Genomic DNA, 72,089 nt, shown 5'->3' on the forward strand with positions numbered 1-72,089 from the left:
AAGTTACTTACATCCATAATTTTGCGCGCTTTGCCACTTTTTGCCTCACGGTTACCAACAAAAAAAAAAAAATCCAAAATTTGCCCGATTTGTGAGTGCTGTCAGGAAGAAATGAAGTTTTCTGAGAGAAAACAACTTTCTTGATGAAAATTAAATTTACGATCGGATATTTTGTTACGATCGGATATTTTGCAACGTTGAAATGTAGTCATGTCTTGGACAGGGCCGGATTTAGGGGGTGGCCACATGGGCCGCGGCCCATGGCGGCAAATTTTGCAATTTTTTGAAATGTAGGTATAAAGAAAAATCGGATTCAGAAAAACAAATACAAACGGGAAGAGGTGACAAAATCTCTCATATCCTGAAAGTATATCTCTAATTTTGTCGTCTTTCTGTGATACAATAGACAGCACCTTTAATTAGTCGAGTTAAGACTAAGAGAGAAACCGAACACGGAATTTGGCCTGGAACGGCGCGGCGCAGAGAGTAATGACGACGAGAACTTGAGATGAAAAGGAGAAACCCTCGGCGCGGCGGTCGGCATGTAACACGTATTAGCGCCTATAAGACTGCATGAATACTTCACGCATTGCGTCAAAGACAGTGCGGTCGCTGCGAGCGGCGTGAAACGCATAGCGCCTACAAGACTGCATGAATACTTCACGCATTGCGTCAAAGACAGTGCGGTCGCTGCGGTCAGCAGCGGGCGGCAAGAAACGCTAGCGCCTACAAGACTGCATGAATACTTCACACATTGCGTCAAACACAGTGCGGTCAGCGCGGCGCGGCGGCGGAAGTTAAAATTATTAAACCACATTTCTGTTCGTTCTTTCATAATTGTTTCGTTCATTTCTTATAAATGGAAGCCTTGTCCACACAGAGATAGGTTTATGGAACTTAACTTTCGCGCAAAGTTCCGTGAACTTTTGCTAGTAGTGTTGACAGGACACTCGCAAAAAAATGTGTCCAACACGAGTAAACACGTCTTATGCACCCCTCCCCCTCCGGCACGTTCACTTGATGGTTTTTATCGATGTTTCGAAACGATCGAGAAGGGGGCGGCAAAATACAGGCGACCCATGGGCGGCAAGTAAGTAAATCCGGTCCTGGTCTTGGAGGCGACTATATAATCGTAATCGTACTTTATAATGTAAAATCATGAGAGTAACGCATAACGCCTGCGGCGCGAAGCACCTCTTGCTCTGGGGGTTGGACCGCGGAGCGGTCAGGGGGCCTAGGCTTCTTAAAAGTACCAGTAACAGAGTTTTTTTTTTACCTTCTCGCTTCCCTTTCAGATGGAGGAAGTATTGTCATCCTTGAAAAAAAAAAAATTAAGAAACATTTTGAAATTTTTTTTTTGACATTAGAGATTTTGCAGGTGTCTGAAAATTTTTGAAGTTTATCTTTAAAATGATACCGGTGGGAAAACTGAGTACGAGGATATTGCTTTTTAAATTTAACAATTATTGGAGAAAATATGACAAAATAACCTAATTTGCTAAAATCCTTGTGTTTAAACGGGAAATGCCGCAGATGACGTCCTAAGGCGGCACATTTTCTCACTTTTAACTCAATTTTATCCCATTTCCCGTGTCAGAAAAAAATTATGGAAAATAATGCGAACTCAGCTCATCGAGCACTCTCAGATGAAGCAGTAAAATTTTCGTGTGCAAATTCTCCATTGATGAATTTTCGGTTTTTTCCTGTTTCAGAGAGGGCATTGGTCCTTGTGCCTCCTCGTGATCGTGGTTTGTTGGTGTGCTCGCCCTGTGGAAGGGGCCGAAGAAGTGTCCCCGCAAGATGACGGAGGGACGGAAGGAATAACGAACGGGACCAGGAAGATGGTGGCAGGGTTGCCGACGGGAACAGGCGAGGTGGAGGAGTCGGGGAACCCGGAGACACGTCCAAGTCGGCGAGTGGTGGAGGCGGCAACGCGGAGGCGGCGAGTGGTGGAGGCGGCAACGCGGAGGCGGCACCCCCGGCCCCGCCGACCTTCACCAAGAAGGACACGATGCACAGGATCGTCAATAAGCCCGCCGGGAATACGCTTCGCCTCAAGTGTCCCGCTACCGGTGAGTAACACCCCCCCCCCCTTCCATCCGTCGGGAAATTCAGTTTTAATCCTCCCTCCACCACTGCAACTGTCAGGAAATCTGTGAACATCGGGAGAAATCGAGGCATTTCACAAAGCCGGGAAGGTTATCGCGGAGAAAATTCAATCGCTGATTTAACAATCCAATTGCTAAAAATAGTGACTGCAATCTTTCGATATAGATTTCACAACACAAAAATGCTACTTTAACCACCCCCGTGGTTAAATCAGCTCACGATAGTGGTTAAAGTAGCATTTTTTCGTCGTAAAATCTACGTTGAAACATTGGAGTCACTTTTTTTAGCAATTGAATTGTTAAATCAGTAATTTAATTTTTTCCGTGTAGGAGAAAGAAAGAGAATATAAAGAAACCCTCGAAGATGGGCCCAGGGGATCCCAGGGAGCCTGGTCCGGTGGTTCCCTTAGAATTGGAAAAAGTATCGTCTGCCCGGTGGAAAACATTTTCGCCAACAATACCTAACTCTTTGTCGCAGTTTATCTCTGTGCAATGATTCGAAAGCATTTTGAAGTGAGCATATTTTAACTTAGAACAGCGAAATTTATGTGGAAAAATTAATGGAAAATTTGTGTCACAGATCATAGAAGCCTTAAAATGCGTCCATAAGTCAACATTTCAAAACTATCTGGGAAGGCCCCCAGACCTCCCTTAGGACTGGGGGGGGGGGTTGGTTCTAGGCTCCCTCCTCCCCCGGCGATAGAGGGATGGGAGGAAGTCCTCCCCAACATATCCGAGCTATGCATGTGCCCTCGCAAAAAAATGAGGCGATATACTCAAGAGATCCAACATTTTCTGAAATTTCATGTAATTGAATATGGTAAAATTTTGTGCGTGTTTTTTCTGAAACTTCTGCATTGGACTAAAAATTCCACGAAACGCTTAATTAATCCAAAAACTACTTAATTTTTAAATTTTGAAAAAAAAAATTGCATGAGCCAAATTTTGAAGTTTCTCAACGATTCTCGGAAAATTGTCGCGGGTTGCATACGCAGCCCCCGAGTAATCGTCGAAATTTCGTGGAAATCGATTTTTCACTTTTCAGCGCAAAGTGCGATTTCATGAAACATTCTTTGTAATCCGTTGAGCCTCTGGATTCAACCCACCGGATGTTTAAAGTTCCCGCCTTGCATGCTGCTACATCGTGGACAGCAGTGCCAACCAAAACTGAGCACCCTAATCGATCGACGATTCTCGATGTATCAGTTGAATCATTGAAATCCATTCATTCGTCGTTTTCTGTTATGTTTCTTGGTCTCGTGATTCCTCTTCACATTTCATCATTTCTCTTTTTATCATCTCGAGCGATGAGACTGATGTATCAGCAGAAAATTTCGAGGGGGTAACTGGAAAAATTTTGGCGGTGTCTGTTATGTGTTGGCCCTCCTTGAAAGGTGTCCTGTCTCTGCTTTTGGCGCTCTTTTTAAAATGACGCTCTTTTTTCGTAGTGCCGCCACATTCCTGATCCATCAATAATTTCATGAGATTCTCATTTTACCATACTGCACTTTTTTTATTAAGTTAAGTTTCAACGTCTAGGAACATTCATGTAGCTGATGAAGTAATTTAAGCTAAAAATCTGTATTTCAATACTTATTAAAATATGTCCGTCAATATTAAAATCAACAAGTTTCTGATGTGTAGATTTGATATTTGTGTGATCAATTTCTCAGTACGTATACAAACAGATTGAAAAGCTATATTCTTTTAGTTTGTATGCATCCAATTATGTTATTGAAGATTGAAATTGTTTTCATGCTCTTCTGTATACCATTTTATTGTGCAGTTGTCACTGTGGAGTTACAATTTTATCACCTCAACTGAAAGGACGCCAAAGTCATGCCAATAATGTTGTTCTCTTCCAATGTCTTCCGTTTTTTTAAACGAATTCTTTGTATATTTCACAGGGAACCCAGCGCCAAACATAACGTGGTTCAAAGATGGAGTCTCAAATTTCACCCGCCATCTAGGTTTAGTACGCTACCACGGCTGGGGTATGGCCATGGATGATATTGTTGTCAATGATTCTGGCTATTACACCTGTCGCATCTGTAACTATCTAGGTTGCATTGAGTTCTCTTCCAAAGTCGATGTCAAAGGTAAATATTATACATATCCAAAAGACTGCTTCCTCGAAAAAAGGATTAAATAACAACCATTCTGAGTAAAATGCTCTTTTTAAGTATTTATCCAAAATGTTTAGCTCCGGATATTCTCTGCTTCAACTTTAGACTTTATCTATCCTTTAATGAGCAATGATCAGAATTTAGTCGCTATTTTAAAAGATACTTCTTGAAGGAATTACAAAAATACTAAAAATACTATGATCGCTGCATATTATTCTTACTGATTCTTACAAAAATTTTTGTAAACAAATGAAGATAGAAAATGAGTCATTCCAGGATAGACCAAAAAACACTGAAGCATGTTCTAAATTTGCGCTGCTTTCGGAAGTATTTACAATTCTACAAAGTAAAATATCTGATTATAAGTAATGATTTTTAGCAAGTATAATGATAGCTCGTGAAGTAGCATATACTTAAATTTAAAATATGAGAATATTCAAGGAAGCATAGCAATTTGAAATATACCCATCTGTTATTGGTATCAAACTATTGACTGGTGTCTAATTTGTGTCTGGAAATGATTGCTAGAACGATTCCCACACAGACCATTGATCCAGGACGGATTACATAACATTTCGGAACTGGTCAATGCATCCGTCGTTTTTGAGTGTCTTGTGCTATCGGAGCTTGAGCCCCATCTAGAATGGCGCAGAGGTTTAGTCGTCGAAGGAGACGATGAGACCAAATTCGAATTGATACGACAGGTACCAGGCTCTAAGCTCTAAATCGGTGCTTTGGTCCGGTCCTTCTAGAGATGCATCAATCAAGTTTCGCTCTCGGTTTTAGCTATTCAAGCCGAACATACGCCTATATTTTCATTTTAATAAGAGTTAATGTAAACACATAAATGAATTTGATGCCATTCTGTAATTCAATTGCTTTTAAATACATTTAACTAGTAGGTTTGCTAAATTTATATGGTCATTGGTCAAGTATTGGCCCTATTTAGGGGTGATTTAGGGGGGATTAAAATTTACGTCAAGGATTCTAAGTCTTGATGTATCATTGTGTGAAAGCTCCTTTTTTATTTTTGTTCAAATATCATGCTGGACCAATGTTATGCTTGTTAAGTGAGAATTTGTTCTCTAATGAAGTTAATATTATTTTTATGGAACGATTATAAAAGTTCCTACAGCAACCATTATTTAATTCAGGAGAGGTTATTTTATTCCCTCTCTTGATTTTAATAATTCCGCCAGGAATTAAAAGCTTAAAGCTCCGATTTTTTGTTTATTGGCAACTTACAGGTCATTTTAAAATCTAAGTACCAAAAAATGCCATGGGGCAGGCAGTATATCAATGGCTGAAATCGAAAAATTTGTATCTCAGATTGCAACGTTGTAAGTCTCAGCTCATGTTTCATTTTTTTAGAGGAAAGCAAACCATGAGTTTCTATCAAAATGTTCTGTGACCTTCTTTCACTCATTCTGAAAGGAGCAAAAGAAAATCCCATGGAAAAATTTTGAATCGTTCTCCTTAAATGGAATAAAACGTAATCAGATATTCTCAAACATCGCTGTCAAGATATGAATTTTTTGCATATTTAGCCATTGAAATGCTTTCATTTGATATGATACCATCGATTTTCCTCAGAGTTTCTCATAAATTAATTCAACCCATCCCTAGATTTATCTGTAAGAAATGAAAAAAGATGCCACTTAGAACATTTTCAGTCATGCCTATCAATTGATATATTGATGGGTAAATTTCAAGAACTCAAAAATCAATGTATTTTGATAATGAGATAGTTAAACAAGCTTAGATGTTCAAGAATGTAATTTTCCATCCATGAACCTATCAGAAACTGTCGTCTGAATAAATTAGAAATACTTTCAAATGCTTTAACGTGCCATGTTCAAAAAATATCCCGAATAAAAATTGAATTTTTGGGGGTATGTTCGTTTTTTAAACTTATCCATCAATAATTATCCTCTGCAAACAGAAAATTGAATCGGTATTTGGAAAAAAAAAGTTACTTGCCATATTTTTCTGTTTACAAAACGCTTTTTCCTAAGACTGATGTGATTATTCAATGGTCAAACCATAGATTCTCCGATAAATTACTTTGTCTAGCCGTCCAAGATGACGTAGTCTAGTGACGGCAGTGTTCTGGCAAACAGAGCTATGAACTGATTGATGTATCTTAGCAACACTAAATAAATTGCTTTTGATTTGCTTTTTCTAGAGCGGGTTCAGCATAGACCCATCTTGACTGACCCGCCAGAGAATGCCACGGAATTAGTCGGTGCCACGGTGACATTTTCATGCTTGTTTCTCTCCGATCTTCATCACCATGTAGATTGGTACAAGGGCTTTATTTCTGATAATGACACTGAAATCTCAAAGGAAATGGTGATGACGGTGAAGGTAGCTTTACATGTTAATGCTTTGCGTTTCTTCTTGCATGACTTTGTACTGTTCTCTGCTTTTAATTTGTGGCAAGTGGATACACTGTTTGATGAGAAACTTATAACTCTCGATTGCAAATCGGAAAAAAAACTTTCAATATTGTTGTCAAAACTTTTTTTTTTATGTACTGTGTCATCAATCTTTAAGTAAATGAGTTAAATCATTTTTCTTTGTTTACACTCATAAAACAAGAGGAACTAATGACTGACCCCATTTGGCAACTGCCCAAAATAATGTTACCTACATAAACGTTGCAAAATGTTGCTGCAACTTTGTGACAACGATTTTGCAACCAACGTTTTAGCTGAGCGGGACATGAAACGAAAAATTCTGATTTAATATCTTTTGCAACTGTTTTAGATCTGAGAGCTTTGTGTACTTCGATGAAAATCTGCAAACGGTTGACAGGATTTAAACTATAATTTCATCATGTTAAATCTGTCTGTAATTTTATAATGAACTTGACCTCTTTTTTTGTTTTATATGGTATTATTATCTTCCTTTATGGTACAGTCAGTAAATATAAATGTTCTCTTGTTTAAATCTCCTCAATGAACAGTAATCCATTTGACGCAAGCTAAATTATCTCTGGAACCAAGATGTTAATGATGGAGGTGGTCAAGGTCTCTTTTTACTAAATGTTGTAAAAAAAACCTCTGCTGATTCTAAGTATTTACTCTAGGTAACCATGAAGAGGTTATAATAAGATGGAAGAAGTCCTATACCTATGAAAGAAGTTATGAAAAGCATAACGTAGCCTGTCATTTGGTTTCCTACATATTGCAGAACCGAAATTATTCTAGCATTTGTGTTCCATCTTTATTCATTAACATCTTGGATTCCTTCTTATTTCTTTTTTTATGTTCTCCAGATTGCAATTTTCATACTATCGCTGCCTTTTACAAGTTGAGAGCCTCTAAGAAGAGATTATTGTAAATCAAGGAAAAAGTTGTTAGATTCTACAACTTTAAACGTGTGTTCGTAGAACAGAAATGAAAAGAAAGCTGAGTGTACGCTTGTCTTGAAGTTTTTGTCTCTTCCCCCCTCCCCCCAACTCTTTAGATACTTCCCTTGAATTGATCAAAATATGAGCTTTAAAAAGAAATGGAGAAAACAATGCTAAATTGTATTTTGATGGTTAAACATGGCTAAAAATGTGTATCTTAGATTGCAAAGTTGTAAGTCCATTCATGATATATTTCTATGAAAGGAAACTTCAAGCAACAGTTTCTATACTGACATTTCTTGTGAATTTCTTTCACTTATACCGAAAAAACACACGAATTTGCAAGGAAACATTTTGATAAGTTTTCCTCATGAAACATAATCCTAGGTCTTTGAATATTGCAATTGAGATTTGCATTTTCCGCATTTAGCCATTGATTTAGTTTTAGAACATTTTCACACCTGATAAGGATCTGAATGTAAATGCTAAAGAAATTTAATATCACTAAAAATATGATAATCATCTTCAAATTCATAAATTGGCTCATAAGTACTCATGAGTATGAGTGAAAGATACACTCTGCTCACAACACTTATCAGCAAAAATACAGAACATGAAACGTTTCATGTAGATTTGAGAATAAAAACTGCGTTTAATTTCAAAATACTTCAAGTGTGCATAATTTCTTTTCAACAGTAACTATAATTACTTGTAACATTTTGATCGACTTGTCGAATTAGAGGAATTTAACTTCTAATATTCTAATGCTTTTGCTTCGTCAAGAGAGGTGGTAATTCTTACAAGTGTCTATGAGCCTCTTCCTAAAATTTAAACTTATTTTGATCAATAGGTGGCTTCTTATGAAGTTAACCATTTGGCTAAGGTTATGCTTTTTTTTCATGATGGTAGCTTAGGCTCTAATCCATCAAGCTGTATCGCCTTGGTTGAATTGGTTGTAATGGTGAGGGAGCAATTTAGTGCGCTATTTATTCTGTGAACATAATTGTGCTGTTTTGTGAACTTATTTTTTATATCTGTCGTAAGACGACCCTTACTGAGTGATTTAAAATACTGTTTTGTATTGTCGGAGACATTTCAGAAACTGTATTTTATAATGTTTGTTGGGCCAATGATTTGACATTAAGTTGTCGTACACTCAGATAAAGTTTTTACAATCAAATTTGAAAGTAAATTTCTTATGACTAATTCTCAACTTTAGTACCCTCTCTAAAAGTCAGAAGAGTAATCATGACTTATTGTTTTGGTCAAACTAGTTTTCAGTGTTTGACATTCGCATTTTAAAAAATCTAGGCCAAGTTTTTTTTCATTTCCAAGCAAAAAATGAAAAGTTGCTTTTTTCAAAGACGCATGAGTTTAAAAAAGTTATTATTGTATAACAACGAAACATAAATAAAAAAACAAAGACAGTAAAAATAGGAAGAAACAAATTTAAAAAAAAAAATGAAAAATCATGCATTCAATACCATGTCTGACCTCTGTATCAAACATTTTCAAATTCATGCAAAATTATGTTCGTTTTCTCTTGTATTATACGTGTTTTTCACTAATCAATTTAATAACCCAATTTTTATCAAAATTTAGGATGGTCAGCCTGCAGAGTACCTGACGCTGACTAACATCACCCACGATGATGAAGGCTGGTACACTTGCATTGCCAGTAATGGTCTGGGAAATACCACAGCCAGTGCCTATTTAGCAGTTTTAGATGGTTAGTTTTTAATCCATGTTATTCAGCATCAAATCTTAAACTTTTGGTCATAATCTGCCTTCCTCCAGCCAGTTCCTTTAAACTGCTGATCAATGATGGTAGAAATTACATAGTAATATATTGTTAGTTTGACACAAAATGAAGAAAAAAAATTATTTCCTGAACCCCTGTTTGTAAAGAAAGTGCCCAAAAGTGACTGTATTTCGCAGAGGAATTACTATTTCTAGCTTATTAAATTAGAAAAAAAGCATCTATCTGCGTAGAGATTTTACTGACACTTATGATTTTCTAAAATAAGGCAGAAATAGGAGTTTTTAATCACAAAATGTAGTTTAAATATCACTTGCGAACGTCTCAGGGATTGCATAAGTTTTTCAATAAACTCTTGAAAAGTCGACTTTGAAGGAAGACTTTCACCAGGAAAACTAGTCAAAAAGGGTGTCTGTCGAATTTTTCAAGTGCATCAGCTTCTTTAATTACAGTTTCTTTTATCATTGTTTTTCAGAATTTCCACCTGATCCTGTCGTTACATTGGCTGCTTCAGATTCTTTCAATGAACGCCTCCTTTGGGGGCTTTGCATCGCATTTGTATTTACAGTGCTTTTTGTAGGTTGTGTTATTACAGTTTTCCGCACCAAACTTCGCAGGTAAATTTTCATTTTAATCTCTGTGTTTCTTAATAGGTACGGTGGCGTCCCGTCATATCAGAATCTCACAGGAGAAAGATATTTCTCCTTTTGCTACAGGTTTCGATTATAAGAAGGTTTATCAGACAGAGGGGAAAAAACCAAAAAATTGATGAAAAAATTAGAAAAAATCGCCGAATTTGGCCAGAAACTAGCAGGTTCATAGATCTGATACTTAGGCACTACTCCTACACGAGTTTGTCTACTTCTTCATTACCTGCAATCTTGCCTCTTTTCTGTTGATCTCTGCTTGTAACTGCGAACTAGACATGCGCTCTCATTTTTTCTCTCTAAAATTGCATTTACCCTATGGCGCTTGGCCCTTTTTGTGAGTGAATCTTTAGGGAAATTCACCGCAGAAGCTTCCTGTCCAACAGTTCGTGCTGTAAGCAGTTTTTTTTACATGCATTTATCGTAACAAAACCACAAGATGGGCAAGAATTTCTGAGAAAATCGGTTTTTCCGATCTGAGCAGGTTCTGTTACAACCTGGTTTCACTGCATACTAGAATCCTCTCAGGGGTACAGAAAATGCTCAAGCATGTGTGTGAGGAAATTTGTGAGGGGGTAAGGACATTTTTCTTTGAGTTAGAAATGATCTTGGAGAATGGTGTCTCTGGCCGTTTTCACTTGACATAAAATAGTTTCTTATTTTTTAACGGCTACTCTTTTTTTTTCTCAGAGAAAAGCAAGAAAAGAACCAAGCAATGGAAATAGCTCGGGCAGCAATCGTCTCTGTCTGGACAAAGAAAGTCATCATTGAGAAACAAGAACAGTCAGAAATGGGAAATGAACTGGTAAGGCAATTTTAACACAAACGTTCGTAAATTTGCTAGCATGAGTTGTGATATAGGTGATGAGAGAAAAAGGAAGCTTGGTCTGTTATGTGAATTACCTATCACATTTTTTTTGTGGCAAACTAACACATATTTTGTGACCATCTTTATGGAAAACTGGAAAAAGAACTTAAGTTAAACCATAATCTGTGATGAGGAATTGCGCTACTGTTTCTAACTCATCTTAAAAAAAAAAAAAAAAAAAAAAAAAAAAAAAAAAAAAAAAAAAAAAAAAAAACAAAAACATAGGTGACTTAGTTTTCCTATGTACATAGAAGTAAATATGGGTATTCTTATGGATGAGCCAGAAATAGTTCCTTATTGCAATATACAGTCCAACAGCAAAAAACTCAAAATGCAGATGTTGACCCACCACTGCTTGGAACGCTTGTTACATTCAATAATTTTAAGCAAACAAAGTGAAAACATCATTTCTGTAGACACATTTTCAATCTTAAAAACAAGACAAATAATAAGATTCTAACACTCCGTTTCTACTAGAGCTGTAGCTCCTAGCTCCACCTCATGAAAGATGATTCCTTGATTTTTTTCTTCCTTTTCCAGATGATGCCCATAGTGAAAATTGAGAAACAAATGTGCAAAAATAAAAAAGCATCAGATGTTAGCTCCATGTCCGAGTACGAACTTCCACTGGATTCTGACTGGGAGTTTCCACGAGACAAACTGAGTATTGGAAAAATTCTTGGCGAAGGAGCGTTTGGTAAAGTTGTAAGAGCTGAAGCTGATGGCATTGTGCAGCTGGGTGTATCCACAACAGTTGCAATCAAAATGTTGAAAGGTACATTGAAAAAATATTACCATTATCATATAGGCATTCCAACATTATTTAAAACCTATTCATTAAAAAAAAACACGACAACTAACTTCATATAGTTTGAAACTTGTAGCAAAATGCTTCAGAAATTAAACTATTTTAAGGAATCAAAGGAGATACGAGTCCTGAAATTTCAAGACAAAGAGTTGTAAGTCGTCTTAAAATGTGGTTCATGTGTCCGTCAAAAGTTAGGAAAATTTTCTTTCGGAAGATTAAGTGCGTTTTCAGAGATCCATTCACATATTAATCCTAAAAATATTCTCGTAAATCTTCAGGAAATAGAATTAAACGAATGTCCCTTATTTGGTTCCCAGTGAAAGATTAAGGGTCCATTTTTATTTTTGGTCATTTCATAGTGGTATTCATTTCCGTTAGTTTTAATTTCTCTGGTTAGTCTTTTAGTCTCTTTTTTCATTTCTTTTGGTGTTTCATCAACTCTAAAATCCCAAATGAATTCATGTTTGTATGCAGAGGGACACACGGATGCTGAAATGATGGACCTCATTTCGGAAATGGAAGTGATGAAGATGATAGGGAAACATGTAAATATTATCAACCTCCTCGGATGTTGCACTCAGCATGGGCCCTTGTATGTTATCGTTGAGTTTGCGCCTCATGGAAATCTGCGTGACTTTTTGCGCTCCCGAAGGCCATCCTCTGGCTCTGGCTATGAACCTGCCATCGGAAGTGGACAGCAAGCGTATCTGACACAGAAGGATCTAGTCTGCTTTGCATACCAAGTTGCTCGTGGCATGGAGTACCTCGCATCGCGATGTGTAAGATCTTGTTTTATTCAATGGAATACTCGGCGAAGAAAAGGACAAAATTGCTTGTTGAATGTTGAACCATATCCGGACATTATCAATCTGATATCACTCTGATGACAGTCAAGCTAGTTTTAAGTAAAAAATGGGTAAATAAGGCTAAACAAAATCAAGGAGTGGTTGTGTTATAACGCCTGGGGTCAGGTTGCCACTCAGTTATTTTAATTATCGTGTTAGTTTTTGCAGCTGAAAATGAGGCGGTAACGACTCAAAAAGTTCTGCCTTTTTAGTGTTTTGATGTTTTTAGCCTTCTTTACCCTTTTATTTTTTTATTTTTTTTCTAATGTACCTAGACAGTCTAAAGTGGACATCACACAGATGTGATTTTGCCTCATGAAGCATAGTGGTATGACATCAGAGGGATGTCATACAGTCTATATGGGCGCATTATTTTCTGTATAAGTCTTCCATAATACTGATCCGGAAATCTGCTCCTTTCTTTACACCCAAGTAGCATTTTTCAACGGAAAAATCGCGATTTGTTGTGATTTTGTCGGGATAAAATCGCTAAGATCATCAACATCTGAGTGATTATCCTCTATCTTGTTGCAATAAAATCGCGATTTTATCGCCCGGCAATTTATCGTGATATTTTCGCAACAAAAATCGCGATATGTGGCGATTGAATCTCGATTTTATCGACGAAAATTGATCGCTACTTTATTGAACAAAAAATTGCGATGCATAGGGAGTTAATCGCCATAAATTGCAATTTTTTATTCGATAATATTGCGATAAATTGCCACCGATATAATCGCAATAAGCAACCGGCAAAATCGCTATTTATCGCAATCACTGCTACTTGGGCAGTTTCATTAAAGCAAAAAGCAATGGAGCAAACCATAAGTATGTCGCAAGTAATTAGTCAAATCAGGCATTTTATCAAATGCTCAAGCAGATGGTCATATTTTAAAAGAATCAGCAAAAGAATTAGGACTTCAATCAAAGGAAGAATATTTGATTATTTGCCTCGACTTTTGATAAAATGCCTGATTTGACTATTTGCACGTAACATGTAGAATTTTTACTCGGTAGTTGAAAGTATGGTCTCAAAGCATTTGAACTTCTAAAAATTAAAAGCATTTTTTTACATCAAACTTTAATTACAAACTTCTCTGTAATGATAAATTGCTTGGTCGTTGCCATTTCGTTATAGAGAGACTCTCTCTCTAAGTGATAGTATAATATTCCTCTATGTAATAAAGCACTCCTTCATCTAATGTAATGACTACTTTTGTCCTTACAGTGCATTCATAGGGATCTGGCAGCCCGAAATGTTCTGGTAAGCGAACACTATGTCCTGAAAATTGCTGATTTTGGTCTGGCGAGAGACATCCACAACCACGACTACTACCGCAAGACAACGGACGGACGTTTGCCTGTCAAATGGATGGCTCCAGAAGCACTTTTCCATAGGCTCTATACCTCTCAGTCTGATGTGTAAGTCATGTGTGCTTAAGGTGATTCAATGGACGCCATATTTTGTGTCAGAACGGCATGCGATATATCGCATCAATTGATTTCATTTTTTCAGCTACTCGTCATTTTTCTTCAATTTTGAGATCGCAATTCTGTTGTCAGGAGACTGAAGCACTCACTTACCAATTTTAACAATGAAATTCAATGTAATAAAGGCGTGATTTTTTTAGAGAGAAAATATCGCATTCCAGAGCAGTTTCGATATCAGTATCGAATGCGATATTTTCTCTCTAAAAAAACCACGCCTTTAGTACGTTGAATTTCTTCCTTTAAATTGGTAAGTGAGTGCTTTAGTCTCCTGACAACAGAATTGCGATCTCAAAATTGGAGGAAAATGACGAGTAGCTGAAAAAATGGAACCAATTGATGCGATATATCGCATGCCGTTCTGACACAAAATATGGCGTCCATCGAATCACCTTAACTGATAATTCCAGACAAATTCCAAAGGACCCTTCCTGGAGACAGGGATGCAGAATCGCAGGATCTTGAGTAGTAATCAGTAATTGAAAAGGCTGGGAAAACTTGAACAGTCCTTAACTAGAAGTGAAAAAAATCAATTGTAAAGTCTAAGGCATTTTCCCAAATCTTATTTTGGACTGAAAATAACTCAACTTTTCTATAGTTGTTATATACTTAGTTGAGTTTCTTTTGCTTCTAGCATAATGAGTATGTTCTCACATCTCTGTCTCAGGATACTTAGATAATGTTTGCCCAATTTAAATAAACGATGGCGCATTAAGCATGTCCTTGTGAAATTTGTGATTCGCGTTTTTTCCAGGATAAAAAACACAATTGACCATTATTTCTGAATTTTTCTTATACTTCGTCTCTTTTTGTTTTAAGTTTTTTGTGATAATAACTAAAACAAATATTAAACTGAAGATATACAAACTTATTTAAATGTTAATAATCAAAACAGCACAAATAAAGGAACAGGTGCATAGATCCTGACTCAGAAATGTTTAACTTTTTCATTTGCTTGTGCTGATGCTGAAACTTTGATGTACTTATGTGCACAACTGAACAAGAGGGTGACATGATCGGAAGCACCAACCTTCTTATAACTTTAAAGATTTTTGTCGCAGGAGAAAAATAATTTTATTTAAGTAGCAGTCAGTGTTTCAAAAGTTGATCAACAGATCAGCTGCTTGATAATGGTGATATGTACCTACCCATGGGAAGTTAAAATGCTTTACAGTTTTATTTTATCAATTTTTTTCAAATCTCTGAATTCTTGAGGTACAAAATTTCTAAATCTGTGGTATGAAATCAAAAGTAGCTTTTGTTGAGCAAGTCTTTCAAAATTAGAGGGTTATACAGCGGGTAGAAGTAAAAAAATGCTTAATCCCAAAAAAAAGCAAACACAAATAGTTATATGTTGTCGTAATTTTCTACTTCATTCCTCATACCTAAACTTGTACCTGTGATTTTATATTCTTTGAAAGTAATAAATTGATTCGAATTTTTTCTAGGTGGTCTTATGGTGTTCTCTTGTGGGAAATTATGACGCTTGGAGGCACCCCGTATCCGTCAGTGCCAAGTGTAGAAAAATTGTTCCAGCTCCTTCGCAGTGGTCACAGAATGGAGAAGCCTCCCTACTGTTCCTTAGAAATGTAAGCATTTTGCTTAAGTATGATTGAATTTGGGTCCTCAATCCATCATTTCATAGAAAAAAGAATGTAACGTAATTCCCTTGTTGGCAAATCGACTCAAACCAATTATTACAAGAAATGGACTCTAAAATTAATTATTGATCAAAATTATGTGACTTGTGAGCCAAAAATAATCAGTAAAATCCACTCTTAGAAATTCCCAACAGTTTTTTTAATGAAAATACAATTTTGGAGAGGAAATTTTGAGCAGTTGAAATGTAGTTTCCTGGAAATTCATCTGCAAAACACCTATGTAGAAAAATTTGGTGGAAGAGCTGTCTTTCTAGTCATGAAAAAAGTTGTACCATTTTTAAACTTTTTTTAATGTCTTTGAAAACATGGAAAACGTCCTTTAGATGGAAAACACTCTTACCCCAGTATAATTTTTTAAAGAAGAAGCTGCAACTTTTTTAAAATTAAGTTGTGTTCTTATTGCCAATCAATTAAGAGCAAATCGGCAGTATCATCAACATTACAGCGATTTCACTCAATTTTTTCTTGTTGCTTGAATTGCCATTAAATAGCAATTTTATCTAATTGTTCCCCTTAATATTAAATCCAATTAAAAATCGATATTATTAAAGGAGCACTTTAATTGCCAGAAATTGCAATTTTTGACTCTTGTTAAGAATGCCTCATTGATGGCTTAAGTTGAAAAATGTGTACCTCAGATTGCGACATTGCAGATCTTCACTAACGTTTTATTTTTCTTTTAAAGGAAAATATTTATCAAATCATGTTAATTTTTGTCACAGATACCTGCTGATGAGAGACTGCTGGAGTTATCAGCCTAGCGAAAGGCCTCATTTCTCCGAAATAGTGCAAGAAATTGACAAGATATTAACTGTGACCACAAATGAGGTATGTATCGATCTTACATAATTGTTGATACACGTTCAAAGAAAGTTAATAGCAAGTGTGTGTCTTATGTGGAAAAGGTTGCAAAGTTACATTTCAAGTCCGCTTTATTGCATCCAAAAAATTCATACGAAAAGTTGAAATAGAATTCTCAAAATACTTTAAAGCACAAACTGCAAATTATCATAAAATCAGTTTTATGTGAAATTTTTGGGTAATTTCTTGGCACGATGTTTGCAAACACCCATCATGGTAGTGGTATCAATATTTCCTCTCGAATTTTTAGGCCTTATGCTGCCGTGCTGAGGAAGAACGCCATATGAACATTCGAGAGTTGCCGAATTTCTTTTGATAAAATTTTTATTTTAGAGGAAAATTATGAAAATTTATCCTTGAAATTTTCAGAAGTCTTAGATCAAATTACAAACAAAATTATCGGAGAAATTGGTAGACAAATATTCAACAATTTTCCTGAAAATTAGCGATTGGCTGGGAGAAATTTGGCAACGCCTGAAGGCTCACACGGCGTTTTTCCTTAGCATGGCACTATGGTCCTTTCACCTGTGGACAATCATAAATTTTAAAATTGCATCATCAAATTTCAGAGTTTTTTCAGACTTTATTTTCGTTTTGCGCCTGGAAGCATATCCAAGGGTTGGTAAGATTGAAATGCTTCGAAAGATTATTCCATTTTTGCTTCAAATTTTTAATTGTTCAACAATGGATGAAAGTGGTAACCAAGTACTCGGTAGACTAACTCTGTGCAATATTGATCTCTCATTTAATAAATTTTCCGATTTTTTTCTATTGTTTCAGGAGTATCTAGATCTGGGTCTGCCTCAGTTGGACACACCACCGTCGAGCGATGAATCTCTGGACAAAGTCCAGTACCCATGTCTGATCTAATTTTGTCATCGGGTTAGTCTCAATTTCACTTAGAGCACATCATCCAGTGGGCATTCTATTTGTAATGAATCTCACAGGAAACTCCCATTAGGTCGCTAGCGGCCTGTTCATCTACAGATGACTTTTTTAACTTGTTCATCAGCTCTGCGATTTCACCATTAGTTTTGAAGCAAGCATGATCAGTTTGAATGTTTACCCAAAGTCATCAAGAGCATGGCATTAAGTTGGATCTGGCATGGAATGGAACTTCAATAACCACTCTTGAAGTTCGAAGCACTTTTTTGTCCATCACTGATTTAACTCATTTGAGAAAAGACTTTTTTTGCCAAGCGACCTTGGCAAGACATTTTTTTTTAGTATTCATGGAAGCGCAATGGTTATTTACACTTTAAACTTTCTATTTTCCCATGGAGATGGATGAAGCAACAAACAGTTTATTTCCTTCAAGAAATACACTAAAATTGTGCCTTCGTTGTATTGAGATGATAATTTTGCTACCTTTCTTAAGATTTTATAGAGATTTTTTTCAGTTTATGTTTGAATATTTGTTAGCAAGTTCGTTCCTTTTTATTTTAGTTTTTTTTATTGTCTAAACAAAGATAAATACCTGTATTTTTCTGTTAGCTATATATGCGATTTAAATGTTTCATTGTGTTGAGGTGAATTTCTGCACTTTTGGAGAAGATTTGAATTTCTGCAATGTATGGAGAATGGCAAACTTTTGAGAATATCTTTTAAAAAGGCTCAAATTTAAAGCTTTCTACAACGTGTGGGGTATCAATGCTTAAAATATTGTCCTATAATTTTTTGTTTTGACATTGAAAGGACTGCAAGAGGAAATTGTCAGACAAATCAAATTGAAAGCGCACAACTGTGTTTGACCAAAGGGTCATCTGCTTTACTCCCTCAGTCATTAAAAAAAAATGAATAATAACTATCAGTTAGCTCTTTGTGAGAGAGTTTTAAAAGTTCTGAATATTTTTTGATCTTTGATTTTTTTGGTGACAAGAGACACTAAAATCTGTAGATCCATTTTCATAGTTGCAACAGAGTCTAAAAAACTAAAGATTACCCACCTGTTCGTATATTCTTGACTGGTTAAGTATAATTTCTCAGTGAATTGCAAGAGAGAAAACAATTACTGATCTTGAAAGTCTGATTAGTATTGAACTGTTCAAAAAATTATCATAAATTTATTTTTTAATTCACCCAGTTTTTGGCTTGACGCTTGATTGGCCCCAATTGTTTGTCATGTTTTTGTTTTGTGTAAGTGCCTCCTTATCTGCAAAAATTTTATAAATTGTATATCGAGCGAATGATTTGATTAATATTGATTCCTTAAAGTCTTGATGAAAAGTAGAGGGCAAGTTTTATTTTTGTTTTTTTTTTGTTTTTCATCAGTTTCTATTTTATTTTTCATGTAAGTAATATGGAGAGATATGTATAATTTGTCACTTGCAGAGGTGCTATTATTTTTCCGAGTTCATGAGAGTTTCTATCAGTATTATGTATATTTTATGTAAATTATTAAAATGAGGATGTTGTAAATGTGTAACTATTATGGAGCGGTTTTCAAACATTAAATTATTCATTTAAAACCATTCTAATCACTCAGGAAAAGTGATTTTCAAATTGAAAACGTTATACGATGCTTGATGGCTGTCTTAATTTCTGAATGGCTAGAGTCTGTCTTTAGGTTCAGCAAAGAGTTCCTCTTCTTCTAGTGTTTTTATTTTTTATTCACACCATGGAATCAAAATTTATTCATCAGTATGAGGCGCATACATATGTACACCTCTAGACCTCCAATTTTGTTCTCTCAAAGAAACTATCGAACTGCTATGATTGCTCCATTTTTTTCCTTAGAAGTTTCAAACTTCCAGTTTCATGATGATCATCCTGGTGAGTTTGTGTCAATCAATGAGAAATCTAGCGATATAAAGCATTCAAAAATCGTAATTCATCATTTTACTGGTATTACACAGGGATTTGTCCAGTAGTCACAATTAAATTGAGTAAGACAAAAATAATTTTCCCGTAAAATTCGAAGGGAATTTTTGGGAGTTGCTCATGTGTCGTACTGAGTATGCTAAATCGAAGTCGTCCAAAGATGTGCCTATTTTAAATTGTATCATTCAAAAGTTTATGTTTTTGTTAACTCATTTTTGTACAAAATAATTCTGTAAAAATGACCAGTGAAGTTGTGTGATTTTATCATACTCTATAATCTATGTATATTCTTTTATGAAAGTGCCTTGAGTAGTATTTATTTTGTACACTTTGTTTTTATGAAGTAAAGTTATCAAATGTATGTGTATGTCTAGTATACACCTTTGGCTATACAGGCCAATTATTGAAATTTTGTGTTTTCCAACCAGATGAGACAAGACTAATTGTAAGACGAATTGGATTAAGTTAAGCAAACAGTCACATCTGCATTGCAATGTTTCAAAATCTCATGTCCTATTAAAATTATTTGGATGGAAACCATCCAACATTTTTGCTTAAAATTTTTTGGAAATATTTCCCATATGTGCAAGAAAAATCGTAAAAAAATTTCGAGCAGGGATGTTGGTTGGTTTCCCTCCAAAAAATTAAAATAGGAGATAAGATTTTTTGGACCTCGATGCAGATGTGACTGTTTTGCTTAACTCAACCAAATTGGAGTAAGATGATTGGCTGGTTTTACTGTTCTGTAGTCATGCCTCCATGAGACTGAATAATCGACAAGTTGTATGTGCCTCCTTGGTGGCCAGAAGCCAGATGATTATCCATTCTTGAAAAAAGCGCAATTGATTTTGGAAGGATGAAACTGATCAGTGGCTTACTCTATTCCTCTTTAATCTTGTTTCCAGTCTCAAAATCTCAACATTTGGCTCTCTGAACTGTTGATTGTTTTGGTCCTGGTATCATCCAACTGTTATAATAATCGTCTGTGGGGACACTGATCACATTCAAAGTTTCAAATTGAAAAAGCAACCTAGCTTGAGATCATGAGATGTCTTAAGTGGTTGAAATTAAGACTTTCATAGTAACACCTAGTAACTCAAGTCAAAAGTGTATTCCTGATGGCATACAAAGGCAATGGTGCGTAATAATTTTGAGAGTATGTGAGTGGTAACAAAAAGAGAAAAGTTTTGAAACAATTTTGATTAAAATGCCCTCTCAGTGGTGGTAAGTTTTACCACTAAGCATCTACTTACGTGACCATCAACGAAGGAAAAATTTTCAGTGAAAAAGTATTTGTTGAGTTGAGTTGGAAAACAGCTGGATTTTGAATTCCCAACGGTAAACTTTTATATTTTTATCTTCGAACGTAATGTTAAATTCTTCATCCTTCTCAGTATGTTGAGAACGTTTTAGTAAACTTTCGTGTCAGTTAAGAGCATAAAATTCGTTGGAAATCATGGAATTTTTTTTTCATCCTAAACAAGGCAGATAATGATTTCCCATAGCTTCACAAAAAAAAAAAAAAAAAAGTTGCTGAAGTTTACATCTTGGATTAAAAAAATCTGCCTGAAACTTCTTGAATGTTGTTATGGACACTCTGACTGTTAAAGTAATGTCCCAGCTACGTTGAATTAACAACCACAGCATCCACATCATCATTCCAAAGTTCTACGCAGATTTTTGACATCTGGGATGTTACTGTAACAACTTTTATTGCCATGTTTTTCTTTGAAAGTAAGTTGTTTGATCTACCGATTTCAAACTGTCAGAAGTGTGTTCTGATTCGAATTTTGATGTGTCATTTTGTTCATTGTTCTACTTGATGCTTTGATATTCATAGCTCCATTTTGAGTTTTTGTGGACCAGGGTCTCTTGTCCTGTGGATGGTCACAAATGGACATATTTATGCTATAAGGAACTATGTTGCATGCAAATCCTACGCTCATAGTTCCTTTTAGCATAAGTGTGTCCAAATGAGCTTTAATTTAACACCTAGACTAGTACTAACGTATGGGTTTACATGCATTTAATGTCAGATTTTAGTCTTTTCTTAAAATTGACATTGTACAAAATTTGAGTTTTTACTCTTTTCTTCTCCTGTTACTTCAATTTGTTTAAAACTTTGTAAATGTTTGTAAATAAAATTATATTTTTAAAATAAAATTATTTACTGTATTCTTCTTAACATAAATCATGACGGTTGACACTATTAATTTTAACTGAGGACTCAGCTGCGGAGCAAGCACTCTTCAGTTCCAGAGTTGTAGAATTTCTTTTGGAGCTTCTTAATAGATCAAAAATGAGTGAAGAGGTGAAAATTTAACTTGATATCATTCACAATCAAACAATATTTTTGTAGTTTCCTCACAAAAAAAGAATTCATGGCAGCGATTCTGAGATACTGTCAGAGGGAAGGGCTCTTCTCACACCTAGCAGAACTAATAATGCAACTGCGTCCGTATGACAAAGCCCTATCCTAATCATCATGCATGGCATTTCGATGTCTTATTGTTCCGCTTTAAACTTTCAATAATTTGTCTACAGCACTTAAGTTATCTGATTATTATATTCTCTTTTGGACTCAAGGAAATTTCAACCACTGTCAAAAAGAAAGTTACCCTCTGTTCTTGGTTCCTAAACATGCTTAGATCATTATAATTCAAACTTAGGATCAGGAAACCATCCAAAACAAGAGATTGTCCCTTTTTGCACGAATCGCTTGATAGTTTTTCATTTCATTTACATGGGAAAAGAGAGATGTGACTACGTTCATTATTCCAGGAAATAAAAACCAATAAATTTAACAAAAAATTATGTGATATATTGGTACAAAATTAAATCAAATACAAAAATAAACAAATGAAATAATCATAAAAATTTGGGAAAATTTATAAAAAATAAATTTTTAATAATCAGATCCAGGAGATCGGTTTTCAACTAACACTAACAATAACAGTTAAGATAAGGTCAGTTCTTTGCTTACAATTAAATAATTATTTGTATTCTGACAAACTAGCGAGACCACTTTGTTACGAATAAATTTCAAGTATAGGAACATATGATATAAATACTTTAAACATCAGAAATTCACTTTACAAAATATGTACAAGAAAAACAGGTGGATTGAGGCCCGTGAAATTTTTACAACACATTGTCAAAGGCTCAAGTTTTAAGAAGGATACCTAAAATTTTTTAATTATACCTCTTGCATGAATATTTTGGTTATGGTTTTTATTTAACAAAATCAACCCATGGGATTTTAATTTTTATTCTTTTCAATTATTTTACTTTACTACTTACAGAAAAGGTAACTAAATACTTCATGGTGGTGATCATACCATTATTTCCATGGTCAACAGTTACTATGTGCAATTTTCTTTACTCTCTTAGCTCAAAAAACAAGTCTAATGTCGACTCAAAAAGAGAGAAAAAAACTTAAATTAACTTCCCAGAAAATGACACTTTATGTAGATGCAATTCTGCACAAAGGAGCGTATCTCGATTGCTCTGTTTCAGTATTGCTTATTCACATTTTATTAATTTAAAGGAGAACTGTCACATGAATGATCTCGAGATTTTTAGTGCTTTTTCTGTACAATTGTGAGAAAAGACTCTGAAATTTTGAAAATAAATCGCGCGACAGTGCTCCTATGAAGAAATAAAAAGTTCATAGGAATACTGAAATAGCGCCTACAAGATATAGTCCAAAAGGTGACAAATTATAATTAAAAGTCAAATTTTAAAGGAGTTGCGTTTTGTTGAAGTCTGATTGTGACAACCTTCACAGTAGTGCACTACTCAAGTAGTTCATAATTGACCATGGAGAATAATGATTAAGTGTGAAAGGAGATACTTACAGGGAAATAAGGGTAGCATTAGATGAAGAACTAGCTGAAAGCTACAAATAATACTTCTCAAACTGAGTATCTGCTTAAGAAGTTTTAGAACAAAAACATGAGATCATTTCTCACAGATAAATGTAGTTAGCTAATTAAGAGGTCTCTTTACAAACACTTAAGATACTGGCATTTAGCTTCCCTGAGCAAATTCTACAGTCATCTAATTTCTAATTTTAAAAGCCTGGTGGGGTAAAAATCTAATACAACATAGCTATTCTAAAAATATAATTTGATTAATTAATTTCATGCAATTTTGATTTATTGTTCGGCAAGTTTGCAAAGGCTCTAACTTTCAATAATAAGCTATCATGGATAAAGTAAGGTATAAGGTGAATCCTAGCTTGGTAGACAAAAACAAGCGTCGTAATACCTAACACATTTTGCTATCAACTGATGGTTCCCCTTAAGATTTTAGCAAAAATCTCAATTTTCCTGAAAGCACATTTCGACAATATTTATTTTGATATCCCTGGAATGAAATCTGTCATTGTGTGCCTCAGGACATAGAGATTTGGTTTTTCACTAAATATTTTTAAACCTTTGCTTTCGTCAACAGAGAGTGAAAAATGAAAAATTGAAATTGAAGGAAGCTCAAGATAAAGGGATACATCACAAACTGGAATGTCAAACAAAGATGAATCTTAAAAATACAGAAAAAGTCTATCATGACAAAGACTGGATGGCACAAAAGAAAAAGGAGTTTGAACTAAATCCAAAGAATAGAGGAGATTTTATATCGCATCTTCTTGTGTGCACTGTTTCTGAAAATACCCTAATCATTAATCAAGTCTACTATAAAAATAACTACTTATTTCTAGGTGTAGGATAATTGCAACGCTCATCGAAACACAAGAGGTTTGCTTGACATCGGTTTTGCCTTGTCATGAGATTCGATTTTCAAATTGTAAACGCAGCCTTGGACAATCAAAATTTGAAACGGTAAATATAACAGTAAAAATCAATAACAGCATAACAATCTTGTGACTATATGTACAAATATTATCTACACCAACTTCCTGCCAAAGTAAATTTGAAAAGTTTTGGAACATTTTAGTCGAAACTAATGGTTGGGGGTGGGATTGCATTTACTGTGAACTGGCACACATTTGTTTACGATCCAAAATACAAAAATACTTTTTACAGTCGAGGGTCCTCTGATGAGAAGCCTTCATAAATTTAGAATGACCCTGTTTGGCTGCGATAATTTTATTTTACAAAAAGCACTGTACAGACATGAAAATAGTGGACTATACAGAAATCTGAGGATCAAATTGTCAAATAGGGTCGGCTAGAATTCAATACTTCAATGGAAGATATAACCTTGAAGAAATTCCTGTTCAGTCTGCAGAAAGAAAAAACCACTAAAATTTTGATAAAGTACCTCGTTGAATATGTACATTGAAGACTCTCGTTGCAGAAAGATGCTAGCACCAATTATCGTGTTGCCTCTGTTTCCATTACTCCTTAATAAGAACATTCACAAAAAAGGAACGGCGGGTTAGGGGTTAAATTGTCATGAGAATGTAGAAACCTACGATAAGAGGACAAACTGTCTCCAGTCAAATGCTGAACTTACAAATCTTATTACTTTACATCTAATTTGTATACAAAAAGTTGAGTGATTTTTCAGAAAATTTCAGGGGTAATGAATATACTTGTCAGGACAGAAATTCTGGTAAGATTCAGAGTTTTTGGTTGACATGATCGTGCAGTATTTTTCACACTCAGTTTTGTTTTTGGGCTAACTGTGGGCTTACTTAGGGTACCACTTGGAAAAGCAAAATAATTTGTTCATACAAGAGTGTTTCGCTAATGAATTTCAAGAGGGATGGCAGAATTGTCGACTACATGAATCTAACTACAAATAGATTTTTCTTTCCCAGAAAGTTGGAGGAAGTTTCTTCTGGGTAGAATGTTTTTCAGCGAATCAAGACTATATCGATTAAAAAAAATATGAGTTTATACAGACTCTTTATTAGGGTCCTGAACTAATGTGCAACCTTAAGAATCTAATTTATAAATTAAGTGAAAACAAAAAAGCCTTACTAGTTATATAATGCCTGGTGAACATTTGATACAGCAGTAGAATGGAATGTATCATTTCAGAAAGTGCCGAACTAAAAAAGTTTAACAACTCATTTTGTTACAGAGACATGATTTTCAAGGTCTGCGAAAACTTTGGATTTGTTTTTCTTAGAAAAAAATCAACCAACAATTGTTTGTGAGAGTTACTTCGACAACTTTTTAAAACTTTGATTAAAATCATGCCTGGATATTCGAATGATACTAATTAATTCAATGAGATAGCATAAAGGCCTCATACTTATACAACAAAAAACCCCAAAGCTCAAGTATTGGTACCAAATGGTTTATTTTTGACCAGTCAACAACAAGCACCTAAACATTTTTCAATCAATAAAAAGCCTACGGTTCAATTGGAATAAAATTTAATTTTTAAACTAATTTATATCCCCCTACCCTCTAACCTTCGTTGTTTTCAAATTTTTTTCTCTTTCCATGAGTTGGGTAACATTCCAAGCAACACATTCGATTAACAATACAGAGAGTAAATTCTACAAGTACCTAGTAAAAGAGAACAAGAGGAAAAAGAACGTAAATCATTACAGTTTGGCTTTGACCTTATGGACAAAAGTTTCTGGTTGAAGAGCATGTTTATAAAAAATCAATGCTTGCTCCTGTAATACTTCAGATATGGTGAAAGAGATGAAAAACCCTCTATTTTAAGTCAGTAATTTAGTATTTCAATTTGATGATGGAAAATTTTCAACATCCATTTCCTTTATCTGCATACTTCTTTTGTTTTACTTACAATCATTGGAGCAACTGCTGTTGATCATCTAATAAAAACAAGGTATTTGTCTGAATATATCAGAAAGTTCGGACCCAGAATAAATTAAAACATTTTTATTTGTGTTAGGAGATTCTAGGTATATTAGGTTTGGAGAGAAAAAATTAACAGCTTGTTGCTAAAAATCTCCAAAGAACAGCATTTTTTACGTTTACCGATTATGAAAGAATGTTTACACAAATAAATACTAACAAAGGATAATGACTTTCTCTAGAAGTTCTATCTTTCAACTGATAATATGTGTTGGCATACATGAGCATAAATTAAATCGGAAAAATAAGAAAGAAAAAAAAATGGTAATCAGCAACAAAAAGAGTAAATTAATTAAAACTAGAAGGATCTTATAACTGACCGATTTTCTAATGAAAGTTGTAAAATGTATTTAACAGAAACCTGAGTTTGAAATAAGAACTCCAAAAAGCGCAGATGATGCGACAAATGGTGTGTTATGATGGGAGTCATCTTTTTGAGGAACAGAATACCCATTGATTCACACTTCCTTTCAAAGGATTAAGAAAATTTCAATGGCATTTTTATTATAATTTGTTTTTAATTGTTTTTTTTTAAATTTTTATTAATTACATATTTTAATTTTAATATAGAATTCTTTATGACTGAAACCTACATCAGTAATGAATGAGAGTGAGAATTGAATCTATTAAAAAATATTTCAGGTGAACTTCAGAGTCTCAAAAGGTAGTCGCAGTTTCAAATACTCACAGTGAGGAGTTAAAGGAAATATCAAAAGAAAATTATTAATAATGCGTTCCAGGGAGTGTTAAAAAGTGGGAGCTCAGGCAATTTTTCTCTATCAAAATGTGAAAATATAGGATCATGCTCTCGCATTATCCTTCAAAATTACTGGGTACGATTTCTACTTGCAAAATTGATGATAACATTGTAAACTGTATTAATAGATTTCTTAAACAACACACTGTGCATGAGTAAGAGCCCAGTCATCTGAGGCTAGCCACCTTGTTTGTGGAGGACAGAAAATTGGAAACAAGACAGAGTAACATATGATCAGAGTAACACCGGAGCAAACAAACCAAAAAGCGAGGAGGAATCAAATTGATTCGTCTAAAGAACAGAAATGCAGATTCAAGACTTTTGAGATTTCAATCTCTACTGCTAATTGGTAAACATAAAGATTCAAAGGTAAACATTTCATGTTACGAGACCTCAAAAAATTAAGTGGAGTTCAAATTAAATTTTGTGGTCATTTTATCAAAAACTTGACAAAACTGTCATTCCTTAAACTATGATTTTAAGTGATTTAAGAGTAATGCGTGAACTAGCTATGCTAATAACTGAAACTTAACTCTAGTATAATTAATTTTTAAGTCCTGGTTGCTGCCAAGATTGGACAGTTTTTATAAACATTTCCTCTACAAGACAATCTTTCTGCGGATTCACAGTCGATATTTACCTTCTCCACTTTAATTGGAAATATATGAAAGTGTCCTACAGTATTATCTTGTTTAGAGGCAACAAATATGCACAACTAAAAATAAATGAATATTTCAGATTTATTCTATCCAGAGTATGTAAAATCACACATAATTTCACTGATTCATGAAAATTTTGGTTACAGCACAAAAATGTCCAAGTTACATGGAAAAAAATATGTATGAGCCACCCATTAAATAGAAGTCTAATTTTTCGGTTTTTTGAAACCACATCAGTAAAAGAGGAAAGAGTTCCTGACAGTGACTGTTGAATTCTTACATTTGCATATACTAAAGTCACCAAAAATGTGCACTTAGCTTGAAAGACAGATCACTAATTAAGTTTCCACAGTTCCTCTTAGGTAATTTGAAAAATACAATTTTACCAACAGCGTTGCCACAGAATTTGAAAAATACAATTTTGCCTATAGGGTTGCCACAGAATTTAGAAACTGAAATTCCTTGACGTTTCCCTGATCTCTCTACCACATTTTGGTCAAATTCCTCGACAATTGAGGCTATGCCGGATGCTTTAAAAGACATAATTTAGAATAGTTTTCAGTCAAAATTTGTTGTTCGAAACGTCAAACCCATTGTAGAAAGGAAATGAAGGTGACTTGAAAAATTTTCCCTAACATTTTCGTAATTTTCTCTGATGTTTCCAGGTCTTCCCTGACTGTGGCGACCCTGTGCCTACCCTCCATATATATAATTTTTTTTTTTGTAAGGGCAGATCAATTTACCTAGGAAAGTTATTTCTTCATATTAGATAAGATCACAATGAGTTGCACTTAACGAGAGTCTCCAAATTCATTGCGAACACTACTACTACTACTTTCTTCTGGTCTGGGGACTGTGGCGATGATTGGAGAGCTTCCTCTCAGCAGCATTGCGTACGTTTTTCAGGAGTGTCCGCACTTGACAGACCTGGACAGCTGTGATGTTGGGGTCCGAGCAATTTTCCAGACATCGAAGGAACTTCTCTCCGTGCCTCATGGCTTCCAAGAGCGGCGAAGGCTCTGGACTTTCGTTATTGTTGTTTGAGCTAATGTCGGTTAGAGTGATACTTACATCAGGTTTCGAGGTAACTAGGGACAAGGGTTCGTTGGCATTCATGTCTGGATTTTCTGCAGCTTTTGGTGAAAGCTCCGAGCAATCGTTGCTATTGTTAAACTTGTACCAGTCCCAAATCATCGATCTGTAAACACATGAAAAACAATACGATTATAGATAATTCAATCTTTGAAAGCAGGTGTGCAAAAGCTTCCAAGTTTCAACATTTCGTCGTTGCCTGGACGAAGGGACGTAACTCCATGCCAAGGTTGCCAAACTGACTCAAACAATTTAATGTATTACACGAATAAGCATGTACAATTTTTGTCCAAAATTTGTCCCATTTACACCTGAGATCAGAAGAAAAATCAGAGAAATTTTCAATTAGAAATGCCAAAGATTCTCCAGGTAAAAATGCAATTTGAGAGGGGAAATTTGGCAACATTGAAATGAAGGTGCGTTCTTCCGTGAGAGAAACGTCGAGTTTCACAAGTCTGCCCGCCAGGTTTCCACATTTTTCTCACCGGCTTTCAACAAAATTTCTAACAGATTTAAAAAAGACGACCTTTTCCCCCTATTTTTCTGTGGCTTTCTACTTATGGGCCTTGAAAATTTTTCCTCCATCCACATTTTATTGAGTTTTTCTTCTCTCACGCGCCCGAGCAAATTCTGTGACCCATGTGTGAAACATGCTTCCAGCATAAAAACGTGATTTATGTGTAAATTTAATCAATGCTATTTAGGATAAGATAAATGATCTCACCTAGACAATTATTTAAAAAAGTGGAAATTCCTGAGAGGATTGTAAAGATTTTAACACTTTTAATTTCGTGAAGAAAACTCATAAACGAAGGAATGAGGAAAATTGCGAGGAAAAATGAGAAAGTATGATAAAGAGTAGCAAGAAAGTCTGAATTTCCCGATCAGTTTAATACGATACATGACATGTTAAATCCAGGAATTAAGATTAGTGAAAAAAACATAAATTAAAATGTTGTGACAAAAACTTTAGAGATACTGGCAGCAAAACTTGTCTAAAAGAAATAACAAATTGATGATTGGAGCATTATTCTCACGACCTGAAACTCTTCTTTTTTTTCCAAAGTTTGAATTGGTGATAGGAGAGCTGGCTGAGCCATCAATCGACTGCTGCAAGAGTTTTTTAACACTGATTTTTTAGTGGAGTGTATGGCAGAAATGATGAAGAAACAAAGAAATGTTTTGAATCAATTGAAGACTGTCGGCGTAGGGTGTTCCGTTTTTAGACAACCATCTCAAAACCTTGCTCCCCGGGCTTTTTCCCATTTCTTTTGGTCCCCAAAAGATAATTCTGAAGTTTCAGCACCATAGCTGAAGTCTACACTTTCCCCCAAAGCGATGCAAATTTTGGAAGAAATTACATTGGTTTAAATGGGGAGAAAATAGGCAAATTCCCGGAACTACGTTTTTCGGTTGTAAAATGCGCCGAAATGATTTCAGACCTGACCATCTCTTGGAAAGTGATCCAGAGGCCTATTTTGAACGAGAAAATTCCACTTTTGACCCATAGAGTGGGGAGGGGGGGTCAGGGCGCAGTTAGTTTTGAGGCGCTGCGCGCAGCAAAATGCTCGCATTTGACAGTTTTTGATCAACCTCAGAACAGGTCCTCCGAAGCTGAGGAGGCTAATGTATCTCATAAATTGTAATAAAATAATGTAAAAGAGTTGTTTTCATCCCTTCAGAACTATTTTCGACCATTTACACTGTTGCCAAAATCACTCAAGTGAAGAAGATGATATACACTAATTCCCTTCCAGGTTCGAGTAAATTTGGCAACAGTGTAAATGGTCGAAAATAGTTCTGAAGGGATGAAAACAACTCTTTTACATTATTTTATTACAATTTATGAGATACATTAGCCTCCTCAGCTTCGGAGGACCTGTTCTGAGGTTGATCAAAAACTGTCAAATGCGAGCATTTTGCTGCGCGCAGCGCCTCAAAACTAACTGCGCCCTGACCCCCCCTCCCCCCTCTTTGGGTCAAAAGTGGAATTTTCTCGTTCAAAATAGGCCTCTGGATCACTTTCCAAGAGATGGTCAGGTCTGAAATCATTTCGGCGCATTTTACAACCGAAAAACGTAGTTCCGGGAATTTGCCTATTTTCTCCCCATTTAAACCAATGTAATTTCTTCCAAAATTTGCATCGCTTTGGGGGAAAGTGTAGACTTCAGCTATGGTGCTGAAACTTCAGAATTATCTTTTGGGGACCAAAAGGAATGGGAAAAAGCCCGGGGAGCAAGGTTTTGAGATGGTTGTCTAAAAACGGAACACCCTACTGTCGGCGATAAATACCATGATTGTGAGGTAAATAGGTAACTCATAAGTTCACAACATTACTGCGGGCGGTGCGGGAGATGAAGATTCGGTGAACCGTTTGTTGCATCACGCTTGATTTGAAGGAGTTATGATACCTGTCTTAGAATTAGCAATCCCGTATGTGTTACGATTCGAAACACATCGAGGTTCATGCCCAGGAAGGGTACGTTGGTTTTTTAAAATGATACCAAATGGGGATCCTTCAGGATTGGGAAACGGAGATTCCGCAAAGACAGATTCTTTTTAATTTCTTTTAATACGATTAAATCATGAATCATATGTGCGAGGGGTATTCGTAAAGTAAGTTAATATTTGTCATATCTTCTAAACTAATAAAGATAATTTAAATCTGTAAAGAGTTTGTGAATTGTCATACTCTCAGCTTTCTAAAAAGCTTCAGTTTTTTAAATTTGGTCCTTTGAGTGCCGAGTGACATCAGTTTTCCCACACCCGTCTCTCACCACCAGCGTGTCCAAAATTGACGCGCGCTGGGGAGGTCACAGGACGGTAGCATGCGGCTTCATCCTGCAAATTGTCAAAATGGAATTTTTTGTTTAAAATTTAAAATTTCCATGTTTGTGAAGATCTGGCTTTACTTTTCCACGTAATCCCCATCTCGTTGGACACATTTTACATACCATGACAAGAGCTTTTTTATTCCATCAGCGTAAAACTGGCGATTCCGTTTTTGCAACCACTTTTGTACAGCTTCTTTCACCTCATCGTCGTCCACGGAACTTTTTTCGCCAAAACTCTTCTCTAGCTCAGGTAATAAGTGATAAATTCACGTGGGGTGAGATCCTGAGAATAAGGAGGACGTGGGAAAGGTCTCATTTTAAGGAGGTCAACAACTGATTGGCCACATGAGCTGTATGGGGCCTAGCATTGCCATGAAGCAGCATCACTTGACGAGACAAAAGGCCAAGGTATTTTCTTTTGAATGCTGATTTGTGAGCCTTTAATGACATCACATTTTCTGTTTGCATCAATATTTGTGCTTCTTTCTAAGAAATAAATGAGTAACACTCATCGAGCACCCCTAAAGACGCGCGTCAATTTTGGACACGCGGTGGTGAGAGACGGTGTGGGGAAAACTGATGTCACTCGGCACTCAAAGGACCAAATTTAAAAAACTGAAGCTTTTTAGAAAACTGAAAATATGACAATTCACAAACTTTTTACAGATTTAAATTATCTTTATTAGTTTAGAAGATATGACAAATATTAACTTACTTTACGAATACCCCTCGTATAATGGGCCGTTCATAAAATACGTAAAAAATTACTGAACAGCAAACCCGTATATTTGTTGCCTATTTGCGAAACTGAAGGCGAACTTCAGATGGAAGATACCCACCGTTAACTTGACAAGATTGTTCATTGGTTTACTCAAGGGTCAGGTCGAGCGATACATTTGAGGGGCTTGGAGAGCATGGCGCACAAGGGCCGTTTTTAAAAAATTGATAAATTAATGATTTCAAGTGGACGTATTTCTGTCAAACGGAACTAAGCGCCATAGGGGGAGGCAGGGAGGGAGAGCGGGGGCTTGGATTGGCGGGTGTTGCGGAACAAGATGCTCGTTCCGTCCTATACTCGCAATGCTTTTCCATGGCGCTTAGTTCCGTTCGACAGAACGCGCTATCCGGGATTCTAAAATCCTCAAAAGGCACTCAATTTGGCGCTTAGTTCCGTTTAACAGAAATACGTTCACGTAAAACTAGTCTTGATGCATAGTCTGTGAAAAATTCGCTCCCAGATTCCAAGTTTTAAACATCAAAAAGTCTATTTGAAGTTTCTTTCCGCCGCGAGGATCCATGTATCTTCGAAACTTCAAACATGTATTTCTCGAGAGAGCGCAAGCGGCACTTATGCGCCTTGTCCTCCAAGCCCTTCATTTTATGATTTCCAAACAGATTCACGCTCCCCCTCACGGTGTGCGTTTATTGCATATGTAGCGAAATTGAAGGCGCAACTCAAGTGGACGATATCTATTATCTATCAATAAGCTCACGTACGGTTTACTGGTTGAGTAATGTTTATTGAGCGAAATTTATATGTTTTCCAAAGAGATAATTATTCGTCCTCCCGGCATGGGCGTAGCTAGGGGGGTCCTGGGGGGGCCTGCCCCCTCAGAAATCTCGTGCCCCCCCCCCCCCCCAGAAAAACGGGATCCTTCATTCCTCACCCTCCCCCCGCTCTCTTCACCATGAGAGGTGGTCCCATGCCCCCCACCCCCCCCCCCCCCCCCCCCAGAGAAATTTCCTGGCTACGCCCCTGCCTCCCGGACATGTGCCTTGCCATCCGGCGAAAAATGCAGATTCAAATAGACGATAGCACACAGTATCGAGGGAGAAAAAAATAGTGTATGTCCTTCCGAAAAAAACACTACAAATTACACTATTATAAAAAGACGTTATCTTTGAACATCTCCTCGCGTCTGAAAATTCGCACCACGTTTGCCGCGATCCTAGGATTAGAGATGGCTCTTTTCGGCACCCTGTTTTCTTTTAAGACTTCAAATAAATGTTTTGAAGAATAATGTTAGAAACTTTCGAAAAAAAATCTCCCCAAAAAAGGTTTATTCAAACATTGTCTCTGACAATTTTTTTCTCTTGAATCCTTGATAAGTGCTTATGAATTATCGATATTACAAGGATGGCCCAATTTTAACGGATTTTTCTTCTTTTTTGTTCAACGGACAGAAATTGAGCCCTTCAAAAATACCGAAAAAGTGTTAACCTCATTTCTAGAAGCTTTTGTTCAAGAATTCATGAAAAATGCTTTTTAAGGATCTTTTTTACAGGAGTTGCCCTGGAACAAAAGCGTAGTGTACTAATTGGCAAGCCTGTGTACTATGTTCGTCGCTGGATATTGGACCCTGAGAGGGGATGGGATGGGGGATGGCCGGAACGCGGCGCGATGAGGGTGAGAAAGATAAGAGGTCAGTTTCTAAGAATCGCGCACACCCTCGCCCTCCCCCTCCCCCGCTCCACGCCGAAAACAAAAATCCTCGCTCGAGGAACGCGGGGTAGTTAAAATACAAGTGTATGAATATCCCTCATCCAACCACGTAGCCACGACCCTTCTTCAGCCGTGCTGTGGAAGAACGCCGTATGAACCTCAGAAGTTGTCAAACTTCCTTGGAAAAATCACGGATTTTCAGGGTAATTTGCGAATGTTTTCTTCCGACTTTTCAGAGACATTTGTTCGTAATTTGATCCGAAGTGTCTCAAAAGTTCAAGGAAAAATATACATAACTTTCTTCAAAACTACATGTTTTCTCAGAGGGAATTTGGCAACATTTGAATATTCATACAACGTTTTTCCCTTAGCATGGCAGCCTTCCTCTCGAACGACCTCGGCCGGAAGAGAAGCCGAGTTTAAAAATGTTCACAGTTCTGGGAACCACTAATCGATGTTCTCCCGGTTAAGGAGTGATCCTGGTCCGAGAGAAAATCCTTCAGTCCTTTTCTGTGCAACAAAAGGGATTACATTCTGCAAATGGGAACTACCTTTTGACTTCACCTTGCCCACTAGAGACTACAATTTCTGTCAGGTCTATGTAAAATCGTTGTTAAAATTTACCAAAATAACGTTAGAAAAACTTGAAACTGTGAAAGGAGGCATTTTTCCGTAAAAATGGAACAACAGAGAGGCTTCCCTGACTCGGTTTTTAAAAGTTGCTTTAAGAACTTTCTCATTGAAATTCATGAGTTTTTAATTTGTATTTTAACAGCAAAGACCACTGAGGCTGTTATGAGGCTTTGGAGTTCGGAGCCAAATAATTTAATGTGCTACTAATATTTCGGAGCCAAATAGCATTTAAGTAATGGGCTAACTAGGTATCTACATACGTGGGTGTGGGAGTTGTGGGACTGTGGGGACTTTACCGATTGAAAGAAAGTTCCCGGAAATTCCCGAATAAAATCTTCTTTCCCGGAATTTGATCCATGCACACTACTGTCAAAGCCGAAAGACTAACGCTGTCGTGCTAATGAAAAACGCTGGATAAACCTTCAGGCGCTGCCGAATTGCCTTTCATAAAATACGAATTAATAGAGAGAGTTGAAAATTTCTTTCTTTCGATTTCCTAGACTTTTTTTCGTAGCTCAACCTAAAATACCTGAAAATTTCAAGGGAAAAGTTGCATAACTTTCCTCCACGGTAAAATTTTTATCAGAGGAAATTCAGCAACATGCTAAAGTTCATACGGCATTTTTCCTTAGTGCAGCAGAACAGGTAAACGAGCTATCCTTCGGCTGTTCCATTTGGACGTATTTCTGTCAAACGGAACTATGTGTATTAAGACATGAGCCCTGAGACCCATACGAATATATGCATATCAGAGCTCACGACATAATGCACATAGTTCCGTTCGACAGAAATACGTCCATTGGTGAATATGTGAGCGGTTTTAAAACCCCCGCCTTCAGCTTTGGACCTCCGAGCTCGACTTTTTGAAGCAGTACACCCGCCCCCATCACTTGGATGGAAAATAAATTAAGGGATTTTCGATTTTTCTGCGAAATCTGGCAGTGTTGCCACGACGACGATTACTGCGTGGGGGTTCCCAGCGGCCGCGGTATCGCGCGATTCGGGAGGCTCTGTGACATGCGCGCGCGGTTTAATTCCGCTACCTTGCGTCTTATTAATGAGCCTCTCCTTCCTTCAGACTTGGAACACGCTACCCTCATCCCGTTTCGATTAGGGTATATTGAGCACGTTCATTTCAAGTCCTAGCTATTAGAGGGCTAAAAATTCGGAACCTGATATTGCCGTGCTAAGGAAAAACGCCGTATGAGACTTCGGGTGTTGCCAAGTTGCCTCCGATAAAAACCGAATTTACTAGGAAAATTATGAATATTCTTCTCCAAAAGTTTCGGATAATTTGGTTCGCAATTTAATCTAAATATCTGAAAATTTCAAAGGAAAATATGCATAAATGTTGTCAAAAATACATGTTTTATCCAGGGAAATTTGACAACTCTCGAATGTTCATACGGCGTTCTTCCTCAGCACGGCAGAATAGGAGTCATGCGGAATCGAGAGATTCCAAGACTTCCAGTGGCGTGGCGTGACTTGCGATGTATCGATTGTTCTGCCATTTAAACCTATGGTAAAGAATCGATTATTAAAGTGTTCGCTGCGGACACCCTGTTCATAGCACGCCACGCCACTGAAGACTTCCTCTCGTTTCGGCATGATCGAATCGAACCTCTTTTCTGCAAATGATTGTTGCACTGATTGTTTTAAAATTTCGGGGTTGGGTCGTTTCCGAACTGAATGATCTCGTTCCTCTCGGAAAATTGATGAAATTATTGATTACGAGAGTTTGAGACCAAAGATCACGATTTCAGTCCAAGATACGAACGCCACCAGGGGGATTTTGATATTTTAGAAGTGAAAAAAAAAATTTCTTCGCTCTTCCAATCCGTGACTTTCAAAAAGCTTACCAATCCGAGTCACCTTCAAATTCGCGTCTAACTAAACATAAAACCAATGCGCTTTCACTACGGCCAGCATTACCAGCGCGACCAGAGATGCAAAATGAAATTTCAGTGATTTTGCAGGGGCTGCATTAGCATGTGCACCCCGCAACAATTATCAGAGAATTCGATATTTGACTCGCGATAATATTTTGTCCAAACTTAAGATTCAGCGGTTTTAATACGTTTTATGGCATACTGAGTTCATTGCGAAAGTTTCGAAACATTTCATGAAATTTCGCATCCTTGTGCGCGACGTCGAAGGGTGCGAGGAAAGCCCCATCTCGTACAGTGGCGTGGCGTGAATGATCGACCATCGATTTCCCCATTTGAGGCTATAGTAAAGAATCGATTATCAAGGTGTCCGTTGCGAGCAACCTGTTTATCGATCCTTTTCCGTGGGTTTAAATGGCAGATCAATCGATACATCGCAAAGCACGCCACCCCACTGTCTAACCCGCGGATCGTGGCGATGGCGCAGCCATTAATTTCGGAATTAATTGCCGATTCGTCCGCGCGACTAGTTGCTGCAATTAATCGGGCGAAAACGCCCCGTAGACGCAGCTCTGGAGGCGAAAGAGCGACGAGACGGCGGCTGTAAATAAAGTCATCGCGAGCTCATCAATACGTATCCGTGGATGTCCCCAGCGACTCGGCAACAGTGTGCGCGGAGGACAGGGCGGCGGGGGCGTTGCAGGTCCGCGGGGTGGTAGCGCCAACAGGTGAAGAGGGGTCGCGGGCCGCGGGGCGGGGTGGATTCTCCCTCGCGGCGTTGCCGACATGTGCAAATTTTGTTTCCTTCCTGCCTCTCGCCTTCCACTGGCGTTTTTCTCCGAGGATTCAGGGATGCAAAACGCTCTTCATTCTGCCGTGCTAAGGAAGAACGCCGTACGAGCCATCAGACGTTGCAATATTTCCTTTAGGAAAAATCGGATCTACTGAGAAAATTGTGAACACTTTTCCTAAAATTTTTCAGGCAATTTTGTTCAAAATCTAATCTAAAATATCTGAAAATTCAAGGGATAAATATGCGTTGCTTTACTTTAAAATGCAAGTTTTATTCGGGGAAATGTGGCAACTCCCAAATGCTCACACGGCGTTCTTCCTAAGTATGGCAGAAGATTTGACAGAAGTATTGCCGAGAAGTCCGGAAGAGGGTAGCGGACATTGTGGGAACTACAATATTCTGTTTTCGTGACATATTTGTTCTTCAAAATTTTACTTAAAAAAAATGATCCAAGCGTTTGGAAATTAGGTCCTTAGGAAGGTAAAGGATCCTAGCCCAGGATCGATAATTTGGCAGAGGCGGATCCAGCAATTTGGCAACATCGGATTTCCTAAATTTAAATCTATGCTAAATAATCGATTCTTGCGCCTGGCCCCTCAAAGGATCGATACATTTCCATAGGTTTAAATGGAGAAAAGACAATGTTGCCAATTTGCTGGATCCGCCAATGAATTTGGTCATCTTCGGCCTCTTTACCGGTCTAATACATGGCCTAAACACGCGTCTGAAAGCCTCTTCGAGCGGAAACCGCGGATTTTTCAACCGCAGACCAAAATTGGCCTTTTAGACCCATGTTGAACCCGACCAGAGACCGAAAATAACTAAATGCTTTCCGTAAAATGTAGACCATCGATACGCAAAAAATCGTCAAGTCGCGGAAATTCAGGGTGGGTTAAAACGGCCCTTATACATACCCTTCGCCTCTCGTTTCATGAAATTTGCCAGGGAAATTTCAATGAACTTTGATAAATTGAAATTTGAGACTGTTTTTCACGAGGAGATTTGTCCGAGAAATTTCAATCAACATTGAAAAAATGAGATTTAAGGCTATTTTCCATGAAGAGATTTGTCCGAGAAATTTCAATCAACATTGAAAAATTGAGATTTAAGGCTATTTTCCATGAAGAGATTTGTCCGAGAAATTTCAATCAACATTGAAAAATTGAAATTTAAGGCTGAATTCATGAGGAATCTACAAACCCTCTAAAACACGAGAACAACACGAAATTTCAAGAGTAATCCCACGATCAGTATAAAAGTGGATTCGCAAAATAACATGATGAAGACGCGACATAATAATACTGCCGTGCTAAGGAAAAATGCCAACATAACACAGAACACACACTGCGTATAAACATTCGAGAGTTGCTAAATTTCATCCGATAAAATTTTTATTTTGAAGGAAAGCTATGAATATTTTCCTTTGAAATTTTCAGGAACTGTAGTTGGAATTGCGAACAAAATCATCTGAACAATTGGAGGAAAAATAATTACAAATTACTCCAAAAGTCCGGGATTCACCAAAGGAAATTTGGCAACGCCTGAAGAGTTCATACGGCGTTTTTCCTTGGCACGGCAGAATAGCTAGATAAGGTGCTTACGCTTTGGTTTTATAGCTGGCGCCATTGGGCGGTGTGGTGGGTGCGATGGGAGGTAAGCCGAGTTTTGGTTGGTCCAGGAAATAGGAAAGTAAGGAGTTGATTGGTAAACTTTCTTCTTTGGTAACTAGCCTAGCTCGCTTCCTTTCCGAGGGCCCGCAGTCCTCCAATCCATGCCTAGTTATCACAGTTCCATTGTAGTTCAGGCTCCTGCTGAAGTCACCATTAATGTCAGTGGTTAGGTTGAGTGCCTGGAACATAAAATCACACAAATCTCAAATTATAGGAATACGCCATTTTCTCAATATTCACATTAAAATATTATCAAGGAATGTCTTAGGGTCAGGGCTTTCATAAATTCTTCATTATCAACTTTCTTATTCTTAACTTTCCCCGACTCCAGCGCGATGGAAAGATAAGTGACTTGAAGCAGGAATATACTTAGGTTGCCGATGAGAAGATTTCCTCCTTGAATCAAGAATGAAATAGTTTGAATCGGGCAGATTTTTGCTTCATATAAGCGACTACGTCGAGATCGTGATATAGTTAGGAAAGTTAAAATAAATAAATAAAATTAAATAAATAAAACACACGCGCAAATACATTGGGTGCGTAAAATCTTAGTCTATTTCTATATACTGATATGGGCATCGCTTCTTCTTGATTCAAGAATAATTCTACTATATAGATATTCCTGCTTTCACCAAGTCACTTTTTTGCAGTGCTTCTTCAAAATTCGCAAACTTACGGCGTAGAGTAGCGAGATCAATGACCTCAGTTGGGTCAGGTTTGGATAGGCAACTAAACTAACTGTCCGACAACGCGGAAAGTGTCACCACCATTTGAAGGCGCTCGAAGCCGAGTTCGTGCTTGGGGAGTATGCAGCTTTTATTATCAATGCGGATTGGGTATTGGAATTTGAGGAGCTTCCACCTACGCGTTGCGCCGCTGCAAATTGCCGGCGATTTCTGACTGCTTGAAGGTCCAGATACACCTGCGATTAGCAAGCGCTTGTTGAAAGTGAAACACCAATAGGCACGGAAGATTTCCTGTTGGTATTTCACTTTCAACAAGCGCTTGTAACTCCCTGGTGGATCTGCCGCTTGAGACCCAAAGAAAGATGAAGGTACGGACGCACATCGACGTTAAGTTTACGTGTTATTTAGGTTTTATGAGCTATTATAATTGAGTGATATTTCCTTTGCGTTCCCTCCCGGTGGGTTCCACGGATCAAAACCCAGTGAATATCTGAGAGGCAAAAATTGCAGGCCAAAAAAAAAAATGCAGGAAAAATATCACACATATGCGCCTTGAAGGTTTATAATCGAGAGTTATCAGTTTCAAATTTTACGAAAGTTGCGCGGTAAGCACCGACAGAAATTGGTTTACATTTTGTAATTAGGAACTACATTTCAGGCTCATTTTAGAAACAGCACATGTGTCATAAGTTTCCTTATGCAGATTAGTGTTTTTATCTATGAGACAGAAAGTGTAGTTCCTTATTGCAAAATGGCCGATTCACCTTCTTCCTATGTGCGCGGGCTCATAGGACCGCAAAATTGAGAAAATTCGAAACACTTCTTTCATGGCCGCAAAAGATACATCACGGGTAGCCTAAAACCAAAAACTTATCTCATGATTGGTCGGAGAGAACGTCGCTTCCCAACCAATCAAAAGCTCCCTAGGTCGCAAGACCATCTCCTCCCTGGCGGGAATAAATAATCCGATTAAAATTAAATTTAAAATAGGTAATTATAAATTTGCTATTTTACGGAAAACTACTTGCGAAGAATAGACTTGAGGATAGGGCAGTTCATGGTATACGCCTGGCAATCTAGAAAGTTCGGAAAAGTAACCCCCCCCCCCTCTTCTACTTCTCCTTTCACTTCGGGAAGTTTTATTTGATTTACAGTGGAAAGACGGGGGAGGCTGTAACGCTAACGGAACTCGATTAACTCTTGAGCCCTAAGACATCCCTCTCCTTTCACCCTCCTAACATGGCCCCTTGACTAGCATCTTAAGATAACATAGGTGAAGGAAAACATTTAAAAATCGAAAGAGGCTGGCATATTAGATACAGTTTAACGCATTATATCGCAAAAAATTATTAAGTAAAAAAAACAAAACAAACAGGGCAATTCAAGAAGTGGAGAGGTCATGGCCGGATTCACCTACTTGCCGCCCATGGGCCGCCTGCCTGTAATTTGCCGCCCCCCTCTCATTCGTTTTGAAACTCGATAAAAACCATCAAATGAACGTGTCAGCGAGGGAGGGGTGCATAAGACGCATTTACTCGTGTTGAACACATTTTTGGGGAAAGCCCTGTTAACACTACTAGCAAAAATTCACGGAACTTTGCGCGAAAATTAAGTTCCGTAAACCTATCTCTGTGTGGACAAGGCCTTCCATTCATAAGAAATAAACGAAAAAATTATAAAAGAACAAACATAAATGTGTTTCAATGATTTTGACTTCCGCCGCCGCGCCGCGCAGACCGCACCGTCTTGGACGCAATGCGTGAAGTATTCACGCAGTCTTGTAGGCGCTATGCGTTTCACGCTGACCGCACTGTGTTCGGCGCAATGCGTGAAGTATTCATGCATTCTTGTAGGCGCTATCTGTTTCACGCTGACCGCAATGACTGAACTGTGTTTGATGCAATGCCTGAAGTATTCGTGCAGTCTTGTAGGCGCTAATATGCGTTACATGCCGATCGCCGCGCCGAGGGCTTCTCCTTCTCATCTCAAGTCCTCGTTATCATTTCTCTCTAAGTCCCGCCGTTCTAGGCCAGTGGCGTGGCGTGAATTGCGATATATCGATTGTTATGCCATTTAAACTTATGGAAAAAGATTAGATTATCAGGGCGTTCGTAGCGAACACCTTAGTAATCGATTCTTTACTATAGCTTCAAATGGCGATATATCGATAATCGATCCTTCACGCCACGCCACTGTTCTAGGCCAAATTGCGTGTTTGGTTTCTCTCGTAACTCGACTTACTGAGGGTGCTGTCTTTTGTAACACCAAGAGACGACAAAATTAGAAATTACTATACTCTCAGGAAATGAGAGATTTTGTCGCATTTTCTTGTTTGTAATTTTGTTCTTATAAATCCGATTTTTTTTATACCTACACCTTAAAAAATTGCGAATTTTTGCCGCAATGGGCCGCGGCCCACGTGGTCACCCCCTTAATTCGGCGTGGGAGAGGTTTCAAGAATCGACTCTATGGGTCGAAATAATATTTTTACACTTTTCAAGCGAAAATGCGAACGCAATATTTGAGAAAAAAAAATATGAGGAAAGGAATAAAAAAACAACTGAAAAATGACATTGCAGCGACGGTTATGGCTCTAATCAGGTTCAAAACAATATTTGCAAATAATTTTAAGCGCTGTGCACGTTAGTATTTTTCCAGGAAAAATGGGAACCCAAAATTAGAGGATATTGAACCTCCAGTGGTCAAAATTAACTTCCGTAAGCCTGCATCGCGTAGATCTCCATTCTTTTGATCCTCTTTGAGGATACAGTAATGAGAGGGGCTTTAAAAGTTACTTCCGATTTAATTTTTTCATTTTGAAATTGACCCGCGGGCATTGCCAAAATGTTGAAGTAACAAATATAAAATAATGTTCAAACATTAAGGACTTTAATTCCACAGATGAATTAGAGGTTCCCGGCGGAAAAACGTGCAAGCACGACTACCTCGAAGTTTTAAAGGATAGACACCTAAATTGCTGCTGGGCAAAAACGACGTATGAGCCTTCAGACGACGCCGATTTTTTTTCCACAAACCACGAATTTTCCGAAAAATTATAAATTTTTTTCCTTCCGATTTTTTAGATGATTTCACTCGCAAGATCTAAAGAGTCTGAAAATTCCGACGAAAAATACTCACGACTTTCTTCTGAAATAAATGTATTCAGAGAGGAAATTTGGCAACACTTGCATGATCATACGGCGCTTTTCCTTAGAATCATTACACCTCTTCCTGAATCACCCTGTTTGAGAAAAGTGACGTCACCGAGGGGATGCAAGCTTCCAATGATGTCACAGTTCCTCCACAGATTATACAATTTGCATTGGCTGGGTCTGATAAGGGCTGTGCTCCTCTGCCGTGATAGCGAAGAGAGCAGTAAGTGCATTTCTGTATGAGCCATGGTAAGCACCACTGGCGTGGCGTGCTTTGCGATACATCGATTGATGTGTCATTTAAACCTATGGAAAAGGATCGATTAACAGGGTGTCCGCAGCGAACACCTTAATAATCGATTCTGTACCATAGCTACAAATGAGGAAATCGTCACCTTCCAGGCAAAGTATCACAAGCGCCATGCGACGTTTAAAAATTTCCGCCGCCATTTTATTTTTTTACTGAGAAATTTTTCAACGAAGCTGTCCGAAAATGTCACTGAATTTTCTTTGTGCTGCCGATAAAATTTAGTGAAATTTCCAAACAGATTCAACCAACAATTTCTCAGTAAAGAAATAAAATGGCGGCGGAAATTTTTAAACGTCGCATGGCGCTTGTGATACTTTGCCTGGAAGGTGACGAAATATCGATAATCGATCATTCACGCCACGCCACTGATGGTAAGCACATGCTTTAATGTATCGCGAGGTTCATCCCAGCATGGACTTACTGCTCTCTTCGCTATCACGGCAGGGTCGGTCCATGGTAAGGTCAACCTGAGGGTCTAAAATTGAAATACAGTGAAACTTCTTTTTGAATACATTTTTGAACGGCAAATAACTTCTAGTTTCCGAAAATATACGGGTTTCGCGATTTTTCTTGTTTATTTTGTGTGTTTTTGTTTGTTTTATGACTTGGTGCTGTACAGTGTATTTTAGGTCTGGAAAAGGTGTAAGTTGGCAGCACTTTTTTACTGTTCCTGGCTCAGAACTATTTGAAGTTATGTTTTGATCTCACAAAAAACATGACAACAAATGCGTGCTCGCAAAAGTTGGATTTCTAAAAGTAAGTACTTACGAGTTTTACTACTTTGAAGTTGGGTTCATCAAATGTCCGGCCCGTTACGCAAAAAGATGGTTTTCTTTTATTTGTTTGCTTATTTTTGCATATTTAAATGCGAATTTTTGGATTCACTTTGTTCTGATAACTCAGGTTCTCCTCAATTTTTTTTTTCAATTTTTATACCTTGTGAGATGTTGAAAACAACATACTTAAAATGTGTCCGTCCCGTTACGTAACGGGCCGGACAAGTATTGAACTTCGCTATTTATGGGCACAGTGGGTTCTAATTTTCAGGATTGTGAAAGGGCTGTATTAGAAACATCAGAAGAACCTTATTAGACCTAGGAGGTACTTAAAAACCTCAAAATGTTCACTTTCTTGGATTTTAAAGCAATTTTGTTGTTTCAGGTTTTAAAAAATGGACATTTTTGCCAAACCGGATGCAGAAGCACCGCAGAAAATTGAAAGAGGACCCAGCTGCCTATAAGGCCCACCTGGCTAAAGAAAGGCTGAGAGACAAGATTAGGAAACAGCGAAGAAGAGAATATTTAAAAAATCATCTATCAGATGCGGAGGCTGTTAAGAAGAAAGATGCAGAACGGAAGCGCCGCAAAAGAGCAGAACAGAAATTTTTTTTTTTCATTTTTTTTTGTTTTTTATTGCCTTAAATGCAATTCTTTTTTTGAGTTATTTGTCTACTACGTTTAAGATAAAATTTCAACCTCTGTTCACAATTTTCACTATTTATATTGACAATTTTATTCAAGCGACAACCACTAAAAAGTTTTAAAACTTTTGAATCCACCGTTTACGTTTCGAAACAAAATTTAAAAACACTCAAGATTTTCTGTTCCGCCCACTCCATTTATTCCTATATTTGTTTAGACATAGTATAACTTCTCATTTATTTGATACTCACACCGTGCCATTGAAGTATTACTATTATTATTATTATTTTTGGTACTAGTTACTATTTATTTTTCCTCGAGCTTTTGTTTCTTTATTATTATTTTCTTTGATGTTTCTGCCAGTAAAACATTAATAAAGTTCAAATTTTGATTTAAAAGAAATCTTAACTGTTTTAAAATCATTTTCATATTCTAATAAGTAATAAAATTTATGTGCAGGTGGATGGGGAGCTGGAACTGTTATCAAAGAAACTCGGAGAAAAGAAAGCGTTCGGCTTCCAGGGGATAAAGAGTTCATTTTATTTTGCTTTATATATTTAAAAACAAAAAAAGAATAACTACTAAGTAAAGGAAAAAAAGTAGGTTCTGACTCCTATAATGATAGCGTTCAAAATTTAAGTAACTGCATTAATGAACTGTCGCTCTTAAGCGAGTAACAGTTCAAGTTATTGATTTAAGAGAAAAGTGTCCGACCCGTTACGAGTGTTATTTTGACTATTATGCTCATAATTTTGTTTCCAAGTTAACAAAATCGTATTAATAACTAAAGGATTGAGTGTTGTGGGTTGAAAATTAATCAAAATAATTGAAATTTCGGGAAAAGAGTAAAAAATCAATAGGTATGTACAATTTGCTGCTACTTCTACAAGCTGCAAAAAATAAAAATCAACAAAAAATTGCATTTTATCTATCTAAATTAATCAGTCAGAACCTTAAATTAATGCATAGAAAAAATTGGACCAATGTATGATCATATACAGATGACTTTCAGCCGTAAAACCATGTGTCAGTCGTACTCTGTCCGGCCCGTTACAAATGCTGTCCGTCCCGTTACGCAGATTTTTCAATTTTTTTATGCTTAATTCAATACTTTTGAAAATTAGTTTAAATAGCATAGTACCTTGAACCCTTGAGGACTATATACATTTTTTGTGGATTTTTTACATGGTAAAATTCGCTGAGTTATTCAATTTTCTCAAGGGAGTCAAAACTCACTTCCAAAAACTGTCCGTCCCGTTACGGCTCTATTTTTGGTATAACTCCCTTAAAAATTAAAACAAAAAAGTAAGTTCGTACACTTTTGGAAATAACACGCTGAGCTCTATCTACTGGTACAATTTATTTTAAATTTATGTGATTTTAAATTCATTTCTTTATTACTCAAAGGCGTGCGGTTGTCCGGCCCGTTACAATGGACTGACCCGGCAGTCCTGTGAACGACACTTTTCATTCCGTCGATTTAATATTCCGAGGTTTCCCAGTCCGAATCTTTTGACCGTGAGTTCGAATAAATTACAGTCTTAATTAAAAAACGCCTTCCTTTTTTCTCTCTTGAAAAGAAAAGAAAATACCCCAGTTAGTCCTAAAGACGAAAGAAGGAGGCCACCAATGAAAATCGGCAGATTCCACGGCTACGTAGTTCCTCCAAGGGATCGATTTTAGATGTTTGATGGTTACTGCCATACTGCCGTGCTGAGGAAGAACGCCGTATGAACGTTCGAGAGTTGCCACATTTCCTTCGGTAAAATGTTTATTTTTGCGGTAGGGTATGAATATTTTTCCTTGAAATTTGTCAGGAACTTCAGGTAAAATTGCGAACAAAATTCCCTGAAAAATTGGAAGGAAAATATTCATAAGGTTACCAGGAAATTCGTGTTTTATCAAAGGAAATTTGGCAACGCCTGAAGGTTCATACGGCCTTTTTCCTTAGCACGGCAGCATACTGAGGAAGAACGCCGCATGAGCCTTCCAACGTTGCCACCTTTTCCTTGGCAAATCACGGAGGATTTCCGGGCTTTATAAAACTTCTTCTTCCAATTTTTTTTATAGTGATTTTGGTTCGTAATGGAGATGTTACTTATGTGAGGAATTTGCGATTTAACTGATGATTCTTACGTAAAAGTTAGCGAGAAACATGATGGTGCCACTGGTTTTCTCTGAAATCAATTCCCAAGCTCAAAAAAAGCTCTCAAGTTGAGGCCAAAATGGAGGGGATATCCCACGCTACCCTGAGTCTACATCTACATCAAGACGAGCTCTCCATGCGAAGATAGGGAACAAATACATTAGCAGTGATAGTGATGCCGTGTTTTCGTCCCCAAATAAAGTGGCAGCCCTGTCAATGTATTTGCTCCCTATCTTTGCATGGAGAGTTCGTCTTGATGTGGAGGTGGACTCTCAGGGTAGCGTGGGATATTCCCTCCATTTTGGCCTCAATTTGAAAACTTTTTTTGAGCTTGGGAGTTGATTTCAGAAAAAAAACCAGTGGCACCATCGAATTTCTCGCGAACTTTTACATAAGAATCAATAGTCAAATCGCAAATTCCTCACACATGCAACATCTCCATTACATCAGAAACATCTGAAAATTTCAAGGAAAAATAGGCGAAAATTTCTTCATGGATAATTGTTTTCATAAAGGAGAAGTGGCAACATTTGAATGATCATACGGCGCTTTTCCTTAATACGGCACTGTGCTACTGTTTCAAAGCGCGGAAAAATTAGAATGGGCCTCGATATCAGACTCGGGTCATAGGTCTCAGCTCTTAGCGGTGATGACAGCGTTACCTAAATGTTAAAATTGAGGGATTCGAGGGTTAATCAACAAATTCTGATCAGTATATTAAAGGATATGCAAGTAACTTTTCAAGACTTCCGTAAAATTGTTCACAAGATTTCAAAAATGTAAGTCCAGAATAATTTGAGGAGCTTAAAAATATATTTAAAAACGGAAGATTCCATGTTACTTCTCGTGCATTTTATTCTTACTACGTATACCTAGGTAGATAAGCAAATGTTAGACCTACGTCAGATCCTATTTGGCATTTAAGGAATCCATCAGTCATTAAGTGAGCACCCAACGTTCCGAACGGTAGTATCTGAATGAAATAATACACATGTAAAACTCAGGGAATTGTAAATTCGGCAAAAAAATTCATCGAGAGGATACAATGAGGGGTGTAGAAACTTCCCGCATGAACGCTTCTTGAAGAAATAGGAGGGCTTTTGCGCATTAGCGTTAGCATCGCGTGTTTCGTAAAGTTTCCGGGCTCTAGGGAGATACGCGGTGGAATTTTAGTTTTTACGGAAATTCGCGCACATCGGTATCTACTGAAATAAATAAAAGAAACTTACGCCTTTGCAAAAGGAAAAAATGGGGTTTTCATCATGGGTCAAACATCGCGGCATTGATATACACGTCTAAGACAGACGTGCGAGACAGGCGAAAAGCTAAGATTTGCCTTCATTTTCGCGTGATACCACATACCTACTTCGGAGTTCGAATAGTTGCGCGCTAGGTATCCGCTTCGACCAGTGTTGACTATTGAACCTTTTAAATGCGATTTTTCCGGCGGTTTAAGTTCTGATTGTAAATAACAACCTAAAATTCAACATTTGTGACTCCGAAAATGGACAAAGGAGCCGTATAAAACTTCTTTACGCTTGTGCCTAAATGAAGCAAGACAGATGCTACATGAAAACCGATTGAATACCTTTATCGGCAAACATTGTCGGGCGAGCAATTCTGTTGTGCTGAAGAAAAACGCGGTGTGAACATTCGAGAGCTGCAATCTCATCTTGGAACATGTTTATTTTTGAGGAAAATTATGAGTAATTTTCGTTGACAATTTCAGACTACCTATTTAGATCGTCCACTGGAGGATTTCGACGGTGAAAGTCGGCAATCACATAACTCGATTTGCGACGTTGCAGACTTCCTGTCATACTACATTCTTTAAACGGAAAACTACTCAACGGTAATTCCTTAAAAACTGCCGTGATTTTTCTTCTATGTGCGAGGAAAATTCTGCAAAAACAGCAAGGAATCATGTCCATTTGTTCTCCTTAAAAAATTATAAAAACTAACATAGTTACGGAGATTTTCAGACACCGCAAACGAGTTATGTGATTGCCGACTTGCACCGTCGATTTGCAAATGTCTGAAATTTGATGAATTCCGTGTTCAAGTGGACGCTACCAAGAGAGCTGAACACGAAGATACCCTTGGTTCATGAACTGAACAATTATTGTAGGATATATGACAAAAGATCTGATCTGCTAAAATACATGCGTTTTAATGGGAGATACCCCCAGATGACGTCACTAAGCGGCGCATTATCTCACTTTTAAATCTATTTTTGTACTATTTCCCATTGCAGAAAACAATTATAAACAATACTGCAAAATCAGCTCTTTACGCACTTTCAGGTGAAGCAATAAAAAGTTGCGTGCAAATTCTCCAATACGAACGAAATTCTAAAAAAAAAATCTCAAAAAAAGATTACGAAATCCCGAAAATTCGGGATTTCCTCAGGGGAAATATGGCGAAATACAATAGCTTTTGCGGCGTTTTGACCAGGCACGGTAGAATTGGGACTCGCGAATTGATTAACATCAAAGCTGCCAATGATAAGTACTGACCTCTCGCGAAAAAATCCCCCCCTCCCCACTAGGGCAAGACCTTCACACACGCTTCCTCAAGTGATAAGATAAGATTTCGGTGAGATGACTCATACTATAGTTAGAATTAAATCACGTTTTGGGACTATTCTGCGGGACGAGAGGTTGTGGACAGGATGTGAGGCCCGATTCAATTCTTTGGAAAGAATAAACAGGAGAAGATGAAGTCCGCGAACCCGAAGCAAATAAGCAAGATAGTCGCCGACGCCAGACAATCGGCATCGCATCCGCATCGGGGTAAAGGGTACGAAAAGAGGGAGACGGAAGATGTAGGAGAGGAAAAGGGTTGGCTGAAGTTTCAGACAGACCACACCGGAGCCACCGCGCACCGTCGACGGAAGCTTCAGGCTTCAGAAGAATCGAGACGGTCAAAAACGCAGGAAATCTACGACGAAAACTAGGCGAGTAGCGAGGGTTATGACGCCCGAACCACCCAAGTGCCAGACAGCCACACAGCTATAGACACACGGCGAAGATTTGGTGATCAGTTGAACCCTTCTGGGGAAAACCCCGGAAACCCGACGGTTTCCTAACTTTGGCGGCGCGCGCGCGCGGCAGGGTCGAGAAAATCAGATGGGTTTACTGCCGTGCTAAGGAAAAACGCTGTATGAGCATTCGAGAGTTGCCAAATTTCTCCGAATGAAATATGTATTTTTGAGGAAAGTTATGCTTATTTTAGACATTTTAGATTAAATTGCGTACAAAATTGTTCGAAAATTTTGGAAAAAAATTTTCACAAATTTCCCATTAAATTCGGTTTTATCGAAGGAAATTTGGCGACGCCTAGAGGTGCAAAAATCGAGCAAGTTCACTGCTGGAAAAATATGATATTCACGTGATTATAGAATTAACATGATCGTTTTTCGACTGTCATTCACTTGTCAGCAGGAATGCTATTCAGCCGTGATACGTGAATTATTACGACGAGCATTTCTGCATAAGCAACCTCTTACTGCTCTGTTCCGTAACACGGCAGTAATCCTACTTTCCTACCCCTGTTACAGGGGATGGCTGGAGGATGGAGTGGATTTAAGGCTGCTTACGACAACATGCGGGTCATACAAGCAATACTTGACGCAATTTCTTCAGATTGCCCCCCCCCCCCCCCCCTTGATGCACCGTGGCTGACCGTGGCACTGGGCCTGATATTCTCCCGGACTTCTTTTTCAACAGTAGCAATTAGGGGTGCAAAAATCGTCGTTCGGCCGAACGTTTCGCGCGATCCGAGATTTTTACCCTCTCTCCCCTAAGAAAAATGTCCTCTCTTTCTTATAATTTTCAAAAAATGTGTTAATTTTTTTTTTCTTCACTTTTAAAAAATTGCTCGAAACATCTGGAGTCGAAAAGATCGACGAATCCCACGTTCATAAAAATTTCCGAACATTCGATCCGCGGATATCATGATCGGGCAGGTTTTGCACCCCTGAAAAAACACTCTTGCATTTAAAAATACAACTCTTGAAAGGAACTGTTAAACATTTTATTTTAGGAACCCTTCTTGGTTTATCTAATTATTCTGACAAAGGGTAAAATTCGAGATGGAGAGTGCTAAAAATTCTTAAAATATTAACTGCAGTCCTTCTCTTTCAACACTAAAATTGTTTAGGAAAGACTTTAAAAAGACTCTTAAAAAATACGTAGACATTTTTTAAAGATTTTTAATTATGAGTAAATGTTGCTATTTTAAAGTATGAGTAAATTTTAACATGCTGAAAACATAGTTCGAAGGGTTCCCGAGAACGAAAATTTTAACCGATGCTTAGGATTTTCTGAAAAATGCTTTTTAGAGGTTTAGGGGTTTCGAGGACAAGGTGCTTAAATGCACTTTTTGCTTCTTAGAGAAATACAATTCTAAAAAAATAAAAATTCGTCTGAAGTTTCAAAATAAATTATATCTATAGGGTGGAAAGAAAGATCAAACTGACTTACTGATGCCTAAGAATTGTAAAAGGGTTCTAATTTTTTACAGAATATGCATTCAGACTTGTTTTATTTCAAAGCATTGATTCTTAACTCTATTTTTCCAAAAACTGCACTTAAGTTCCTTGTCCTCCCAGCCCCTCAATTCAAGAAGGTTGGACCTTCTTATGTAGAGTCCCATAACTCACCATATCTTGTCATCGCTCACCATTATAAACATTCCAAAGACCTGGCTCAATTTTGGGTCGAACCTTCCATATTGTGATCACTTGTTCATTGTCAGCGAAATACGGGTTTAGGATCTAATGTTTGTAAATTTTAGTAAGCTCTCTACATCAGAACATCATGACTGAAATTGGTGAGTGATTAATTGTATTTGATGAAAAGACTGAGTTCCAGGAATTTCTGAGATTTAGCGAAACCAAGTTTCAGATGGGAACTGTACAATTTCTAACCGATAAAGGAAATTCTCTAATGAAAATTCATGTTTCTTGCATTAATTAAATGAGATTTGAGATTGACACCAAAATACGTTTTTGTTTGTATCTAAAGAAAGCAATTAGAAGATCAGATGGCACTCTCGAAGTGCAATGATAGCAATCTTCAACGGTCACCGCAATGTAAACAAAGTGTCCAGGAAGCTTGTCGTACGAAGAAGTGATCCTTTGAGCATAAGTTAACCATACTGGAATATTACCAGTTGCTTGCCTTTCAAAGTGACAGCACATCCCAAATTGAAAGGCAAACTTAGGGGAGGAAATGCGAAATACAGCCGCTCATAGAAGGGGCTAAACAAGTGCCTGTGTGAAGTTAGAGGTTAGCCTACCAACTTTCACCAGACTATTGATTATGAAAAGACTGCAATGACACACTTACAGGACTAACAGACGGGTAAACGTTAGCATTCTCCAGAGAGTTGAGCAATTTGGCCTCATTTTTGCACCATCCCCTAAGCGTGGATTCCGGCACCCCGAGCATCCTGGCGACGGAAGCCTTGGAGTCCCCATCGTGGACTCGCTTGACGGCCTCCAACTTCTCCTGGACGGTCAACTGACGTAATCCTCGTTTGAACGACATAACATGGTCCTTTTCAGACATTTTTCACTGCGGCAAATCAACTCTCACGCACCGGGAAAGCAGACTCACGCGCCGGCACAGCTGACACTGACATCACCGCACTGATTTCGAAATCGCGCGCTCCTGGCGCCGATCACATGTGATCCCGCGGGTACACTCACACAAACAAGCAACAGCCCACACCCGCGCTTCGACTTGGAAAGCGGAAAAGCTCGGAGGGTAGATCGAGGACGACGCACCAAGAGGACGGTAATTCGGCGACGGGCGACGCACAGGATTCGGGTGGACGACACTGACTGTTGTGTTATTCGCGTCGGGCGTTCGATGGAGCCGGGACGGAGGAGGTGGCGGTGGTGGCGGTGGAGCGGAGGGGGAGGAGGCGGGGGTCCGGCGCGGCGCGGTGCACTGACTGTCTTTCTTGCCCAACCCTCCCCTCGCCTCCCGCCCACCCCCGCGAGGGGTTCCCAAATTGGGGCTTCGCAATTCGCAGTCACGCGGTGCCGGTGCCGCTGCCGCTGCCGCGCCGCGGCACAACCCTCCCCCTCCCCCCGCCCACCCTCGCGGCCGCGACCCTCGACAACCCGTGGCGACCCCGGCTTCGCCCGGCTGCCAGGTCGGCCGTGCCGTGCATTTTTAACGCCGGCATTGTCTCGGCCGCCCGGGGCCAATTTCCGGGCCTACCTCCGTCCACACCGATAACATCAGCGAAAAATTCGGGATGGGCCGGGGGCACCCACTTTTTTTTAAAATTCGGTTTTTGAATGTACGGAGTGAAAACTATGCGCCTCAGGTTTTTTTTTTTTTTTTTTACCCTAGGTAGCCGAGAAATCGTGTTTTGAAAATGCCAAAAATGAATAAAACGACACTTTTGTCGGGCGTTGATGACGTGGCCAGAGGCGGGAGACGGCGGCGTTTGCTGATTGGAGACCGTCCCTGAATTATGCGACACTCTAGAGGTGGAGGGGGGGGGGGGGGTTCGAAGAGAGCGTTACACCACTTTTAGTTTTTACGTGTTAAAGGATATGGATCCACGTCACAAATGCGTTACGATGATGGATTGTGGAGGGGAGGGGGGGGGGTGAGAGTGGGGACAAAAATGCCGAAAAAATGAGTTACGTAATTTAAGGATGGTCCCTTGGCCTGGACTCGAATTCAGGCATCGCCTTGCTGCATCAACTCAACTTCGGCTTTGGGCCATTAGGCCGGTCGGATTTTGATTAGCTATTTTATTCCTTACAAATAATTGAACTGCATTTTGCAATTTGGACCTATAAATTCTGGATCATCTGAAAAAAAAACGTATGTGCATAGGGAAACTAATGGCATATACGCTGTTTTTAAACCAGGCCGGACTTTATAAGTCCTAATTGCAAAATGTAGTCCAATTGACCGAACATTTCGGTGAGCTTATTGGCTTTTTAACGACGTTCAACGGACGGAAAACTACACTACAACCCCGCGAAAACTCCGTGCCCTTGACTCCCCGCCACTTGTCACGGACCTGTCACGCAAGTCTGCACGCCCGCCCCTAAAAAATGACGTCACTTTTCACTTGACTCCCCCCCCCCCCCCCTAACCTCATTTAGTAATTGAAGAATCGGCATTCCTCATCGATAGTTTTTCTAAATAATTGAAAGCCTTTGAAAAAATCGGTACTTGACGGTGAGTTGATGGTGACGGTATGCTGTGTTAGACCCAAGGCGGACTGGCCATAAAGGCGGGGAGGCGATCGCCTCCTAAAAATTTGCCGCGGAGGTCCCGAGGGGGCCCTCGAGGCGAATTTTTTTTGATTCATCGTTTTTTTCCCCGTAATGTTGTAATTTTCCTATCCTTTTCAGTCACTAAAAGGCCCCAAAATCCTTGAAAATTTGTCTCTGAGAGACATGAAAGGTCGCCTAGAGCTATGTGATGAAGGGGCCCCCGAAGAATCCTGAGAATGGGTTATTTTGAAGTTCAAGAACTGTAGAATTTAACTTCAATAATGCTTAAGATTGCGTTTAAAAAGTGTGAAATTTTCAAAATTTCCCGGGGGGGAGGGCCCCCCGAACGACAGGAGGGGCCCCCACATTTAGGTCGCCTCCTAACTTTTCGACTACCAGTCCGCCCCTGGTTAGACCCTCCTTCACTCTCTGCCCTCTCGTCACCAATTTGGATTAGACTGCCCCCTCTCCCTCTCTAGAATGTGAACTTTCCATAGTACAGATTGAATTTGGGCTTATCGGATAGGACTGTGAGGCATCGGATCTACTCTGTGTTCGTAGCTAGCTTTATCTTTGTTTGACGCACGCTTTACCGATGCCTCCCTCCTCCCTCCTGACCTCCTCCCGCCCCTAAGTATACACGCAAAGTATACCCAAAGTATACACAAAATTACGTTTACTGCCCCTCCTCTCCAAATAACGAAAATTGAAAAAAAGAAAAATTGTGTTTAAGTTGTTTGTAGCATTACATAATAATGGAGTCAAAAATATGACCGAAGAATGTCAGTTTTCCCACTTGGGTTTTTTGGACTCCAAATTCACTGAAACCGTCGGCGACATTCGACGACTTTGATAACTCGCGAAAATTTATTCGAAATCGTTACATAAGGCCTCGCTCAATACCAACCCTTGAAGGATTACGCAATTTAGGAACGGCCAATGCGAGCTTGACAAAAGTCGTCCATCTCGGGATAATCGTGTATTATGAACTGTCAAGGACAGTTGAATCGATTTTTTCCAGCCCTTTCCACAAAAGAAAAAAGCAAAACGAACGCAAAGTTTTGGCAACGTTCCAATACATTCGTACCGCTTGGACTTCCAGCTTACTTAGTGAGGCGGAGAATTTACATTTTGGATAATTTAGATGAGGTTCATAAGTTTGCAAATTTTTTCTCGGAGAAGGCGATTTCTCCGCGTCATAGCTCATTGTGTTAGGCCGCATGAAATTAGTCAGCCCCGATGGAAAACCCCCGGGGATACTGAAAAATTCGTTCAGGCCTAATTTCCACCCGAAGTCATTTCAATTAAGCATATTTCTTATGGTCAAACTAGAGACTCAAGTCTGGAGGTCTCAAAGGGGCTCATCGATGCATTTTTCAGTCCTCTCATTGGCTAGAGATGCAAGCCCGTGCTCAGGTCAAAGATGGGCTGCTTTGAGCGCCCCCAGTTTGATTGTTGATACAGGCTTTGAAGTTGTCCTCACACATTCTAAGTGGAAGCTACAAAGGGGGGTGCAAGCCCTCTTCTTGGCCAGTGGTGCACGACTAAGGTAATTAATTACGCACCTATTGAAGCTCTCATTCTGAAACTTGTTGGGGACTTGAGATGAATTTAAATCGGAAGTAAACAAACATTAAAATATCATACATAATTTTTGCCCTTTTTTATTTCAACTGACTATTTCTGAAAAGTATATTTTAAGAAACCCTGGAGAAGGACTGAAAGTATTCAGACAAGAAAAATTCACCGGGGTTGACTAAAAATGCTTCACTACCTATAATGGACCGTAGGTTGATTTAAATTTCTGACCGAACTGTTTTCTAACGCTTCCGTCAAATAAAACACAAATTTATTGAGTTGCATTAGCTCGTAAAATCAGTCATTCTATTGATTTTGTGCTCCAAGTTCTTGCGAAACTACAAACCTGATATCAAAACTTGGCTGTTTTGAAAACGCCTTCAAATGCGGCGTGATACCTCACGCATTTGTCGATTTCCTTTGACATTTTAGTAGTCGTGAATGCATAGCTAAAATGCGCTCCAGCCGGAAGTGTATTCAGCAAATGAGTAGTTTTTATAGGAGGATTGAAAACAAACAAATGGTAGGAAATAAAACATAATAATAAGAACTTTGCAAAACGATAATCCGGGTATCGGGACTTGGCTGTTTTGAAAACGCCTTCAAATGCGGCGTGATACCTCACGCGTTCCGTAGAGTTCAAATAGTTGTATCATTGCGCCTTAGAAATGCGACGGCAGATTACAATTGAAATAGCCTTCATACACGCTAGTCTTGTCGATTTCCTTTGATATTTTTGCAGTGGTGAATGCATAGCTGAAGTGCGCTCCAGCTAGAATTGTACTCAGCAAATGGGTGGTTTTTATAGGAGGATTAAAAATAAACAAGTAGTATGGAGTAGTATGGAGTAGTATGGAGTAGTAGCAACTTACTTATATTACAGGACACGAAAGGGAATTTCCACCGTTGTCGAAAAATCCGACATCATAGCCGAACTCGACGTAAAGTGTTCCATTGGCAATTTTGCCCCTAACTTTTTCCATCTTGCGGGCTGTCACCATGTTTCAAGTCATAGTCGTTTCTCGTCTGATTTTAAAGGGCCTTCAAGACATCAATTTTTGGGTGTGCTTTACGTTAGAGGGTGTAGACTTTTTTCTCTATTCACAAATCGAAAGCCTGTTTCGCGTAGCCCTGTCATGGGTGGTATAACTTTATGGTAGATGCGAACGCGAACTGCAAATCTAGCCTCAAAATTTGACCTGCAAAATCGTCAGTATTTAGATAGGCGGTATTGTCCCCAGGCCATCGATTTAAAATCATGACAAAAACTCGTAGGTAATGAATAACGCAGTGGCGTGGCCTGAATTGCGATATATCGATTGTTATGCCATTTAAACCTATGGTAAAGAATCGATTATTAGGTGTTCGCTGCGAACACCCTGTTTATCGATCCTTTTACATAGGTTTAAATGGCATAACAATCGATATATGGCAATTCACGCCACGCCACTGGAAAAACGCCAGGGGTGCGAAGCGCCACGGGGAGTTGGAGCGCGAAGCTGTCAGGGGGCACAGGGCACACCCCTTAAATTTTGAAAAATTCCACAGTCTCGTCAAATTTCTCACGAAAATTTCGCATCTTGAATAAGATCGCATCGTTTAATGGCAGGGTGCAGGTCAGGGGGCACAGGGCACACCCCTTAAATTTTAAAAAATTCCACAGTCTCGTCAAATTCCTCACGAAAATTTCGCATCTTGAATAAGATCGAATCGTTTAATGGCAGGGTGCAGGTCAGGGGGCACAGGGCACACCCCTCAAATTTTGAAAAATTCCACAGTCTCGTCAAATTTCTCACGAAAATTTCGCATCTTGAGTAAGATCGAATCGTTTGATGGCAGGGTGCTTAGGCGGCGATGGATGAGGAAAAAGTGATTTCTGGGGCGGGAAGGCAACGTCGGGCGGTGGCGAGGGCCGCTTTAGCCCCCCGATCGGGATCGGCCTGATGGGCTCCGGGCCCGCCGTCCTCGTCCACCGAATTTATCCGCTCCTGACGCCGACGCCAAGCGGCCGCGCCGCGCCGCGCCAACCCGCCGCGCCGCGGTCCGCGAGGCTGTCTGCATCTTGCATCTCTCTCCCGCCACCACCACTCCCGCCACGCCGCCGCCGATTCCCGGAAGATCAGTTTCGGACCCGGGCCACCGCCGGCCTACCTTACCCTCGCAACCTGCAGCCCCCTAAACAACCCCCCCCCCCCCCCCCCACCCCGACGGCTCGAAAGCGGACCAGGAGATGGTATCGCACTTGTTTATACATTCTTACTATCGCGCCCTATTTTCTAGTTTCTAGCCGACGACCCGACGAGCCGAGTCCGATAGCTGTTTCGCGCCGATCTAAATCAAGCTGGATGGCCCGATTATTTTGGAGCCCCGTTTTGCGGAGAGTTGGTGTCGGGGAGCAACATTCAAAATAAGGATGTTTGAATGCGATGTTGGATGATTACTAATTAATTGTAGTAAGGCAAACGTGTTACTCGTGAGAGCTGCAGTGGAGGGTATGATTCGATCGACAAAAATGCGAACGCGATTCACGGAGTTGTCGATCATTAGTTAGTGTCGATCATTAGGGGTCGTCGAACGATTCACGGGTTTGTCGAACGATTCACGGGTCTGTCGAACGATTCACGGGTCTGTCGAACATTCTCGGAGTTGCTGCTCTATTTATTACGGGTTTGTCGAACGATTAACTGGTTTATCGAACGATTCACGGGCAGGGCCGGATTAAGGGGGTGGCCACATGGGCCGCGGCCAATGGCGGCAAATTTAGGGGGCGGCAAATGTTGTAATTTTTTCAAATGCAGGTATCAAGAAAAATATCTGATTCAGAAAAAAAATTACAAATGAGAAAAGGCGAAAAAATCTCTTATTTCCTGAGAGTTAAAGTATAGTAATTTCTAATTTTTTCATCTTTCGGTGACACAAGAGACAGCGCCTTTCATTAGTCTAGTTGAGAGAGAAACCAAACACGCAATTTGGCCTGGAGCGGCGCGGCGCAGAGAGCAATGATGACGAGAACTTGAGATGGAAAGGAGAAGCCCTATCGGCGCACCGTTCTGCATGAAACACATATTAGCGCCTACAAGACTCCATGAATACTTCACGCATTGCGTCAAAAACAGTGCGGTCCCTCGGTCAGCAGCGGTCAGCGTGAAACGAATAGCGCCCACAAGACTGTAGGGATACTTCACGCATTGCGCCAAACACAGTGCGGTTGGCGTGCTGGCGGAAATTAAAATCATTGGACCACATTCATGTTTATTCTCATTCATAATTTGTTCGTTCGTTTCTTATAAATGAAAGGCATCGTCCACACAGAGATAGGTCTACAAAACTTAATTTTCGCGCAAAGTTTCGTGAACTTGTACTAGTGTTGACGGGGCTTTCACAAAAAATGTGCCCAACGCGAGTAAACGCGTCTTATGTACCCCTCCTCCTCCGGCACGTTCACTTGATGGTTTGTACGGATATTTCAAAACGAATGAGAAGGGGCGGCAAAATACAGGCGGCCCATGGGCGGCAAGAAGGTAAACCCGGCCCTGTTCACGGGTTTGTCGTACGAATCACGGGTTTTTCGATCGATTCAGACCAAAATTTCAGTTCCCATTTGCATTTTCCCGCTCTCCTTGCGGGTTAAGTATTGTAATCTAGAAAAAAGTTAGGAAAAAATAAAATTAATAGCTCATAATTTCCTCGCGTTTTTTTTTATATTGGAAAGGAATATGCTCATGCAGACTCATGCCTTTTACCTTAACATGGCAGAGTAGCAGTCGTAGAAATCCTCGTTTTCAAATTGAATTTTTGCAATTTTATGTACAGTTTCCGCAAATTTCAAAGAAACATGTTGACAGTTTCCCGAAAACTATACATCATCAAAGGAAATTTCGCAACGGCTAAAGGCTCATACGGCGTTTCACCTGAACATGACAGAATACTGCCGTGCTGAGGAAGAACGCCGCATGAACATTCGGGAGTTGCCAAATTTCCTCCGATAAAATGTTTATTTTTGAGAAAAGTTGATGAGTATTTTTCCGAGAATTCTCAAGAACTTTATTCAAAATTGCGAACAAAATTATCTAAAAAATTAAAGGAAAAATGTTTACGAACGCCCTTGAAAATTCAGGATTTACCAAAGGATATTTGGCAACGCCTAGATGTTCATACGGCGTTCTTCCTAGGCGCGGCAGAATAGCCGTCGTAAAACTCCTCGTTTTCACACTGGCGACACTTGCCCTCTTGAACAGGTGTAGCCTCGCGGTGGTGCGAACCCTCGCGAAAGAAATTCGCCTGCGGCGGAGGGGGGGGGGAGGGAGTTGGGGTGTTCGGTAAATAGAAGGGAGGTGACTCGATGAAGTGGCGTGGCACCTCCTTTTCGGACGCGGAATGCGGGACGGGACGGGTTTGGGAATTCGAGGACGAATCCTCTTCCTCATGAACCGACGAAGGAGCGCAATGTCATTCTCGCATGAGTCCTAGAGGGCATTTAAGTCGTATGGACGACGGGTTTACCTTCGAGGGTAGTTAGGTCTTTTTGCAATAAGCGGGGCGGTTGATTTTTCAGACGGTACTGCGATGCGCCGCCGACTGCAAGTGCAAATGGACGAAATAATCGCGCAACCGCCTCACAGTGGATCGAGTCAATAAGAGAGATCGGACAGAATGGAGATGTTGCATGTGCAGGGCCGGATTAAGGGGGTGGCCACATGGGCCGCGGCCCATGGCGGCAAATTTAGGGGGCGGCATATTTTGCAATTTTTTTAAATGTAGCTTTAAAGAAAAATCGGATTCAGAAAAAAATTACGAACGAGAAAAGGTGGCAAAATCTCTCATTTCCTGAGAGTATATCTCTAATTTTGTCGTCTTCCTGCGATACAATAGACAGCTCCTTTAATTAGTCGAGTTAAGACTGAGAGAGAAACCGAACACGGAATTTGGCCTGGAACGGCGCGCCGCAGAGAGCAATGATGACGAGAACGTTAGATGAAAAGGAGAGACCCTCGGCGCGGCGCGCGGTCGGCATGTAACACATATTAGCGCCTACAAGACTGCATAAATACTTCACGCACTGCGCCAAAGACAGTGCCGTCGCTGCGGTCAGCAGCGGGCAGCGTGAAACGCGTAGCGCCTACAAGACTGTAGGAATACTTCACGCATTGCGCAAAACACAGTGCGGTCAACGCGGCGCGGCGCGGTGGCGGAAGTTAATATTACTAAACCACATTTATGTTTGTTCTTTCAAAATTTGTTGGTTCATTCTTTATAAATGAAGGGCCTTGTCCACGCAGAGATAGGTTTATGGAACTTAACTTTCGCGCCAAGTTTCGTGAATTTTTGCTAGTAGTGTTGACCAGACCCGCCACAAGGGGAGGGATACTGGGTCCTTGGTACCGGGGCCCGGGCCCTGGAGGGGCCCGTGACGCAGGTGACAAACCACTACGAATTCATGTGTAACCCTTGTCTCGTAAGGAAAAGTGAAAAAATTACCCTAAAAATTCCGCAAAAGGTGAATAAAGGTTCAAAAACACGCTAGGGCACTATAAAATTGTTCTTACTTTTTTAGAGATATTTATCTATTTTCAAGATTTTCAGTATACGAGGTCCGTTAGATTAGAAACCGGATTTTGGTCATAACTAGCCCACAATGCGTCCGAATTAGGTTTTCTTGAGCTCCCCTGATAGCTGGAAATATACTCAAGAACGCTACGTTCACAGATTTTGTTTATTTTGATTAGTGTTTATTCTGTGTCATCTTGAATACGAGTAAGTCAGGTGCGTTTTGCGATTTTCATCATGCGATCACTGATAGAGCAAAGATTCAACATTAAATTTTGTTTTAAACTCGGTATACCTTGTACCGAAACTTTTGGTATATGCTAAGTAAAGTTTACCATGATCATTGTATGAGATGTTCTCACTGTTTTGAATGGGTTAAACGATTCAAAACTGGTCAGGAGTTCGTCAAAGATGAGGAGCATGGGAATCGACCCTCAACGGCAACTGACATTTGTCACGTGAAAGAAGTTCGGGCAAAAAAGCTCGAAAATGGTCGTTTCGAGCTTGTTGAACAGAGTAATATTTCTGAGGGCTCTGTACATACAATTTTGATAGAATATGTAGACACGCATCGAGTTTCAGGTACATTTGCCCCTTGATTGTTGTCCGTTGAACGAAAATCCAACCAAATGTCAATTTCCCTTTAGCTGCTTGAACGTTCCAACAATGATCCTACATTTTTGGATAGGATAATTTTCGGTGACAATACTTTAGTGTACGGCTACGATATGGAGATGAAACTCCAATCGTCCTTGTGGGTTGAAAAATGTAGTGCAAGACCGAAAAAAGAGACAAGTTCGGTCAAACATAAAAATCGCAAAACACCCTTGAGGTTGCCTTATTTCAAGCCACATACCAACGAAACTGATTAGGATTTTTCAAATTTGTGAACGTAGCGTTCTTAAATATATTTTCAGCTATCAGAAAAGCTCAAGAAAACGTAATTTGGACGCATTATCGGCTAGTTATGACCAAAATCCGGTTTCTAATCTAACAGACCTCGTATGTAGAATGATATTTTTAGTAACTGCGTTTCATTTTCTTCCGTTGTCGGATGCTAAGAGGCTCCTGTCTGGGCATCCTCGACTTCATGGCTCAACTCCCTTGCCATAGACGTACGAAAGGGGAGTCCAGGGGGGCCCGGCTCCCCCTAGAATTGAAAAGTATCATCTGCCCCCCTTAAAAAAAAATGTATAGATGTTTTGAATGCAACAATTAAAGTATTTGGTGCTGAAAGTAAAAAAAAGGCGTAATTATTCTGCAGAAATTGATGGAAAATCTCCATCACAAGAGCTTCAAAATGCATCCAAATAGATTTAAAATTTCAAAAATTTCCCGGGGGAGGCCCCCTGGACCCCCCTCTGTGCTAGGGCCCGGGCCAGAAAACTGGTACCAGGGCCCGAGATGGGATGTGGCGGGCCTGGTGTTGACAAGGCTTTCCCCAAAAATGTGTTCAACACGAGTAAATGCGTCTTATACGCCTCTCCCCCTCCGGCACGTTCACTTGATGGTTTTTATTGATGTTACAAAACTAATGAGAAGGGGGCGGCAAAATACAGGCGGCCCATGGGCGGCAAGTAAGTAATTTGCGATTTGACTATCAATTCTTATGTATAAGTTCGCGAGAAACACGACGGTGCCACTGGTTTTCTCTGAGATTAACTCCCAAGCTCAAAATAAGCTCTCAGGTTGAGGCCAAAATGGAGGAGATAGCCCACGCTGCGTCTACATCAAGACGAACTCTCCATGCAAAGATGGGGAGCAAATACATTAACAGGGATGCCGTGTTTTCAGTTTTAGAGTCCCCGAATAAAGTGGCAGCCCTGTCAATGCATTTGATCCCTATCTTTGCATGGAGAGTTTGTCTTGATGTAGAGGTGGACTCTCAGGATAACGTGGGATATTCCCTCCATTTTGGCCTCAACTTGAGAGCTTTTTTTGAGCTTTGGAGATGATTTCAGAGAAAACCAGTGGCACCATCGTGTTTCTCGCCAACTTTTACGTAAAAATCAACAGTCAAATCACAAATTCCTCACACATGCAACATCTCCATTTAGAAACTCTAAACGCTTATAACTCCATCTATACAAGACTTGAGAGGTTCTAAAAGTGATTTCATTGTTTTCCTCGTAAAATTTCCTTCTAGAAGCACCCCTTGAAATTAAAATATGAAGAAATAAACATAAAAACATGCAGTTTTAGTCAAACATTTCATGTCCGACCTCTCTAACTGACTCACTGCATTGTGCGTCCGGTCACCCCTTGCGGACTGCTGCGCAGTATCGCTCAGTTTCTATTTTAGCATCACAATTGGATTGCGTTTGCAAAAAGGAGAGGAGAGCAATCCAATGTTGCTAGGGTTGTACAACTTACATTCCTTGCAAAAAATTACTGAGATTGTAAAAAAAAATGCAATTCACAAAGGTTATTTTCGTCTTGGTTTCACGGTTCATTGGGAGTAAAGATAAAAGTTGTTTAGATGATCAGTTTATACCTCCGAGTTAAAAAAAAAAAATTGCACAATCTTGGCGACATTTGAATGCTCTTAGTTCCTTAAAATGTAATAAAATCAGTCGACATTGCGTCCAGAGTATGATCGCATTTTCATCGAATATGACTGTTTGCCGATATCGTAGTTCTATGAAAAATCGGCAAAACCGCGAGAGTTAAATAGAGAACGTTTTGAAAAGTTCTCTATTTTTGACGATTTTGAGAGAGTTTGAAGAATTGATAAAATTGATGTAACTCCGTTTGATGAACTTTTTTATTATATTCTTAATTTTATGTTGATCAATACTGCCGTGTTAAGGAGGGGCACCCATGTGCCCTCAGACATTGCCAAATTTCCTTTAATAATACGCGAATTTTCAGGGAAAATTGTAAATTTATTCCTCGCATTCTCCAGTGAATTGTATTATCAATTCGGTCTAGAACATCTGAAATCTGAAATTTCATTTCGAATAAACACCTGAAATTGCGAGGAAAAATATTCATACTTTCCCCAAAAATTAAACATTTTATCGCGGAAAATTCGGCAGCGTCCGAAAAAATGTTCATACGGCGTTTTCCTTTACCACGGCGAAGAGCGCGAAACTGCGATGCAGCCGTTGCTTTGATGGACGATGCAACCATGCGTTACGCTGAGCAAGTGGACGGAATAACGGGGCAAATTCCACCCCTTAGCTTTATTATTGGCACACCCCGCACCCCGCGTTAGGCGCGGCAGGGAACGGAAGGGGTGTGCGTTGCGTTTCGCTGCATGGGCGAAATCAGTGGCTGGGCCCGCATGGCTTGAATGACCGATTATCGATATTTCTCCATTTGAAGCTATGGTAGAGAATCGATTATAAAGGTGTTCGCTGCGAACACCCTGTTTATCGATCCTTTTCTGTAGGTTAGAACGACAGATCTATCGATACATCGCAAAGCACGCCACGCCACTGAAATGAAAAGAGTTGGAACAATAATGGAAGAGCCGTGACGGTGAAGTTGAAGTTACCCCAACTTCCGCATAATGCGCAAACCTGTTGCTCCGACCCGGCTGTCGGAGACACTATTCTAATGTCGCTTTGTTACCAACTTCTCCGCTCGGCACCTCCAACTTTTCATGTTTTATCGGCATCCCTAGACCCAGTTTCCCTCCTTTCAGCATCATGCTCTCATTGACACTCGCGTCACCCACACACGCACACACGCGCACGCGAAGCTCCATTCATGTTTTCACCCGAAGTCACGAGAAATCGCTTACAAATACAAATCGTCGTTTTCCGGCATAGAGTACATTGAGTCGTAATGTAAGGACGTATTCCTACCAAACGGAACTATGTGTATTATGACGTGAGCCCTATTATGCATGTATCCTTATGGATCTCAGGGCTCATGTCTTGATGCACATACTTCCGTTCGGTAGGAATACGTCCTTACATTACGACTCAATGTACTCTATGCCGGGAAACGACGATTTGTATTTGTAAGCGATTGCACAATTACAAACTCAACAAAAACTTCGAAATCATAAGTTCAAAACCGCTGACGCCGCAAGTTTGAATAATCGCATCAAACACAGTGCGGCCGGCGCGCACGGCGCACAATAGCGCCTTACAAGACCGCAGAATACTTCATGCATTGCGCGTTCGGCACGGTGCGCGTGACGCGTAGTATAGCGCCTTACAAGTCTGCAGGATACTTCATGCATTGCGCGTACGGCACGGTGCGCGTGACGCGTAGTATAGCGCCTAACAAGTCTGCAGGATACTTCATGCATTGCGCGTACAGCACGGTGCGCGCTGACGACATAGCATAGCGCCATACAAGTCTGCAGGATACTTCATACATTGCGCTTGTACCACGGTGCGCGCTCAAGTCGTTGAAAAGTTGTATTTTCTTGGTGTCGAACCTACCCTAAGGAATCCAGAGCCTCTCCGGTAATTTTTTCTTTAATATACAGTGCAGGGGTGGGGGGCAGCATAATTAAGTACCTACCCCTGCGACCGCAATCGCCACCGCCGAAATTCTCTGGTCCGCAAACTCCACCGGCCCTGTTCCGCCTTTCCGCAATCGCCACCATCATGAGAATCCGCAAACGCCACCGGATTCTTAGAATCCGCAAACGCCACATCCGCAAATGCCACCGCACCGCAAGAAGGAAGGAGAAGCCTCGCATTTTCCAGTTCGTGTTTATGTGATTAACTAATTAGAGACAAATATATGCACAGAATATGCAGATAAATATTTTTTAAATACATTTTTGTTTTCAAAGTTGGGTTTCATTTCTTACTTCAATTTGGCGAAAACTTGTAAAATTTAAACGTCTCTGGAGTGCGTGCTTGGAATTTGCACAATGAAAGGACAAAGAGAAGACTCTAAAATTGCCGCTTTCATCTAAAATAAGAACTCCTATATTGTCGTGATAAGGAAAAGCGCCGCCGTATGGACATTCGAGGGCTGCCAAATTTCCTCCGTGGAAACGTTTATTTTTGAGGAGAGCTACGAAAATTTGCTCTTGAAATTTTCAGATAATTTAGATCTGGTTGCGAATTAAATTCTCTGAAAAATTGGACGAGAGATGTTCCCGAATTCCCTTGAAAATGTGCATTTTATCTACGGAAATTTGGCAACGCCTAAAGGCTCATGTGGCGTTTTTTCTTCAGCACGACAGTGTATCTCACAGACTACGGTCTCTTTTTCCTGTATCAAAGATAAATTGGACCGCGTTAAACAGAAAGGAACCAAGCCACATCAGCTATTGCCAAATTTAATTGGGCAATTTTATTTTTTACGTGAAAACGGTTCTGCAAATTTCCGTGGAAATTGCAGTGAAAATTCTCCATAGTTTGAAGCAAACACCTTGAAAATTTCAAAGGAATTCGCACAAACATTCTCTCGTAAAAAATTATATTGCCCAGTTAAATTTGGCAATAGCTGATGTGGCTTGGTTCCTTTCTGTTAAAATCGGTCAAATTACGATTGCTTTTACGACTGCTGAACTCTACACTCTACAGGTATCCGCAGCCACTAGCTAATCAATAAGGGGGGGGGGGGGGGATGATGTCGAAAAACGGACACTCGATCAAGTTCTCAACTCCCTGCCTCCCACCGCCACAGTATTTTTTTACACGTTTTTCATGAGCTCTGCTTCGACACACGACCACTAGAAACCGTGAAGGAACGGCACGAAGTCATAACATGACATGTGAATGAATTCCAGGGGGGTGGCCCGTAAGGGAGAGGGGGGGGGGACGTTGCGAGGAAGCCACGAAGATGGAAAACTCGGGACGCAACGACAGCGGTAATGCTTCCGTTCAAGTTTCCCTTTCCGGGGCGCGCACCCCCCCCCCCCCCCCCCACTCCAGCCCCTTTCATTCACAACCACCGCTTTGTGTGCAAACAGTTAAACACTCGCATTATAGCGCGAGCATTCATAATAATAATTGAAATAAAGCGTCGAGTGCGAGTGAGCGGGGATTCCTTGATGACTCTCCCCCTCTCCCCCTCCCCCTCCCGTCCGCGACTCCTTTCACCCTCGACGGCGCGTTCAACCGGTGGCGGTTTCGTTTTGGTATTGTATTTTGTTCGTGTCTCAATTTCGTTCGGGTGTCTGTTAGGTGGAGCTTTCGACCTTGGCCCATTAGTCGTCGCTCTACTGACGTAACGGCGAGTCTCCATTCCTACATGAGCCCTGTTCGCCGGCTAACTCCATGCTTCGCCGGGCTCATGTGGAAATGAGAGATACGCTCTTTTGTCGGAGGAGCGGCGTTGCGTCCGTGGGGTGCGCATCCCATTTTTCCCTCCCTTCGAGAGTCAAGCCGCTATTCAACCGGTGATTTCGGAGGCACTTGTTCCCGGAACAAGGTCACGAGGTCATGCTCAACAATTATTTCTCCTTTCCTTCCGCAGTGGCTAAGCGTGAATGATCGATTATATCCATATCACCCCACTTGAAGGATTTCAAATGATGAACACCGTAATGGACCACTAGACAAGGTACGAATTTCAGCAATCTGATACATGTTTCATAATCAAAATTTCACGTAAAACACGATGCGCACAGCACAAATCACCGAAATCAACTCCTTACAAAGATATTCAATGATTCCTGATGCGTGAATTCAAACCACCCGCTCATTAAAACTCAATGCTCTACGTGATTCACATGGCGCGCTAAACATTATCATGAACGTCTCTGCGATATAAAAATCTGGCAACCTCAATCTTGACTCTTTGGCTCAGCTATAGCAAATTGCTCATAGTTTGAACGACACGATGGGAAATGAACATTGCTCGATTGAGAAGCTTGCTAAAACCGTTGTAGTGCGCGCAGGCCCGCCACATCCCATCTCGGGCCCTGGTACCAATTTTCTGGCCCGGGCCCCTAGCACGGGGGGGGGGGGGTCCGGGGGGCCTCCCCCGGGAAATTTTTGAAATTTTAAATCTATTTGAACGCATTATGAAGCTCTTATGACGGAGATTTTCCATCAATTTCTGCAGAATAATTACGCCTTTTTGTTTACTTTTAGCACCAAAAACTTTCGAATTGTTGCATTCAAAACATCTATAACTTTTTTTTTTGAGGGGGCAGATGATAATTTTCAATTCTATGGGGAGCCGGGCCCCCCTGGACTCCCCTTCGTACGTCTATGGCAAGGGAGTTAAGCCATTGAAGTCGAGGATGCCCAGAAAGGAGCCTCTTAGCATCCGACAACGGAGGAAAATGAAACACAGTTACTAAAAATATCATTCTACATATACTCAAAATCTTGAAAATAAGTAGAAATCACTAAAAAAGTAAGAAAAATTTTATAGTGCCCTAGCGTGTTCTTGAAACTTTATTCACCTTTTGCGGAATTTTTAGGGTAATTTTTTCACTTTTCCCTACGAGACAAGGACATGAATTCGTAGTGGTTTGTCACCTGCGTCACGGGCCCCTCCAGGGCCCGGGCCCCGGTACCAAGGACCCAGTATCCCCCCCCCCCTTGTGGCGGGCCTGAGTGCGCGATTTGACTCACGTAGAGCTTTAAGTTTCTTGTGAGCGGGTAGTTGAAATAAAAACGTTAATATCTTCGTTAGAAGTTGGTTTCAGTAATTTTCGTTGTGCAAATCGTGTTTTGCGTGAAATTCTGGTTAAGAAACCTGTATCAGATCGTTTAAATTCGTACCTTGGCTAGTGGTCCATTGGTGCCATTATTGGTACCATTATTAGGAAACAGGGTGCTCGTTGCACGAGTAAGCGCGAGTTCTCAATGCTCTGCTATATACTGCCAATGAGGTGGCGCTCAGATTCGGGAGAAAAGTTAAAAAAGAGGCCCGAACACATCTCTCCTACCTTCGGCTGTGTTATTCACGTAGTGCTTGAAGCACCATTACGAATAAGACAAACGGAAACAAACACAATATGAAAATAAAGCGAGGGAAAAGGATGCGCGTTAACGACGGCGCAGAGATACAACTATTCGTACTTGATGGACGTCAGTGCTGCATCTGAAAAATTGAAGGCGCGATGACGCGAAGCGTGAGTTCTCCATGCTCTGCTATATACTGTCAAAGAGGTGTCGCTCAGATTCGAGAGAAAAGTTAAAAAAAGAGGCCCGAATACGTCTTTCTTGTCGTCGGCTGTGTTGATACTCGTTCTTTACTCTTTTTCTGGTTCCTGCCTGATTCTTTTTTAGGATGGATTCTTAGACCCACGTCTTAAGCTCGTGTAAACCGCAGCACTGACACGGTTCTTTTGGAAATAATGGTGCTTGGATGCGTCCAGTGGCTTTAATTTTTTTTGTTTTCTGAAATTTCAGAAGTCTCTCGGTCACTTCAATACGTTCAATTTTACAATTTTTACTCTGTACGATCAATAAACTTTGAACCTGAAAATAACGTAAACTTGTGCTGCATTGCCAACATTTTCTGAGCCGCTCTCCACGAAGGGATGCCCCATCCCATCGGGAAATATCACACTACGCCCCTTTAAGCAGCCAAGGGTCTACGCCCTCAGATGCGAGCCAGTCCGACCCTGATTTCAAGGTATTTTGGTTTTGACTTATTTCTAATGGTCTACAGTTGTATAGTGACGTGAAACGTCTTTAGATCGTTTAAGAGACATAATAGCTGGGATTAAAATGTTGCATTAAACCCAGAATTCTTCATTTATTGTTACCTGATACAATTGGGAAGGACAAGGAAAAATTACATAAAACCGTTCAAAGCCTCTTCAGCCAGATTTTAGGGCCGGAGGGGGGGGGGGGGTTTCTTATCCTAAGGGCTCCACAAGAGATATAAGTGTAAGGACTCGCTGCAAAAGGTTCAGACGATAGTTTAACATTAGACGTGAAATGCAGTCTCAAAAATTCGGGTATTTGTCGTCCAAACCTTTAACAGCGTTCTCGCCTTCAATCTCTAGGATTAGGCAAAAATAGCTCCCACACGTCGAAATTATCGTATCCTCAAAGACGGAGGTATCTGCGTCACGATTTAACTGAGTTTTAGAAAGCGGAAGCCCTTTTGACGGGTGCGCTTGCATAATGAGCGTGGAATATACAGGTTTCCGTGGACAAAGTAGAGCTTTCTCTCTCAGTAAACATTATACTTCTGAACGTTCACCTCTAGAATGCCTGAAAATATAGATCCTGTTTCAATTGAATTTACCTTTTTCATTTGCTTGCATAGATAAAGTAATTGCAGTATGCGCAAGAATGTGAAAAGGAATTTACCTCATCCTTGACGCAACAATTATCTTCCTCGTCGCAATAATAACTGTCCGAGTACAGGATATTCTTCATCGTAGCGCATCCGTTTTTTTCACTGAATATGGTATCGCGACTTAACTTTCCAAACCTGTTTTCTTTCTGCATCTCAGTATGGTAAGTATGTATCTCAACGTACCCATGCATGGAATTCTTAAATCGTTGAATAGGAAAGACCTACGCCAAAAGAAAAAAAAATTACGCTTTCTTGGATTGAAACGGGATACCTGCCTCCTTGCATGATTCTTATTCTTAATTCTAATGCTAGTACTAAAATTAATAGGGTAGGTCTTCCGTCGTACCCTGAAAAGTGCAAAATGGACACTGATGACTCTTTCCAGTCCTGTCTTAAAATATAACCAAAAATATTTGGGTCATTCTTCGTAGAAACGACGTATGAGCTTTGCGATGCCGCTCAGATTGTGCAACGGTTCTCATGATTTGTATAGCAAACCAGAAAAACATAAATGTAATAATTATTTTTAGAGAAAGATTAGCGAACATATGAAAGGTTTTTGGAGGCAAAAGCCATAGTCTGGCTTTTTAATTTGTCATCTACAAATGGTGCACCAAGTTGCATAATGTGGGTAGCAATGCGAAGCTTAGCTGTACGTTGTTTCTACAAAGAATGGCTCAATCTGTCCCCCGAAAAAAGGTAGAAAAAAGCAGCGCAATAATCATCCCAGGAAACTTTGAAATCCACTCCTGACTTCAAAATCTGCGTCAGAAATTTGCACACTTTTTTTAGCTCCGAAATGCGCTAATTTTTAACGGAGTTTGAGAAGTTAGGAGTGAGTTTCAGACTTTCCCGATGCCTTAATTTTTAATCTTATGCCATTTTCCTCAGGTAATAATTCGATGACTGGGAAACAAAACTGCCGTGCTAAGAAAAAATGACGTATGAACATTTGAGAGTTGCCAAATTTCCTCCGATAAAATGTGTATTTTTAAGGAGATTTATGAATATTTTTCCTTGAAATGTGTAGGAACTTTAGCTGAGATTGCGAACAAAATACTCTGAAAAATTGGAATAAAAATAATCATAAGTTTTCTCGAAAATTTGTCTTTAATCAAAGGAAATTTGGCAACGCCTGAAGGTTCATACGGCGTTTTTCCTTAGCACGGCAGAATACTGCTTAGCTGCAAACTGACGATTTCACGCAGGACGAAGAAAAAATTTCGCCGTTTCTGTAATTTTAGGGTTGATTTTAGGTTCGATTTTCAGATTTTTTATACATTATAGCGCCATCACAGCGCCTCAATGCGGAATTTGAAAAAAAAATAAAATATATAAAGCTTACATATTTTATACTTTAGGACGCGGCAAAATTGCTGGCTCATTTTCGCCAAAAATTTTAACTAAGCGGGTATTGTTTCATACGGACGTATTTCTATCGAACGGAACTAAGTGCGTTCTGACATGAGCCCTGAGACCCATAAGAATAAGTGCATATCAGGGCTCACGTCATAATGCACATACTTTCGTTTGATAGATATACGTCCATATTGTCTCTGTTCCACCCCGTGCAGCTGATTTTATACCCACCGCGGGTAATTCTAGAAGTTGGGTCATGGAACTTTTAGGGGCTAAAGGGACACCCAACCTAAGAACTCAGATTTTCCAGGGTGAATTATTATTTCAATTGCTACGATCCGTCGTTTGGGAAGCATGTATTCGACTTTGTTTTTACATAAATTTACTCATTTTTGCAGAAGAACGCTACCTTGAAAAGATTCTTGGTCATCTTGGCTCGATATTAGAATCTGAGGATTGACAGTGACATTTTTTGTTAGACGGTTAGATGCCCTTTCGGGTTCTGAGAGTTCGACTATATTTTGACTTGTCAGTGC

At 39.4% G+C, this 72,089-nt stretch overlaps 2 protein-coding genes across 4 annotated transcripts; one reads left to right on the forward strand and one right to left on the reverse strand.

The window, feature by feature from the left end:
* Positions 1-1,804: 1,804 nt before the first annotated feature.
* htl (heartless) lies at positions 1,805-21,509 on the forward strand. Of its 3 annotated transcripts, XM_072301943.1 has the most exons (13): positions 1,810-1,925; positions 1,956-2,072; positions 4,016-4,207; positions 6,420-6,601; positions 9,192-9,318; positions 9,824-9,965; positions 10,686-10,800; positions 11,404-11,638; positions 12,146-12,450; positions 13,745-13,938; positions 15,453-15,593; positions 16,388-16,493; positions 17,307-21,509. In XM_072301943.1, the coding sequence occupies exons 2-13, from the start codon at positions 2,012-2,014 to the stop codon at positions 17,394-17,396; spliced, it is 1,890 nt and encodes a 629-aa protein (XP_072158044.1). In that variant the 5' UTR covers positions 1,810-1,925; positions 1,956-2,011; the 3' UTR covers positions 17,397-21,509. The 3 variants fall into 3 exon arrangements, with proteins under 3 accessions (XP_018909124.2, XP_072158044.1, XP_018909125.2); XM_019053579.2 differs by having other exon boundaries at positions 1,805-2,072; XM_019053580.2 differs by lacking the exon at positions 6,420-6,601 and adding an exon at positions 4,763-4,938 and having other exon boundaries at positions 1,870-2,072.
* A 3,381-nt stretch (positions 21,510-24,890) lies between these two features.
* LOC109038513 (protein distal antenna) lies at positions 24,891-52,498 on the reverse strand. Its single transcript, XM_019053583.2, has 3 exons — positions 51,980-52,498; positions 38,845-39,092; positions 24,891-28,760 (listed from the first exon to the last, which is right to left on the reverse strand). The coding sequence occupies exons 1-3, from the start codon at positions 52,199-52,201 to the stop codon at positions 28,394-28,396; spliced, it is 837 nt and encodes a 278-aa protein (XP_018909128.2). The 5' UTR covers positions 52,202-52,498; the 3' UTR covers positions 24,891-28,393.
* Positions 52,499-72,089: the final 19,591 nt, after the last annotated feature.

This window comes from Bemisia tabaci, chromosome 6 (assembly GCF_918797505.1).
Source record: "Bemisia tabaci chromosome 6, PGI_BMITA_v3".
Classification (NCBI taxonomy): domain Eukaryota; kingdom Metazoa; phylum Arthropoda; class Insecta; order Hemiptera; family Aleyrodidae; genus Bemisia; species Bemisia tabaci.

Coding starts and splice junctions, on each gene's coding strand:
- htl (XM_019053579.2), top strand. CDS start 2,012: ATGCACAGGATCGTCAATAAGCCCGCCGGGAATACGCTTCGCCTCAAG. Junction 9,319..9,823: donor CTATTTAGCAGTTTTAGATG/GTTAGTTTTTAA, acceptor ATTGTTTTTCAG/AATTTCCACCTGATCCTGTC. Junction 10,801..11,403: donor CAGAAATGGGAAATGAACTG/GTAAGGCAATTT, acceptor TTCCTTTTCCAG/ATGATGCCCATAGTGAAAAT.
- LOC109038513 (XM_019053583.2), bottom strand. CDS start 52,201: ATGTCTGAAAAGGACCATGTTATGTCGTTCAAACGAGGATTACGTCAG. Junction 39,093..51,979: donor TTTACCCGTCTGTTAGTCCT/GTAAGTGTGTCA, acceptor TTTATGTTCCAG/GCACTCAACCTAACCACTGA. Junction 28,761..38,844: donor GCCAGCTATAAAACCAAAGC/GTAAGCACCTTA, acceptor ATGTGTTTACAG/ATCGATGATTTGGGACTGGT.